At 35.9% G+C, this 72,089-nt stretch overlaps 6 protein-coding genes across 9 annotated transcripts; 5 read left to right on the top strand and 1 right to left on the bottom strand.

Moving 5' to 3' along the window:
* Positions 1-9,445: 9,445 nt before the first annotated feature.
* LOC108979293 lies at positions 9,446-14,684 on the top strand. 4 transcript variants are annotated; one of them, XM_035693532.1, is made up of 3 exons: positions 9,446-9,656; positions 10,550-11,412; positions 14,136-14,684. In XM_035693532.1, exons 2-3 carry the CDS (start codon positions 10,553-10,555, stop codon positions 14,308-14,310), a joined length of 1,035 nt encoding a protein of 344 aa, XP_035549425.1. In that variant the 5' UTR covers positions 9,446-9,656; positions 10,550-10,552; the 3' UTR covers positions 14,311-14,684. The 4 variants fall into 4 exon arrangements, with proteins under 4 accessions (XP_035549425.1, XP_035549424.1, XP_035549427.1 ...); XM_035693531.1 differs by lacking the exon at positions 9,446-9,656 and adding an exon at positions 9,838-9,859; XM_035693534.1 differs by lacking the exon at positions 9,446-9,656 and adding an exon at positions 9,868-9,891.
* A 1,488-nt stretch (positions 14,685-16,172) lies between these two features.
* LOC108979296 (transcription initiation factor TFIID subunit 14b-like) lies at positions 16,173-29,077 on the top strand. Its single transcript, XM_018949955.2, has 6 exons — positions 16,173-16,407; positions 17,416-17,504; positions 17,588-17,809; positions 18,059-18,246; positions 19,654-19,775; positions 28,775-29,077. Exons 1-6 carry the CDS (start codon positions 16,291-16,293, stop codon positions 28,868-28,870), a joined length of 834 nt encoding a protein of 277 aa, XP_018805500.1. The 5' UTR covers positions 16,173-16,290; the 3' UTR covers positions 28,871-29,077.
* Positions 29,078-32,767: 3,690 nt separating this feature from the next.
* Positions 32,768-33,122, top strand: LOC109021095 (auxin-responsive protein SAUR50-like). The gene has a single exon (XM_019003644.2). The coding sequence runs from the start codon at positions 32,768-32,770 to the stop codon at positions 33,098-33,100; it is 333 nt and encodes a 110-aa protein (XP_018859189.1). The 3' UTR covers positions 33,101-33,122.
* A 6,192-nt stretch (positions 33,123-39,314) lies between these two features.
* On the top strand, positions 39,315-41,413 carry LOC109021762 (60S ribosomal protein L8-1). Its single transcript, XM_019004472.2, has 2 exons — positions 39,315-39,874; positions 40,843-41,413. The coding sequence occupies exons 1-2, from the start codon at positions 39,435-39,437 to the stop codon at positions 41,183-41,185; spliced, it is 783 nt and encodes a 260-aa protein (XP_018860017.1). The 5' UTR covers positions 39,315-39,434; the 3' UTR covers positions 41,186-41,413.
* Positions 41,414-44,666: 3,253 nt separating this feature from the next.
* Positions 44,667-47,386, top strand: LOC108979292 (peptidyl-prolyl cis-trans isomerase Pin1). Its single transcript, XM_018949950.2, has 2 exons — positions 44,667-45,162; positions 46,922-47,386. Exons 1-2 carry the CDS (start codon positions 44,916-44,918, stop codon positions 47,044-47,046), a joined length of 372 nt encoding a protein of 123 aa, XP_018805495.1. The 5' UTR covers positions 44,667-44,915; the 3' UTR covers positions 47,047-47,386.
* A 16,746-nt stretch (positions 47,387-64,132) lies between these two features.
* LOC108979297 (zinc finger CCCH domain-containing protein 6-like) lies at positions 64,133-69,687 on the bottom strand. The gene is made up of 4 exons (XM_018949957.2): positions 69,279-69,687; positions 65,896-66,102; positions 65,578-65,702; positions 64,133-65,463 (listed from the first exon to the last, which is right to left on the bottom strand). The coding sequence occupies exons 1-4, from the start codon at positions 69,336-69,338 to the stop codon at positions 64,350-64,352; spliced, it is 1,506 nt and encodes a 501-aa protein (XP_018805502.2). The 5' UTR covers positions 69,339-69,687; the 3' UTR covers positions 64,133-64,349.
* Between the last annotated feature and the right edge of the window lie 2,402 nt (positions 69,688-72,089).

Raw genomic sequence — 72,089 nt, forward strand, 5'->3', positions numbered from 1 at the left:
ACAACTGCCCCCTAGGGGGCTGGGCGTCCGACATGACTAGGCTATACTGGTGATACAGGACGATGATAGGCTCGCTGCCCGGGAAGCTGACCATTAAGATGGCAGTGGCCATTATTGCTCCTAAGTCCTACCACCGCTCCACAACTCACAATACTGCTGACTACAATTCCCTCGAGGGAAAAAGGGGGAAGGCGGTTTACCCAGCCCCCGGCACCATGCTGAACGACGAGGAGAGCGGGAGAGAAGCCAAGGAAGGTTCGAGAAGCTAAGAAGGAGTGAGAGCATAAAGAGGTGGGCAGAGCGAGAGCCTCCATGGAACCAACTTCGGTCACCACCCCGAAAAGGCGCTCCCTTGGGCGAGATCTGAACTATAGCTGGGGGTTTGCTGGGGCGGCTCCACCTCTTCTAGCATAAAGAAGCACAATAGAATGGTGTGATTCGAGGAAGTATATTCGGCTGAATACCGCCCAACTAAGTGGAGAAGGAGCGAGGCTAGGCCAGTCATCACTTTCGGGGAAGCTGATGCAAAAGGAGTCATTTATCCCCACAATGATATCTTCGTGGTGACCCTGCTGGTGGCTAACTTCACCACCAAGAGAATCATCATTGATAACGGTAGTTCCACCGACATCGTGTTTTGGAATGCCTTTACTCGGATGGGGATCGATCCAACCCCTACGACCTACGCCTATGCCGTTGAAAGGGTTTACCGGAGATATGATTCAACCGGTGGGAACCATCACTTTGTCAATCCTTGCCGAGAAGCCCCACCACACTACCTCTGTGATGACTGACTTTATAGTGGTGAAGGCCCCTTCCTCGTACAACGCCATACTGGAGTGACCAACACTAAAAACTTTGAAGGCAGTAACTTCAACTTACCACCTAAAGATAAAGTTTCCAACCGCCACCGGAGTAAGTCCTTACATGGAAATGTTATGTACAAGAATTGAGGCCGATGAAGGTTGAGATCTACATGATAGAACCCTTGAACAATGACCGTGCCCCGCTGCCTCCTCCCGAGCGCGTCACAGAGGAAGAAGCAATTAAAGATGAGCAAGCTCTCCAACAAGTGGAGCCAAAAGAACCACTCGAGTTGGCTAGCCTAGATCCTAGTCGCCCCAAGGCCACGAAACACCGAGATTTCTTTGCTTGGAGCTATGAAGACATACTCGGGATTGACCCCAACGTCATCCAATACCATTTGTGAGTGTACCCTGAAGCTAAGAAGGTCAGGCAAAAAAGGTAGAGTTTTAGCGCTGAAAAGTGCACTAACATCACGGAAGAGGTCGATAGCCTCCTAGCAGTAGGGTTTATATGTGAAACACGCTACCCAGACTGGTTATCCAATGTTGTACTAGCGAAAAAAGCCAACGGTAAGTGAAGAATGTATGTTGACATCACAGATTTAAATAAAGCTTGCCCCAAGGACAACTTCCCTCTTCCTTAGATCGACTTGATTGTAGACTCCATCGCAATTCATGCATGCTTAGCTTCATGGATGCCTACTTAGGAACCAGATTTGGATGAACCCTGACAATGAGGAGAAAACATCATTCATCATGGATAAGGGATTGTACTGCTACACGGCCATGCCTTTTAATAAAAATAAAAAAATACGGGGGCCACCTACCAGTGGTTAGTCAACTACATGTTCAAGGAACAGATAAGGTGAAACATGGAGGTGTAAGTGGACAACCTACCCGTGAAGAGCAGGACCCATGAACAACATTAGTCGACCTAAGCGAATCCTTCACGGTGCTAAGGTGCTATCAGATGAAGCTTAACATGGCAAAGTGCGCGTTCAACGTAGAGTCTGGGAAGTTCTTGGGCTTCTTCGTCTCGGAATGAGGGATAGAGGCCAACCCATAAAAGGTGGAGGCCATACTCAACATGGTCTAGCCATGAAGTATCAACGTCGTACAAAGATTCATCGGCCGAGAGGCTGCTCTGAATCAATTTGTATCCAAGTAATAGATAAGTGCTTGTCATTTTTCAAGGTATTGCGGAAGGCGCAGACTTGGAATGGTGAGCGCGACCAGGCGAAAACCTCAAAAATACCTTGCCCATCCTCCACTACTCAGTCAAACCAACTCGGGAGAAGTCTTGAGCTTGTATTTGTTTGTTTTCCCATATGCCATCTCCGCAGCTTTGGTACGAGACTTAAAGGGCTCTAAGAAGCTGGTGTAGTTTTCCCATATGCCATCTCCGCAGCTTTGATACGAGACTTAAAGGGCTCCAAGAAGCTGGTGTACTACACCAGCCATGCATTCTATGGTACGAAAGCAAGATACTACCGCATGGACTAGCTTGCCTTCGCTCTTGTAATGATTGCCCACTGACTCAAACCATACTTCCAGGCACATCCGATACGGGTCCTAACTAAAGTCCATTTGAAGAAGATCTTACAGCGACCAGATGTCTTAATGAACTGGGTACTACATCCCCAGAAGCTTCGTTAAAGGACAAGTACTGGTGTTCGAGCGACTAATTATTCTCGGTTGAGCGAGTTTCGACGTACCACGTACAGGTAGGTATGGAGAGGCCTACGGAGGAGATGGGCGGCACCTTTTGGCGATTCTTGGTTGTGGGGTCTCAATAGTTGGTGTCTTATGGCGGTATGTGTGGTGTAACACAGCGTTGCATGGTGTACATAATGTTTGTCGGAAGGGCTTCACAGGGCAAAGCTATTGGCTAATTTTGTCATGCAGTGAAAATGGTAGGAACTGCGGTGGCTGCATGGTGCTTGATGTCTCACTGAGTGGTGTCCATGCGGCTTTTCATGGCATAAGCGTGCTTTGTTCTGTGAGTGTAAAACAGAGGCATGCTATTTTGATCGTTCCGTGCGACGGTGGTTTTCATTTTGGCCTAACAAAGTCGAAGATGCTACTTGTGGGTGCGATGCAGATAGACTTCAACGTGGAGGCTTGCTTTGATTCGAGATGGTTTGTTGCGAAGAAATATAAATAGGGCTTCAATGCATTCAATGTCATCGGTTACAAACTGATAACGTGCATATCTATGAAGAGGAAAAACGTGACGCAGGTTTATTCCACTATGTTCATTCTATTAATGGATAATAAAATAATAATAACCTCAATTAAAATTAGTAATTACACATGTTACTAATAGAATTTGCTAAAATTCATAATAGTAATATATGTTTAAATAAAATAATTTTTATAATATTTTAAAAATTAAATAAATAAATAATATATTGTCTAATTTAGGCTCAACATGACACAACCTAAATAAAGAATAGCCCATCAACATCCGATAACATTGGCCCATTAAACCTAATTTAGGCCAAAAAGATTATCTATATTCCAACCTTAAAAATATTGGGCCGGGTCGTTACAAACAACCACCCGAGACAAAGGGAAGCTAGGGCCAAAATGGGAAGTTCCCTATGTGGTCATGGCTTACAACTGCCCAGGCTCATATAGGCTCAAAGATTTACAAGGAAAAGATATGCCACACCCATGGAATGCCGAACAACTACAGAAGTTCTTTTGTTGAAAGTGTAAGCTATATTTTTTTATCTCAATAATAAGTAAACAATGAATGAAATTATGGTTATCTCCCATGAATGTGTTTTGTCTCATCCAAGTTTACAAGGCGAGTCCAGTCTTACGAACTACTCTACCTCCTTAACGTCTATGAGGGTCAACGAGGCAAGTCTAGTCTTAGGAACTGCTTGATCTCCCTCAAGTTTACAAGGGTCAATGAGGTGAGTCAAGTCTTACGAACTGCTCGACCTCCCTAACAAAGTTTTAATCATCTTGCATCTGAGTTCCGGTTATTTATGCCAGTTAATTCGAGCTATTTCAAGCATCGTTACATGACCCCCCCTAACTCTTAATCCGATTACACTCTTCAATAGAGAAAGCAAAGAAAAGGTAACAAAGGGAGAGAGGGAGGTAAAGAGCGCGAAGAATAAGGGAAAATATATCATTAACATGTACATATGGTACAAGGAGCATGAGCTTACAAAAAAAAAAAAAAACAACAAAAGAGGGGCTACAAAGAAACGAAAATTTAGTCGGTGAGGTCATCCAGGAAGGCATTGGGCATCCTTAAGTTGAGGGACCTTAAGTCGCCCTGTGGATTCTCCAACACGTGGTCTCTCATCCTTTTCAAGCCCTCTATGTAACCATATGACCAAGCTTGGTCTCGGATGAACGAGGCCAACCTCAATTGTGCATTCATGTGAGAGACTACTTCATTTACGTATGCCAAGTCGCTCTTCAGATTCTTGAAAAGAGCATTGCTGACAGCTAGTCGGTGCTCCACCTCGGCCAATTTGGCCACCACCTCGTCCACCCGAGTCTTTTCTGTGAATTTTGTGGCACGGGCCAGGGCTATCTCGACCTCTAAGTCTTTCACCTACTGTGACTTCTTTTTCTTCTTCAGGGACTTAGAAAGATACTGGACTTGCTTCTCAAGCCACTTGTACGCCTGAGTGTCGAAGTCACATTGCTTCACCAGTTTAGCATTCTCCTCTTGAAGCTTGCTCATCGACTCCTCCAACTTTGCCAGCTCTATCTTCCGAGCATCCAACGACTCCTGCAGGGTATCCCGTGCCTGCCCTTGAAGCACAGCCTCGAGCCTGTGCTGCCTGGCCTCTTCTTGCAATTTAGCAAGATTAGACTTGAGCGTGGCCTTCTGCCGACAAAGTTATACCATCCTTTTCTGTTTTCACTGACGGTTGAATTCTGTCATAACAAGGGCCTCCTCCAACCTCATTTTCCTCCCTCTCCCACTTGACATGTCGCAAGGCTAGGTTGGCTATGGAGTGGAGTGCCCCGTTCTCTTCCTCCATAACTCATTGACCATCCATAATGAAAGCTGCCAATTGCTCCTCCGCCTGTCATGAAAGCAAAAAAAATTCAGAACTAAGTAGGCCAAAGAAGAAAGAAAAAAGAAAATGGAGCGCCAAAACATACCCTAGAAAAGAGGTTCCTAAGGGTCCTGACCATTTTTTGGATGGACTCCTCATGAGCCCTCCTTGATCCGACTGGTGAGGAGATGGAAGGGGACCCAAGATTGGCTCCCTTTTCTTCTTGAGCTGAGGTTAGGATGACGTCCTGACATGATCCTTTGTATCGCCCTCAAGCTACCCATCCTTCAGTACTTTATCTGAGTTCCGGCCTGGGCCTATTGCCTTGGTCCCCTCCTTAGGCACCAACTCCTAAGGGACACACTCTCCCCTTGATTTAACAGTTGGGACTTGCTCTAGCACCTGCCCCGACTTCGCTCTAATAGGAGATTTATCCCTACCTGCACTTGACATCATAGACTCAGTTTTAGGAGAGGTAGGCGAGACTTCAATGACCTCTACTAGCCCCATCCCTACCTCGGACTCGGGCACGACCGCCGGGTCTTTCCTGGCCTTGACTATTGCCATCCAGACCTCAGTCTCAGACGGGGTAGGAGAGACTTCATTGGCCTCCATTGAAACCATCCTAACCCTGAGCCTGGGCGAGACATTCGAATCCTCCTAGTCTTTACCTGGTGCCATCCTAGCTTCAATCTTCACCTCCCCCTGGTCTTCCCTTCTAGTAGCTGCAGCTTTAGGCTCAGGCTCAGGCTCAGGCTCAGGCTCATGACCTATATCAACCTCCAGGAGGGCTTTCGTTGAGACAACCACATGTTCGGAAGAGTACTACTCAAAGGGGGACTCGGAGATAGAGACCCTCCCTTGATCAAGGTTAGAGCCTCCATCATCTTCACCTACCTACGCTTAGGGGTGGGCAGCAAGGCCCAGCATGACGAGTTAGGCAATTCGCTCCTCCCTCGCGCGGGGCGGGGGGGGGGCTGCCCAACATCTAGCGCCCCTAGGTGGGGGCCGGGGAGGGCCCAACCCCACCCCGCATTTCCCCCACCCCGTCCCGCCCTCGCTTACATGTTTATATATATATATATATATTATATAAACATAAATATATATTTATATTTTACATATATATAAATATATATTACAATTTGTTAAACTTGTTCACAAAGTATGCACTAGAAAATTTAAAAACTACATAGCTTTTAAATTATAGTCATATTTATAAAATTTAAATTTACAATTTAGGTCCAAAAATGTATTTATAATCACTTTTGGACCTAGGAATAATTTTTAAACCTAATTGGGAACCTGTCGCCTTCTACCTCGACGACCTCTAGGGAAAAAACCATTTCTATGTTAACTTCAGGCGGCGAGGTGATGACTGTGAACTCTCTGGGGATGGGTTTCAAGAGAGCCCCTTAGAAATTCAACGAGAGCCTCTCATCGTTCCACGTAAAGGTCTTGATTGCCCTCACATTGCCTAGCGGGACAAGAGAAGACGTAATTGGAGGAGTCTGAGGCGGGTTCGCAACCTGAGGAATCTTGGGCATCTCGGGGGTAGCAAGAACCCCCTGGGACGCATCAACAAAACTCGTCTTGCTCAGCAGGGGTGGGGAGCGACACAGTCTTGGAAGCTAATGATTGCGAAATGGAGTCAACAACCTTCACAACGGGTGCAGAACACTCAGGACGACTGACGATGGTGGGAACAGAGGACTACCTAGGAGGGGGCAGTAAAGCACAGTTAGAGCTTCTGTCCTTGGGCTCCTCAGACCGAGGCTTTTTCCCTTGCCCTTCTGACGGCAGGCTAAGGGGTCGCTTGCGGTCCTGGTGCGCAGCGGATCACATAGGGATTATGCAATCATCAAAGATGGTATGCGTCGAGGGGGGCAAGTAGCGTCTTATGTTAGCTTCATCTAGAAAAGACTCAGAGAAGACATCATCAAGATGTGCCTTGACCTAGGCTCCAACAGTTTCCAACCGGCTCGCCTCCTTTGGGGTCACCTTCGGCCTAACGTCTTTATCCTCAGGATCAACCCTCATATGGCCCGCATGGGATACTCCCGCCAGATAGTTTGCCCTACTGAAAATTCCAGTCTTTGACCCAGTTGTATCGCGGCTCCAAAGGAACCACCGCAGCCCTGGATGCGAGCGGAAGCTACATGTATTCTCCTTATGCTTCAAGACGTTGTGGGTCAAGAGGAACTCTCGGACAGTGAGATATGGGTAATCGGGGTCGGCCTCCTCCAGAGCCCTACGCTAGATGATGCAACATCATACCAGAATCCTCCACACACTGGGGTGAAGCTATGCAGGGGTCAGATGGAGGAAGTCCAGTATCTCACGTACCGACCGACAAAAAAGGAGCCGCAACCCTCTAGTAAACATATCAGGATACAACGCCACTTTTGAGGCATAACCTCTAGAATCCATGGTCCTTTCATGGGCCCCATGAACCTCCAAGATGACAAAGTTTGGGAGTCCATAGGTGGTCTTCAACGATTGCAAGATTGTAGAAGTGACCTCGGACCTCCAGTTGGAGCCCTCGAAAATTTGGGAGACGTTGCGAGCTAGTGACGGGTCAGTTCCCCCAAGGTTTTAAAGGGATTCAGCAGGACAGCCTTAGCTCACACCACGGGCGGCGATGCGAGGAGCATTCTTAGCAACTATTAGAGCAAGAAAACGAGACTATTTAAAGACACGAATGAAGGATAGAAGGTAGTGGAGAAGAAAGGGAACAAGAAAATGGTTTCTAAGGCACCAAAAGATAGTAAAGGCAAGCATACCCGAAATAGAAAGGGAAGGGCTTTAAATAGCCACCCTAGTTGGTTGAACTGACTCAAGTAACGGGCGAGACACGCGCGATAAAAAGGAAGGTGGACGAGTGCTGACCCCACGATACATGCTCCACGAAAGCGACGTGGGAGATGAATTATCAGTCGTTTAGCCCATGCGAGGAGAGCCAGATGGGCGCAACAAAAGCATGTCAATTAGTCAGATGTGTGTCACCAAAACAACCCAAAAAACTAAGAAATTCCCATTGAACCTGTTCAATGAGAATTGATGAGGTAACTGGGAGGGTTGTTCCCCACCAACCCATGTTGGTTGGGCCTGAGCAGGACATAGAAGCCCATCTCAACCCAGGCCTTACCCTCCAACAACCTTGGAGTCGCCCAAATGGCCTGAGCCTTTAAGTTGCATTAGATAAAGAGGGTGCACAGTGCGGAAAACCAGACGAAGGGGGATAGATGGGATGCGCCGACTCTAACATCCCCTGTGGCACCTAGCATTAAAGGACCTACATCGACATGTGAACGAAGGATGCGAACAACCCTCTATTCTTTGAAGAAGGGGTCCAGAAATAACCGTGCCGCTCACCCACTGCTGGGACACACCTTAGAAGCCATGCCGGATTATAAACTCTACATCAGAACACCACATCGCATTAAATACTCAGACTAAAATAACTACGGGCGGGACGGCCAAACCCTGACACTGGATACAAAATGTCCCTCTATGAAGCCTCGTATAAAAGCTATATCACAAGTACAAAGAATTTCATCTGAACTCTGTGATTCAAAAACCATTACTCAAAATGTGTGAGACTGACTTAAGTTTCGGATGTTTCCTAGACCACCCGAGCCCACCTTCGTCTTCTTATTTGCAGTTGAAGATAGTGACTCGAGTTTCTAGAACTCTTTCTAAGCGTATGAAACACGAAGTTAGCTATTTTGTTTCCAAACAGACCTTAAAACAATTTTTAATTTATATTTTGACATTTTCAAAGAACGTGGTACGTTATTCTACATTATAAATTAAAAAATGATAAACACATATCACTTTTCACAATATATTACACAATCATGTTTTAAAATGAATGGTAGTTTAGTAAAATATTTTATAAAAATAATATCACTTTATAAAAATATCTTTATTTTAAAATATGTGCTGTAAAATATGTTGTGAAATATATTGTTTGGATATCATTGCTCAAATAAATTCAGCACGTCAAGACTTTCATAAAATTCATCAATAAAAATATCTAATAGATGAAATTACCGAACTAGTAACTAGGTAACCAAACGGTGGAATTAAAAATTTAAAATCAATGATTTTGTTCAACTTTTAAAATTTAAGAATTTATTTAGTATAATTTAATTTTTAATTTTTAAAGAGAAAATTTGAGGAAAATTAAGAAAAATTTAAGTGTTATCTCCACACATCTTATATTATACATAATTTTTTACTTTATTATTATTATTTTTTATTAAATATATGGTATATGAATAATAAGTAGAATAGTTTAATTAATTTTGAATAAAAAATAAATTAAAAAATAAAAATAAAAATAAATGTGATGTTGATATTTGAAAATGATAAATAGAAAAGTTAAGAAATGAAAAAGAGGTCTAACGAAGACGAAGAAGGACAGGTTTTGAGATGGGACGAGATATAAAATTCTAATCTCATCTTATCATTATATTTTTTCTTAAATTTTCATACAAAATAAAATAAAAAATTTAATTTTTTTAAATCTAATTCAATTTTTTTAAATCTTAATATAATAATAATATTAAAATATAATATTTTAAACATTAAAATAAAACATAAAATTTTATCATCCCCTAAACCTGTCCGAAGAGAGTCGAGACGCTCCTGGCTCTTGCCCAGCCCAACTGCACAGGAACGCGTTCTAGATCAAGAGTCCACGACGAATACGCCACCTCCCCAATTCCCATCTCAGCCTTTCCTCTATTCAAAGGCGTCCTTTTTCTTCTCTCACGAATTTTATCCTCGAGAATTCCATCCACAAGCTCTGGTTTGTCTTCAATTGCCTCCTCTTGTCTTCTTCTCCTATTTTTGTTTTGTTCATGTTTGTCTTTTTTTTTCTTTTTTTTTTTTTTTTAATTTATTTACGGTTTGGGTTTTGTCCTTTCGTATTAGGTTTAGGTTTTGATTAATATCGTCATTTGATTTTAAGATTAATTCTTTCCATGGGTAAGCTGTATTTTAGGGTTTATGGTGGGTAGCCTTCTTTGTGCCCATGTGATCAGGTTGCTTTTTGTTGGATTCACTGTAAAATGAATTTCACATCTTGATTGGGGTTCGTTTCCTTCCAGTCGGGCATGATTCTTCTTCTTGTTTATCTGATTCTCTCACTCTCTCTCTCTCTCTGTGTGTGTGTGTGGAAAAGAAGGAACTTTGAAGTAATTTGTGGCGTGAGGTTTACCATTTATTCGTTGCATTGAGTTTGTTGCAGCGGTTATCCAAATGGAAATGATGCATTTGGGATGTTTGGTGATAATTAAGTGCAGTAATTTTTAGAATAGAATCACTGGTTTTGAAGTGCATTATAAATATATAGATAATGGGCGCAGTGTATAAGCTGAAGATTTCCTAAATAGATATATAGCTACATTTGAAATGTTTTAACTGTATAAAATATGGCTCCTTTGATTCATCCCCAGAAAAAAAGAAAAACGATATATCTTCTTTCACAAGATGGAAACTTTGATGCATGGTATCTAACCTATTAGGACCGTTCTCTGCCTCATCTACCTTGTTTGGGATAGCTGGCATGTTGCATAAAACTGTTTGAACTTCATGGTGCATTGTTGTTATTAGTACTATTATGTTGCTAGGATCCGATAAGATCCTCCTTGTAGTCTGTCACTGAAGTTCTCATGTTCATTTCTGCAAAACTTTGGGCAGGGGATGGCAGCAGAGAATGATGTTGACTTATCAACGTTGAAGTCTCAGCTGAACCTAACACAAGAAGTGTGGAAGCAGGAGGTGGAACGAGGCCAGTCACAAGTGGAGGCCTTGCAAGCAAAACTTATGCAGGTAAAGGCTTGTATACAGGGGTCTGAGGAAGATGCGAAGCAGGAATTAGAGGTTCTTTGGCGGAGAGTTAAAACTACTGCAACATTGTTAACCTATTTGAAATCAAAGGCTAGAATCATTGCTGTTCCGCAGCTAGCCCATATGTCGTGTGGCATCGAACGATTAGAAGGGGTAGGGTTCATTGATAAGAATGGTACACCATTGTCTGGCTGGTCTAGGAACATTGATCTTTCTTCGTATGATGGTCCAGAAAAAGAAACATGGCTTGGGATTAGTAGGCAACATGGTTTGCTGGATGAAAAAGATGCTGCTTATACTGGTGAAGTACTCAAGTCCGTGCAGATGGTTACAGATGTAATGGAAGCTCTTATTAAAAGGGCCATAATGGCAGAATCTGAAACTGCAATTGAGAAGGAGAAGGTAACTTTAGGTCAGGAAGAAATTAAAAAGAAGTCAATCCAAATCGAGAACATGTCTTTGAAGTTAGAGGAGATGGAACATTTTGCTCTGGGTACAAACAGCATACTGAATGAAATGCGGCAGAGAGTTGAGGATTTGGTTGAAGAAACATCTAGACAAAGGGAGCGAGCTACAGAAAATGAACAGGAGCTTTGTCGTGTTAAGCGGGACTTCGAGTCTTTGAAATCATATGTTAGCAGCCTCATTACTGTAAGAGAAACACTTCTTTCATCGGAGAAGCAGTTTCAAACTATTGAAAGGCTTTTTGAACGGTTAGTATGCTTTATAGAACAGAAAAAAAAAAAAAAAATATATATATATATATATATATATATACACACACACAACAAAAGTCAGTATGTGTTAAAGGCATCCAATATACTGATAATCTTTGATTATCCTTTTGCTTGATTTCCAAGAATATTTACCTTAACATTTGGTTGGTTTTGATAGATGCTTTATTACTTAATATTTCTTTTGCATTTTGTTCTTCATAGTAATCCTTTGTTTTATTGATGCTCACATCTTCTGTGTTAGTGCTTTACCATTTAAGGTAATTAAACTTATGCCATGGTTAGACATGCATCTCACTGTGGACTCCATCTCAGACTGTTAGAAATTATTGGTAGTCTATTTGGTTACTGTTTTGCATATAGGTTCTGCTTTTGGTGTTCAAATTTTTCTTTACCACCGAGATTTTAGAACTCCAGGAGCTATTTGATTGGTAATGAAATTGAAAGGATGTACAAGATTGGTACTGTTATTTTTTTATAGTTAGTTGCTTATGACCATTCTGAATTAGCTTCTTTACATTTTCTCTCCTTTTAGTTTCTTCATTTATTTGAACGTTAGACATCATAACAGCACAATAATGCATCTACATATTAATTCATAATCATAACTTTGTGATATGAAAGAGAATTTCATCCCCCAAACATGGCCTTTACTTGTATACGTTTCTGCTGTTTTTTCTCCATTAGCAAGTAGCAAAATATTGGTATATCAATCATTGTTCACTTTGGTTTGAACATGTGCAAACAGGAGATACACTTGGTGCTCCTATTTGCTAATGTGATATACACTTGGTTTGAATATGTTTCTCTTGTTTCAGTGCATGGGAAAATATATGTGATATACTAGCTTTCTTGTAGTGATAACACCTTAGGAAGATAGGTCGCTGGATATTTGGATTGAATGCTTTAATGGTTTCAATTTCTTTTTTGTTTTGTTTTGTTTTGTTTTTTGTATAAGGTAGATTCTGAAAAGCATGATGGTCTAGTCCCAACTGCCGTTAACAAAATTGCAATAAATAACACATTTTGTTGACGATGTGAAAAATTTTGAAAGAAAAATTCAAGAGAAAAATCATTTCAGGTACTTAGCCATCTCCTAAAAATCCATTATAAAGAAACAATATTACAACCAGTTCAGACACAAAACCTTTGCTAATATATATATATATATATATATTTAAGAAACCTTTGCTAATATGTAACCTGACTTTTAATTATTGAGTGACTCAACCTCCACTCCATAGTAGATCTAAAACTCTAGCCTTCTTGTACAGTATCACCTTATGAGTGAACTTGTTTGCACACTGAAACTCCAACAATATGGATAAATTTTCCAGCAATATCCCAATCCTTAGATGTTAGTGTTTAAAGGTTCATGGACATGATGGTTTTATATTTAGAACATAAGGAGAAAAGCTATAGAAATTAAAGCTTAAAGATATTTAGTTCTCTCTCTCTCTCTCTCTCTCTCTCTCTCTCTCAATATAATAAGGATTTCACAATTGTAGCCCCTCAAAATCTTCTAAAAAAATCGTACAAATGTATGTTTGGAATCAGATTATCAAGTTTTGCCTTGCATGGTATTGTTTGTTCCTTATAATTTTTTTTTTATAAGTAAAAATATTATATATATATATATATATATATATTAATAGGAGTAACCAAGTACACTGGATGTATACAAGAAAATTTCTAACCCATACTAGAGATCTCCTATTGCCCCAAAAGCCCACGAAAAACTACCCAACATACATCAAACCCGAGGTAGAGTAAATCACACCTCTCCAACCCCAACCCCATGGTTCCTGTAGCCCAACATAAATCACACCTCCCAAGATACCCTCTATGTGAAAGACTACCCAACATACATCAACCTCTATGCCCTCGACTTGAGCTACCACCCTTAGCGTCATAGTTGATTGCACTAAAAAGACGTTTCAACTCCTTGCTTTTCTTGAAGCTTGATTTGGTATCACGCAAGTGGCTTGCCTCAATCGTAGTGATTAGAGCTTTAAACTGGTCTTCACATCCTCCATGTGAGATTTCCACAATATGCTGAATCTCATTAACCTTTTGTAAAACCCAATCCGAAGATGATTCATCTATATTGTTTAATGGAGGAAGAGATACCAAGGGGACAACATCTTCCCCCGATGTAGTGCCCGACGTAGTTCCAAACGGTACCAACGATAAACCCTTGTTCAAATCCTGTGCCTCCTCAACAACACCAATGGTACTCTCCATTGGAGATTCTGAGTTTGCAACAAGTCCCTTCACCTTTGGCGACCTTGTGTGTGCAACTTTGACGGACCCTTTAGACGTTGGTGTTACACCATGATCACGGGATGGAACCAAAGCCAAGGGTCCCATCGTTGTTATGTGTCTTTCTATGTACTGATGATATACATCACGCAGTGTGCATAGTGCTGGGATTTTGGGATGTAGAAATGAGTAGGTCATGCTTTTAAGCCTAAATTTGGTGGAAAATACAACTCAAGACATGTTCTCAACACACGACCCAACCTTCAGGCTCAGCAAGCCTGTTGGTTTACTGGCATGGAAAGTCTACCTTTTAACAACACCATTTACTTAAGCTGTCTGTGTAGTTAATTCAAGTTTCAATTACTTCCAACTGTAGAAAGTTCTTATACCATTTAGAAATTTTTTATGTGGTTTGATTATCTGAGGCGGCTTTGAAGCAGGCTAGTTGCAAAGACGACACAGTTAGAGGGTGAGAAGATCCAGAAGGAGGCTCAAGTTCAGAAACTTATGCAAGAGAATGTGAGGTTGAGTGCTCTTCTTGACCAAAAAGAGGCCCAACTTTTGGCCATGACTGAACAGTGCAAGATAATGGCCTTGAGTTCTTCAAAAATCTAATTTTTTTTCTCTTGCTCTTGTTCGTCCGCCTGCTGGATTTCTTTGCAAAGGTGGTTGCTTCATCTGCAGCTGCTGATCTACCGGCGAGGACCTTGGCAATGTGAACAGCACTGGATCAGAGTTTTGGTCCGGCGGGATCCTTTCTTCGATATATTGCATTGTGAAAAGGCCCGTGAACCTATATCCAATGCTCTAGTTTTTATTTTTTTGGTGCTGTGCACTTGTGTTGAACCGAACCCAGAAAGTAATTTCTTTTGGAAATCAAAGTTGGTGTTGCGTTTTTCATGTAGGCAAGCTTGGAGTTTATGCTGTAACTGATTATAATGGGGGGTTTCTAATTCAACCTTGATCGCAGCAATTTGTTTCGAAAGTCATGATACGATAAAGCTTCCATCTCCACAGCTATTAACTCTTACTCCAAGTTATCAGACCGCTGCCTTCCTTAAAACGCCTGGTTTAGATATTGAGTTGAGTTGAGATGTTAGTTAAATAAAAATATTATAAAGTTAAAATCTTGATAGAATATAAATTTTTAATATAATTTTTATTTTAGGATGTGAAAAAATAAAATTGTTTATTATATTTTGTTTGAAAAATTTTAAAAAATTGTAATAATTGGATGAAATGAGTTTTGAAAATGAACCAGTCCTGAGTCAGAAATACAGTGAACATTAACTATGTATTTGGATGTTGAGTTGATATCTTTATAAATAGTAGTGAGTTGAGTAGGTGGAGTGAATTATGTAGGATCTATCTAAAATGAGTTTAGATGTGTTTGAATGTTAAGATGAGTATAATACTATTTATTAAAAATTAAAAAAGATTTTGGTTCCACGTATAAAGATGTGCTGAGTTAAAAAAAATGATGGTTTCCACGTATAAGGAGGTTTTGAGTTGAGATGAGTTTAGTAATTTAAGAATTGAGTGTTTAGATATTAGATTCAACTTAAAATTAGATTGAACTGAATTGATTTCAGTTGAGCCTTACAATTAAACGTAACTTAAATTATGATAGATATCTTTCCTCACATCTCAAGTTGGAAATTTTACTATTCACAAGATCGGCTAGGAGGTGGGGTGGGGTCCATTCTCGTTTGCCCAACTCGTGTATCTTGGCCAACTATTGATTTTAGATATGTATTCTTGACTTCACTTTATTTTAGGAATAAATTATTTGCTTTAACTTGGTGTCATTACTCTCAATTAAGAAAATAAATCCATTGAAAAATAAGAAATAAAAAAAAATTGAAATAGTATAGAATAAATAATTAGTTGTAAAATGCGTTTGACCATATTCTACTCAAATGAAAATTATCCATTTTATTGAAAGAAATCATAGAAGCTTTGTATAAACGATGGGAAAATATGTGACCCGACAAATATTCGGTATTGTAATTTTAAGATGTGTACGCAATTCATTTAATTCATTTCTTTTTTTCTTTTTTTACTTTTTTCTTCACTGTAATAAGTACTATTTATTTATTTATTATTTATTTTATTTGAAATAAATATAATATATTAAATAAATATAATATTTAAATAAATTATAAAAAAATAAATAAATTGATGTATAATATATTATAAAAATTAATATATAAAATAAAAAAAATAAATTTTAATGATTTCTTTCAAAAAATATGATGAATAAATCATTGGAAATGCTAAGGTCTAACGTTATTCTACGTATAAATGATTGTCTTTACTTTTCAGATCTTTTAAAGAAAACGAATAATATTAAAAACGTTATCTGTGAATTTACCAATTGCCCCCTCTCCCCCCCTCTCTCTCTCTCTCTCTCTCTAAACAAATAATATACCCTTGAATTATTATAATAAAACCGTTTGCCTTTAAAAAATAAAAAAAAAGTTTTCTGTATCTTTGGGTTTCGGCAGTCCGAGGAAACTGAAGAACCACCTAAAAACCCTAACTAATCTCTTTTGTCTTTTCACATTCCTTGTGCTCGAATTCTTATTTAAGAAAATGTCCCTCACCACTTCATCCAGAAAACAAGGTGAAAATCAGCCCGACGATGGCGCTTCTCCCGCGAAGCCACCTCGCATTAAAATCGGGAAGTCTAGTGAAGATAGCGACAAAAAGGTAACATTTTTTTTTTCTTTGATCGTCGAAAATTAAGAATTTTGCGTCTGATTCTTTGTTATACATGGATCTATCTATCAGCTTCCCCATTTTGTTTGTAACCCTTTTTTAGTCTTTTTGCTTTTCTTTTTTGTTTCATAGGTTTGTTTGGCTTCGAAAGACGATGTTGATTTTTTATTTTATTTTATTTTATTGTGCATATCCAATTGCCTGCAAATTACAATTTGGTGGGTTTTGTGTTGGGTTTAAGAAAGAGACTAATAAGGTTAAAATTCTTTACATTGCTTCCCATCCAATAATGCCGTAGGAAGGAAATGGGTGTGTTTGAAGTGGATGATATTGAAGCATTGGCTGCTCTTCGGGTGTTACAATTGATATTTCATTTGGGTATTTCTAGTTTGGTATTGGAAAGTGACTCTTCTTTTATTATCGAAGCTATGTAATCTAGAGAACCTAATATTTCAAGGCCCCATAATTGTGGAAACTTAGCATCTAATTCAAAGATTTGAGGATTATGAGGTTCTTCATGTTGGTTGTCAGGGTAATCAAGCTGCCCATTTGCTTGCTTGTCATGCTCAGTTGGTTGAAAATACAGTTCAATGGTGGCATCAATGTCCAAACTTTATCATGGCTAGAGTATTGGTGGATGCTGGATGTAATTGACTTATTTGTATTTGATTCATTTCATTTGAATGAATTCTGTTTATTATAAAAAAAAAAAAATTAATGCCTTTCTTCTAAGTTGTTATTATTTTTTGGTCTAGTAATCAGATTTTTGGGACTATAGACTAACAACTAGAAGATATTAAACATTCCATTTTTATTTGTGAAAGCATATAAATTCTCCTATCAGTCTAGCTACATTTTTCACCAGTAGTTGTAGTCAGTAAATTGTGTTTTGGGTAAGGTTTTGTGTTTTCTTGTTCTGGATCGCCCTCTCTTCATCTCTAAGAATTTTTCATTCCAAATTGAATAAATCCTTATTTAGATTTTTTTTGGCTGTCATAGGGTGCCCACAGGAGGGTTAAAGATGTTGAAATTTGTGTTCCAATAGTATATGGAACAATTGCATTTTATCTTGGCAGAAAGGCCAGTGAGTAAGTACTTTCTTTTAGTGGGGTCATTTTTAATGCCTTCATCATATTTGAATTACTTTCTATGTTGTTTATTCATCAATTAGGTCTCAGTCGCATAAGTGGACAGTCTATGTACGTGGGGCAACAAATGAAGATCTTGGTGTGGTGATAAAACGGGTGGTGTTTCAATTGCATCCTAGTTTCAATAACCCTACAAGAGTGCTTGAATCGCCGCCATTTGAGTTATCAGAATGCGGATGGGGTGAATTTGAAATTGGCATCAGCCTTTTTTTCCATAATGACATATGTGATAAGCAGTTGGATTTGTGAGTTGTTTGATTTGGTACATAAATGATTCATTACAGAAGGCATTACTAATTTTTGGAGGAGCATAAGACTTTCTTTTTCAATACTCTGTTCTTTTGGGCAGCTTCTATTGATCTTTCATGATTTTCATGTCTCCTTTTCTGTTTCTAGTTAGCTGTTACCATTGTATAATTCTTGTTTATTTGGTGACACCTTTGCATTTTTTAATAAAATCTTTAATTACTAAAAAAATGATTTGGTGCGTACAGGTTTCACCATTTGAAGTTATATCCTGAAGATGAATCTGGCCCTCAAACAACCAAGAAACCTGTTGTAGTAGAATCATACAATGAAATTGTATACCCTGATCCATCAGAGAATTTTTTGGCCCGTGTTCAGAATCATCCAGCTGTTATTGTGCCTCGGATGCCTGCTGGTTTCAACTTGCCCTATCCTGGTAAAATTCCTTACCATAGTGTTGTGTTAATTGCGAGTGTACCATGAATGAGCTTAGAACTTTCTTTTTCAATACCTTATGCCAATGGTCAATTGTACTAGAATTCAATGGATTGAGTATCCATTACTTTCTTGTATCAATTGTTAATCATGCTCACATGTTTCTCTTGTATAAGACCCAAGTACATGGGCTATGCCTATTGCTATCAATAAAAGTTCTTGCTTACCTATTGAAAAAATATTTTAAGGTGTGGGTAATTTCTTTATGGAAGGAAATGGCTATGGAGATTTCACTCGGAGGGGGGATCATTATGGAAGGAGATTATTGACGCTAGATATGGAGCTGCTTGGGGTGGTTGGTGCTCCAACGAAGTGAGGGGGGGTATGGTGTGGGTTTATGGAAGTTTAAAAGGAAGGGGTGGCCTTGTTTTGAAAAACGTATTCACTTTGTAGTGGGAGAGGGCAATTGTATCAGTTTTTGGCAGGATGTGTGGTGTGGAGATCATGCATTGGAAATGGCCTTTCCGGCTCTCTATCGTATTGCAGCTAATAGGGAGGCTTCTATGGCAGATATGTGGCTATTTTCTAATGGCTCTCATAAGTGGAATATACTTTTTAATAGGGATTTTCACGATTGTGAATTATCTATTGTATCAGATTTTTTCAGCCTACTATATACTCCACGGGGACTCCTACGGCTCAGCGGGATAGATTGAAGTGGAGGTCTAATAATCACAAGAAATGTACAGTGAAGGCATACTATAAAATTGTCAACTCATGATCTTACTCCATTTCCTTGGAAGAATATTTAGAGGTCTCGTGTGCCTTCTAAAGTATCATTTTTTGTATGGAATGCTGCCATTGGGAAGATCTTGACCACGGACAATCTGAGGAAGAGGGGATGTGTAGTGATGGATTGGTGTTATATGTGTAAAAAGAATGGAGAATCTGTGGATTATCTCTTACTACATTGTGAGGTAACAAAGATGTTGTAGGATGAGATTTTCAAAGGGGTTGATGTTGCTTGGGTTATGCCTTTGAGGGTGGTGGATTTGTTGGGTTGTTGGAGGAAGATGCAAGGCTATCATCAAGTGGCAGCAATGTGGAAGATGATTTCGTTGTGTATCATGTGGTGTATTTGGTCGGAAAGGAATGTGCGTTGCTTTGAAGATAAGGAACGTACAATGGCGGAGTTGAAGAATTTTTTTCTCCACGCTTTACTGCTTTGGTTTTCCGCTATTGTACTAAATGGGGACAATGTTCATAATTTCTTGTCATTAATTTGTCGCTCTTAGAATGTGTTTAGGTGTTCTTCTGTATGCTTCCTGTGTACATGGGTTATGCCTATTTCATTCATATCAATAATATTTATCTCTTACTTATTAAAAAAAAAAATTCTTTTGAGCAGTGTCAATTGAGAGTGTGAATGAAAGGGAGAAAGGCGATACCAAAGATCACCCCCTTAATCAATGGTTCATGAATTTCTCAGAGGCTGATGAGCTTTTGAAGTTGGCAGCAGCTCGTCAACAGGTTAGAATGAATTGCTTGCTTTCTTCTGTCTCATAGTCAGTTTTTTCTTGAAGCATCTTATAAAGTGATTGTAGTTAAAAGGTTTTCATTGTTGTGGGTTAATGTATAGCATGCCTGTGCGAGTAAGATCACACCTAGGAAGGCCTCACACTGAACCCAATTTATGCACCCTCGGGTTATTTGCCATTAGTACCTCATTTTATTTGGTTGCTTGCTTCTTCATGTTTGCACTTCTATGACAAGTGTTATGTTCTATTGAGTAGGGCTTTAAGTGGGTGGGGAAGTGTGATTTGGAAGAATATCTTGGTGACTCTACCATCTTGGATACTTCATTGAGTTTCACTCTGTAGCGTACTTCCTGGTTATGACTGCTTTCTATCTGTTAGCTGCATGCCATTAGGTTTAGTAACGAGTATTGAACTATTATGCCAAAATAGAGATTTTTTTTTTAAATTAATCTAAGATCTATTAAAAAACACAAGACATAGCCCAAGTACACAGGTAGTATACATCAGGAACACTTATTAGAAAAAAGGAAAACATGGAAACTCAGTCCATTAAGCTATAGAAACTACTCAAAAGGAAAAATATTAAGAAAAAATGTGTTAATCTTCTCTAATGTCCGCTTGCGATTCTCAAAATGTCTGTCATTCATTTCCCGCTAAATACATCACACTTGAAAATTAGGGATCATAGTACACACTGCTACAATCTATGGGTTGACATATAACCTTTTCTAATTGACAAAACAATTTATTATCCTTCTGGGCATAAGCCAAACCAACCCAACTTTTAATGGAGACATAAATCCATAATGTGCAGACAATCTTTTAATGGAGTAAAAAGTGATCTATAGACTCCCTGTCTTTTTGCACAAAGTACCAATTTGTCACAATGATATGGCATTAACTCAGGCTCTCCATGGTTAGGAGTTTTCTTGAGGAGGCTGTCCAAGATGAAAAAGAGCAACAAAGATGCATTAATCTGCCAAAGTGGAGGTTTTAGATCACTAAGAAGTAGAAAAGATAATAATAAAACTCAACAATTTCACGAGCACCAAGATTAAGGCCTAGTTTGGTTACTGAGGTATTCTATACCTGAGAATATCTCACTACTATTTATTATTTTATTATTACTTTTTACTACTATTCAATATTCTATTATTATTTTTTCACTACTATTCACAGAATACTTGAGAATACCTCACTACCCAAACGCAACCTAAGTGGTTCATCTTTTAAAGTCGACATGAACTAGCTAAGATGATTAAAAAGAAATTTACTAATTAAAAGATGGAATACAAGAGAATGGTGATAAATCACTCAAAGCTTGAAGTCTCAATACACCCAGAATCTCACACACAAATGGGAACTTTCTACAAAAGAAAAAATTGTTAATTTCTTCTCACAAACAAATATACTTTTCTTCTATGTGGCGCAACACTTCCAACCCATCAATAATGCATGCTTAACCTCTCTATATGGTGGATAGTGGCTGAAATATCAACTCGAGTGCTTTCATTTTATTCTCATATGGCTCTAAAAGATCTCTTTTTTTTTTTTTTTGATAAAGAAATAAATTGTATTGATCGAAGAAAGGCAAAGCCAGTACACTACTTTGATGCCCTAACTAGGTAGGCACATTAGAGGCAAGAAAATCATGAAGGGCCATGCCGTTAAAATCCATAGCAATAGCCCAACTACTTAGAGTTCTAAAAAATAAAACTTTAAGCTCCCCTGACGATCTTTCCTGGTCTTCGAAAGTCCGCTCATTCCGCTCTTGACATAAGCACCACATAATGCATAGAGGGATCATCTTCCAAATTGCTTTAATTGGTTGCCTGCCTCTTATGTTTGACCAACTAGCCATAGCTGCCTCCACGGTCTTTGGCATAACCCAGGCCATATCCAGTCGAGCGAATACCTCATTCCAGAGAATCCTTGCTGTATCACAATGCAGGAGGAGATGCTCTACCGACTCTCCCCCTCCTTTACACATGCAACACCAGCCTGCAATAATTATCCTCATTTTCCTCAAGTTATCAGTGGTGAGTATTTTACCCAAAGAAGCAGTCCAAACAAAGAAAGAAACTTTAGGAGGTGCCTTGTGTCTCCAGATCTTTCTCCAAGGGAACTAAGTATTAGACTCTTGAGAAAGGGTCTTATAGAAAGAACGAACGGAAAAAGTACCTTTGCCTGCTAGAGTCCACCACATAACATCCTCTTGCCGCCTGTTTTGTCATATAGAATATATGAGGCCATAGAAATCTTCAAAGGTGCTTATTTCCCAATCCTGTGCCGCCCTACTAAAATTAATGTTCCAAAGGATCTGTCCTCCCGATGTCTCCAGAACTTCCACCACTGAAGCATCCTTAGCACTTGCAATCTGGAAAAGAGAAGGATACAAATCTTGTAAAGCCCTATTGCCACACCAAACGTCTCTCCAGAATTTGATCCTCGAGCCCACACCCAACTGAAACTTAACATAACGGCTAAACACCCCCCATCCTCTTCTTATGTATTTCCACAAACCAACTCCATATGCCCCCCTGACTTCTCTAGTACACCAATCCCCCCATAAGCCACCATGTTTTTTCTCAATCACCAATTTCCATAAACTGTTTGGTTCCCTGGCAAATCTCCACAACCACTTGGCTAATAACACTCGATTAAATACCCTTAGATTTCTCACCCCCAAACCTCCACCAGAGATAGGACGACAGACTTGCTCCCACTTTACCAGGTGAAACTTGAACTGCTCCCCCATACCCCCCCCACAAGAAATCACGGTGGAGCTTCTCAATACGGTTCGCCACACTAGCTGGTATTGGGAAAAGAGAAAAAAAAAATAGGTAGGTTTGAAAGTGTACTCTTTATCTATGTAATCCTTCCACCTTTCGACAAGTACATTATCTTCCACCCCGCCAATCTCTGCTCTATTTTCTCGATCACTATTGCCCTTGATGCACTCCCCAACGGAAGTCCCAGGTAGGTCATAGGAAAGGAGGTTATCTTGCACCCCAATGGCCAGTATGTTAGAGACTTCCCCCATTGGCACCAATTATGATTTCTCCCAGTTCACCTTCAAACCAGAAACTGCCTCAAAAGCAAAAGAGTAAGGCCTTTAGAACTTGCATGTGGTTTTGCTTTGCTTCACACATAATAAGTGTGTCATCTGCAAACAGTAAATGAGAAATGTTAATAGTACCCCTATCCGGGGTTCCGGTCGGGACTCTGTTTAGAAAGCCATTTGCAACCATAGCCAAGAGCATCCTACTCAGGGCCTCCATAACTATGACAAACAACAAGGGTGACAACGGATCCCCTTGTCTTAAACCGCGAGAGCTATGAAAAAAACCCACTAAACATCCATTTACCAACACAGAGAACTTTGCCGTAGCTATGCACCACTGGATCCACTCCCTCCATCGCTCCCCAAAACCACACCTCCTGAGCAAATGAAGCAAGAAATTCCAGTTGACATGGTCATGTGCCTTTTCCATATCAAGTTTGCACATAATCCCTTTATTCCCAGCTTTCAGACTACTATCATGGCATTCATTGGCTATTAGCACTGCATCCAGGATCTGTCTGTCTACCTTTTACAAAGGCGTTTTAAGGTTCGTAACAATCTTACCCACCACCTCGCTCAGTCTGTTCGCAAGCACTTTAGAGATTATCTTATACACCTCATTCACTAAACTAATAGGCCGAAACTCCTTGATCTCCGTAGCCCCCACCTTCTTAGGTATCAATGCAAGGAAAGTGGTGTTAAGACTTTTTTTCTAATTTTCCAGCCAAGACTAAAAGATCTCTCTTGTTCTACAAAGTGACAAAATATCAAATATATAGAACAGCCAGATGTAGAAAGCGAATGTTTGGCTAGGAAAATCACTTTACTAGCCAAACAAAAAAGCCAGTCTACTAAGTGGGTGTCTTTTATTTTATGACAAGGAACCTAGGAGACGATGTGAACGTAACATCTTTTACTCTGTTAAACCTCGATCTGCGTATAGTGTGCCTACATCACATGGATCAGGTAAATTTGGCTTTTCACCAATGGGATGTGGCCCTAGAAATTATTTGCAGCTAAGGGATAAACTTAGAGGGAGCGTGCACCCAAGACCAAAGCCCCTACCACTTAAGCCAGCCCCTAGGGGTTTTGAGTGGGTGTGTTACATAGAATTCAATGCACTGTCACTTAAATTTAAGTCACGTTACAACAAATTTCCACATTGGCTTCAATTCTATAAAATAGGTGTTCGGTACTTAATTAGACCCAGAGTTTTACACTCTGCTATTCAGATTGAAATGTTAAATTGGATTTCCAATTTTATCATTTCAATCCTCATATTTGTAATTTTTTTCAATGAAGATCTTCTCTTAGATTTTCTAGCGGAAATCTGACATGGCATGCCATGTGTCAAAAAATAGTAAATAGTTCAAAATTATATAAAGAAATAAAAGTAAAACTGGAATAAGCCGTTAACTAAAACAAAAATGGCTGCTTGACCAGACCCAGGCAGCACCAGGGTTTTGCACCCAGGCAACACTTGGGTTGCCCCAGGTGGCTCAGGTTGGGACAATCAAGGCAGTGCCTGGGTTTGGAACCTAGGTGTCACCATGCTTGGGTTAGAAACCCAGGCAGCTCCTCTCATGGCAGGAACGCAATGAGAGGACTTTTGAAGACAGAGAGATCTTTGGAGGAGCTAAAATTGTTATTTTTTAGGACTCTTTGTACTTGGGCCATTGCTGTAGACTTAAATGGCATGGACCTTCATGACTTCCTAGTTTCTAATATGCCTACATAATTAGGGCATTTTTCTTTGTATCTTGACGCTTGATGATTTAATAAAGTCTTGTTTTACTTATTAAAAAAAAAAAAAAAAAGGATGCCCCAGGCAACTAAGTGTGGGACAACAGGCCAAGCCTGGGTTTGAAACCCCGTCAACATGGCCTGGGGCAAACCAGGCGACTTTTGTTTTTAATTCACAGTTTGTCTTATTAAGTTTTTCGATTTTTTTAATTTCTTAAAATGATTTATAGGTTTGTTATATGATTTTTAAAATTTCAAATTTATTTTCAAACTGAAATGTGACAAGGGATTTTAATTGAAAGAAGTTACAAATATGAGAATTGAAATGATTAATTTGGAAACCTAAGGGGCAAAAAGAAGTGTAAAGCTTAGGGACTGATTATGTACTTAACGGATAAAGGAATAACAAAACTCTTCAATATGTCTACTTTAGAAAGCCTCAAGGGTAATCAAAAACTTTGAACTCCAGGCAAGTTCAAGCAATGCTTGGACTTGAGCACTGGGACCTTTGAAAACAGGAAAATGATAGTATATGACTGCCAAATATGCCCACCAAATGTGCCCACTCATATTTTTATTTTTTCTTAATGATTAAGGAAGTGACTATTAGTGAATTTATATTTTTTTTTCTTAATGGTTAAGGATGTTTAAAGAAATGCTAAAGAAAAAGAAAAAGAATTTATTTTTACTAGTGTCACGTAGTCACCCTAGCATTGTCCTTGAAAATAACACAAATTACAATAGCTTAACCTATCCTATGTTTCCCTAAAGAAAATTGAGACCAACAACTTTGTTACTTTTAATCACAATGAACATTTGCAAAATCTAACGACGCCATCTTCACTGGATTAGCAATAACTAAGGGAGTCCAAAATGCCAAGCGAAACCCCAACGGGTGGCATAGTGGTCCTAGGGCAAGCCGTGTAACCGAGCCTTCTAGGTTTGAAACTTCACATTCACACTCTTGGGCCATCGGATTGGGGGAATTTCTCTTTGATTTATTTGAGATGCACTTGCGGGAAACTCCTTGCTGAGGGTCTGTGCACCCTCAAGATTATTTGGACTTTATCCCGAACACACGGTGCCAATATTTAAAAAAACAAATGAACCAAGTTTGTCTAATTTAGTAAATTTTGAACCTCACCCAAAGCACTGAGGATTACATTTTGTGTGCTTATGAAGACTTTCAACCCAACCATCTTACATGCCATGTCGACAAAGCTGAAGCTTTTTTTAAAAAAAAAAAAAAAAAAAAAGGCTGAAGCACCATTGATTGACTAAATAGGTAGCAAATCCCTAGGGGTTGGCTCAAGTGGGAAAGACCTTGGTCTTGGTGGTATGCTCCTTCCAAGGTCTAAGGTTTGAATTTTCTTGGGTGCAAACAATCTTTGGGGCCATCAGACTGGGGGGAATTTCCTCTTGAATTACCCGATGTGCACTGGTGGGAAACTCCTTGTTGAGGGCTTGTGCTCCCTCGGGATTAGTCAGGACTCTGTTCTTGGACACCCAATGCCAATTAAAAAAGGAAAAAAAATAGGTAGCAAACCAATCTCTTCTAGAGCACATCTGAGACAAACATGCCAAGTCAAGGATCCAGTAATCACTATATCAACCTCTAGAGATGCTACCTACAAGGACTAACTTTGACAACGCTATCTATACTAGAGGAATTTATCTCATTTTTCAACTTTCGACACTCAAGTCCTCGAATGACCAGATTTATGACAATAGTAAACACTTAACTTCTTTCTTGTTAGAATACCTCTAGATTTCCTCTTACCTTTAGCTGAACTTCGGGAAAGAACATAATAAAATCAAGGCCTAATGCTCATTATCAAGCTTAGTATCAATGTTCCTCTTATCATAATAATTTTAGCAGATTCATCTAGATGCTCAGAGATACATGTACCTTTATTCATCTTTAAAGCACAACAATTGGTGAGAGACTATGTACAAATGTTTTTAGAATTTCCCAAAGACCAGCTGTTATTTCCTCGTCAGCAGCTTCTTGCAAAATGCCATCTGAAGGAGACAACAAAAGCGGTTCATGCAGTTTCTCTTCAAGTGGTGCTATATCTCTGTTTGTCGATGTTTACGGCAACTTGCCGTCCAAAATCTTCATCAATCCTTGTTGCAACAAAGCGTGCATTTTGATGCTTTATAAACTGGAACTTATCTGACCATATTAAACTTCTCAATTTTAAATTTTTTGGTAACAATCCCAAAACTAGAAAACCTTAACTCTGATTCTGCTTATTTTGCCAAAATAGAGATCTTAAGATCGCCACAATGTAGAAAAATAATTAAGACAAAATAAAATTCAGGAATAACACAAGATACTAAGATTTTAAGTGGTTCAGTTTAAAAAGCCTGTATCCATTGTGGAGACAATCATGAATAAATTGACTAACTAAAAGATGGAGTACAAGAGAACAGTAATAAAATCACTCAAATCCAAAGCCCTAATACACCAAAATTGTGCTCTCAAACAAAATGATTTTTTCTCCGAAAAAAGATTCTATAACTTTTCTCTCGTGAGGTACACAGAAAAACAATGATTTTTTTCCGAAGTGATCCAAAGCCCTAATATACCCAAAATTGTGCTCTCAAACAAAATGAATTATTCTACAAAAAAAAAAAAAAAAAAACATCCTAGAAATTATCTCGTGAGGTACCCAAAAAAACACTGATATTTTTCTTCTATGCAGCACAGCACTCCAACTCATAATAATGCGTGCAATATCCTCTATATTGTGTTGATGGCAAAAAAAAAAAAAAAAAAACTAAACCAAAATCTTTTCTTTTATTCTACTGTGGCTCTATAAATATCTGAAGTCCCTCTTTCGTCTTTTACGAAGTAACAAAATTTCCAATATATTAGATCACCAAAGCGAAGTTGTAGAGAGCCAGATTTTGGCTAAGAAACAAGCATTTGTAGCCAATAAAAAAGTGATGCAGGAGGATCCGGGTTTGATGATGCTGAGTTAGCAGATTCTATATTGATAGCATTGCACTATCTCAAGAAGGTAGATTAGTGCAAAAATGGCAGGAAAAGGTGAAGATTCTTGTGATATCCTATTCTTATAAGCAATAAGGGTATGTGATGTATGAGATTCCACATTGTTTGGGAATGAGAGCTTCTTGCTCCTTGTAATGTTTCAATGGGGCTCCAATTATAACGTTGACTAGTCATTTTGGAGTATAGGCCATGCGGCTTGGGCCTTCTATTAAGGCATTACAAATCCTCAGAGTGGGGTAATATTGTGCACGTGTCTGTATTTTGACCATAACTATGGCTACGGCTACGGCTATCAAAATCGCGCATATGACTCCAATTCGGAAAGCTCTTTTTGTTGCACACATCGTGGTCACCATCTCTATGCCTTGTGGCCCTCGTTTTGACCTCGAAATCAGCCGTTTTCTCCTCCGAATCGCCAATTTAAGTTATTTTTTCCTTTGATGGTAATGTTTTGCTATCGTTTTTAGAGATGATTCTTAATCCGGTTTGGGCGAGATTTTTGGCAAGATACTTATTTTATTACGTATTTTATTTTTATGAAATAATTGGGGTTTTGCCTTTTTCGAGCAAAATTCTCAAAAGCTCGGGTGTCCTTAGCTATTTAAGCTCAGCTTGTGGGCTTTAGAATCAGTTTTTTACTTTTATGAATAAACCGTAATCTCAAAATTTTCCCTTTGTTTTGCATCATTTCTCAATCTCAATTTCTAGTTTCAGTTGATTAACTGGTGTCAAAAAGTTGGTCCTTCCGTGCTAGAACTTTTCCCACCAATAGAATAGTACCAGGTCTCCTAACATTAATACTTGGCAAAGAGAGAGATAAGTATCGCTAAATTTACTTGTAAAAAAAGGTATTGCTAAATTCTTTCATACCAAAGAGAGAATTTTCCACACATTTAGTACCCTTACAAAAAGTACTCTGTCACAAAAAATGGATAGGGTAAGCTGTTAAGTGGGTGTGATAAATAGAATCTACACACCCTCACTCAAAAATTCAAGCCATCTCACTACAGTTTCTTGTAACTCGTTTTTGGATCTGGTTGTATTTATGAAAACATTTTTTGAATCTAGTTGTATGCTCATGACCTAAATGTTCCTAAATTACAAACTGTCTTAAATTTTTGAAACTTGCAAGTATTCCTTTTTTGACAGTTTTCCAATGTGATAGGTACAAGCTCATATCGTTAAGCTGAGAAGACAATTGAGTGTAATGGATGGGCCGCCTCCGTTGTCGAAACAACCAACTAGTTATGATTATACATGATCATGGATTCTACCACATGATCCACTGATGTATATGTGGAAGACATGATACATGATTATGTAAATGTTAATTAGCTTAGTTCTAGGGACATTTTCTTACTTTTAATCTTTATGTCTGTAATAACCAACTGATACTTGGTATATTCAAATGCACAGTTACATAAATATTGTAAAACCAGAGTACAGATGTTCTTTCACTTTGTTGGTCCTTGAGGGTATTGATCTGTCATGGTATATAATTTCATCCCTGATATATTTGCTGTCTTTACCTATATATATGTAAACCGGAGAGTTAGGAAAGATTGAATAACCTTGGTACCATTCTGTTGCCATTGGGCCCGCCATGCATGATATCAGTTTTCTTTTGATTTATTATCTCTACATTCTGAGGAAAAACAATAAAGACAACAGTTGTCGTAATCTGTTCCAGTGGGTCTATATTATTGTGCATGTCCTTATATGATAGCTTCTCAAATTTTCACTGTAAATGCAGTGTGTAGGGAATAATACAATCTAAGCTAGCTTTCTTTTTTAAAGAAAGTTTACTGGAAACGTGCGCAAGGTAAATTTCTGGGAGGTCATACTGTTTTTGTCTCTATAGGTCTTCTGGAGACAAAGGCAACATGGCAAGCACATGTGTAAGTTTTGATTGATGGTCGCCAGCTTTAAGAAAATCCCCCCTTGTGTTGATTAGCTTATCATCATAATTTCTGCAACCGAGTGACAATGATGTGTTATCTTCTGACTTGCATCCTTCATATGCTAACCCCATGTCTTTCAGAGAATGTGGACATCCCTCTTTGCTTCTTGTATCTGGATGGAGTTGGGTGGCAAATGGTACTCCTAAATTTCTCATTTCAAAAATAGAAAGTTTGAAACAACTGAGATTTTTTTTTTTTCTCTCGAAACTACACATGTGGCTCTGTAGTTCTCAAAATGTTGAAACATTTTCCGGAAGTTTGAAAGTCTTGTTTCATATAAGTTGGGTTGTCTCATATCACATTAATCTAAACCACTAGAATCAAGGAAGGGGAGAGATGTAAAACAGCATATTTCTCTTGAAAATCAAACACCACTAGTATTCCTAGCCTCACCCTGATGATTTGAAAGCCTTTCATTTGCTTATTAATCCAGATTCTTAGGTTATGTACATTGTTTAAATAGTTATGTTCTGTATTGGAATTCCAGCTGAAATAGGAGTGGACTTCTAGATTACTTAATTTCTGTAGACAGATATCTGAATCCAACCCAATTGGATTTGTATACTGATCCAAACTCAAAAGACATGTTGAAACACATCAAAGTGTGTTTGCATGCAGAAATGTGGTTTATAGGAATGTGAAGGAATACATACAAAAGGAAAGCAGGGAAGACAGACTAGGCTGACAGAATGGTTGTCGTATAACATGGGAAACAAATCATACTGTCTCATATCATTAGGGTGAGGCTGGGAATACTAGTGGTGTTTGATTTTCCAGAGAAATATGCTGTTGGAAAATGCTGATCATACTGCTGGTAGCTCCCACTGGTTTTTATTTTTTATTTTATTATTAATGATTAAATAAGTATTTTTTTAATAATATTATGAAATTTAAAAAACATATATTTAAAAGTGTTAAAAAAATATATGTTAAAAAAAAAAAATCAAAATCAACTAGCGGGAGCCCCAGCTGTGGGAGTAGAGCCACCCATATGCTGTTTTACATTTCTCCTTTCTTGATTCTAGTGGTTTAGGTTTTGGCAGGGTCACATGTGTAGTTCTCAAAATGTTGAAACATTTTCCAGAAGTGTGAAAGTCTGATAGAATTGATATATTTTGTTGTTGGTGAAGACAGAATGGCAATTCAAGTGAGCTATGTGCCCTCCATGTTAACATAAACAAAATTTGGGCCGCCACTTTGTGGGTCCTAAGTGAATTTTTAGGAAATTATAATTATTTTATGAGTCATGCGCCTTCAATATTCTGGAAATATTAAAGAAAAATATCTAATTTTAAGAAAAATATTGTATTTTATTTTAAATTTTATCATTTTCAATTAAATTAAGGCCTCGTTTGTTTTCACAATCATTCTCATCTTATCTAATCATTACAATTTTTTCAAATTTTTATACAAAATAAAATAAACAATTTAACTTTTTCAAATCTCAAAATAAAAATAATATTAAAAAAATATATTCTAATAATATTTTATTCAACTTTCAAGTTGTATCTCATCTCTTCTGCGAAAACAAACGAGGCTAAATGGCTATTACCAATAGATCTCTAATGGATTAGCTCGTTTAGAAAGTGAGATGAAATAAAAATTTTGTAAATAGTAGTAAAATCGTTTGTAAATAGTAATGAGATAATTTGAATTAAATATTTTTTAGATTTTGAGAAAGTAGAGAGAAAAAGTTGAATAAAAAATATTTTTTTATGTTAAATATTGTAAGAATATAGTTTTATAATATTATTTTTATTAGAGATTTGAAAAAGTTAGAATTGTTTTTTATTTTTTATTTAAAATTTTGAAAAAGTTGTAATAATTAGTTTGAAAATTTTGTATTTGAATTATATTTAAGAATAAGATAGAATGTGATAAAGTGAGATTAGATGAGAATTTTATGACTCATCCCACTGTGCTTAATCTTTAGAATTTGCAACAGAATACCAAAATTTACAGAAACTTTTTGTTTACTTTTACAATGGGAAGAATCAAACATGTACCTGTTCTATGATATAAAGTTTTTGGCGGCAGATATTATTGATATTTTGTATACTTAGGTACATTATTATTTTTATTCTTTGAAAAAAGCATTATGGTCAAGAAAGAGGAGAGAATATGGAATGAATGTATGTAAAAGGAACAGGGCAGGGCGTACCATGTTTTGGACCACTTTTTAAGGCATTGCAAGATGGAAATATGGAATGCACTCTTCCTATATCCCATAAATAAACAACACTGGCACGTTCTTAGCAGAGCCATTATGTCGACTGGCCTGAACCGGTGGTCCAACTCCAACATTACTTGAAGTACAGCTTTCCAGCCAGCCAGCCTCTGTTCTAATCCATTTCATCCAGTTTTTGTGTATGTATTCTCTGCATACACCCTGTCCACAGAGTTTCTGATTTTGGGTGTCATTTTCTTTTCTTTTTTCTTTCTGTTTCTGTCAGAAAATGTTGTGTTACTCAAAAATTCCTAAAAGTTACGTTTGGATAGAAGAATTTAGATTTATATTTGGATTTGGATTTAGATTTCAGATCAATGCCATGATTTCAATTTATTTTATTTTAATGACAAGATTTATAAGTGTGAAGACAAGAAAGGGATGAGATCAATGGTGTTCTTTCATTTGAACGCATACGCTGTAATTTGGAAAGGATATATATATTAATATATATATATATATAAATATGATAAGGGTTGATCAATTAACTTTCAAAATATTTTAAGAACAAGAAAGGGAAAGGAACCAATTAATAAAGTTCCGTGGCTATTGAAGCAATTCATGATGTTTGAAGACTGATGTATTACCTACCCAAAAGGCTTAGCTTTCAAATACTCCCATTTCAAGCTTGATAATTTTTCACACAAACACACAGAGAGAAGGGTCCCATGTTGTCTTTACAGGACACAACAATGTAGGGCAAGCCCCAATGGGGTTGGCACCTCTATGCATGGCCTTGATCACAGGCTCCCCCAAAACACTTGTGTCTTCTGTTCTTATGCCCATTTCCACATGATGACTTTGTTTTCCAAACCTCACCATAAATACTCTCTACCTCCTTCATTCCTCCCCCACCACCTTCACTTCACACTCCTTTCTAGCTACTAGCTAGTACCCTAGCTAACCCTTCCCCCAGTACTAGTCCTACTTTTTTTTAGCACAAATTGTCGAAGCATTACTTTGGTGAAAAATGGCTCTCAAAAAATCTAGCAAACTTCCTCATGCAGCAGCTTTGAAGCAGATTCTGAAAAGATGCTCAAGCTTTGGGAAGAAACATGGCTACAATAATGAAGAGGACCTTCCTGATGATGTGCCGAAAGGCCATTTTGTTGTCTATGTGGGAGAGAACAGAAGCAGATACATCATTCCCATTTCATGGCTGGCTCACCCGCAGTTCCAAAGTCTGCTTCAAAGAGCTGAGGAAGAGTTTGGATTTAATCATGACATGGGTCTTACCATTCCTTGTGAAGAAGTTGTTTTTAGGTCTCTAACGTCGATGATCAGATCAAGTTATGACGACTGAAAATAGGGTTCTTTGGAAATATTAAATAACTTCTGCTAGAACTAATTTGAGGGAAGAGATACATTGATCGTGGCCTATAATTAGCCTTTTGACAAACTTTTTACTCTCTAGTACGGCTAGCGCGCGCTTTATGATATGTTTGGCTGCTGGATAAAGTAGAGAGAAAATATTGCAGCGGGAGATCACCATGAGCTTCAAGATTTCAGAAAAAACGTATCTTAGATAGATTTCAATCAGATTAAAGCTGGTGCCTAGCTAGGGACTGATACTCAAAGGATGCAAATGGACAAACAGTGCCACTTGTATTAATTCTTTGTTGGCATGACTTATTGCTTGATTTGCAGAAGGCGCTTACTTATCTGCTTCCAACCATTTTTGTATCACTGTTATGTTCTTATCCTACTGCTTATAATATATATATATATATATATACACATACATATTCTGGTATACGGGCTTGGAAGAATGGAAATCATGCTCACGTACGTCGAATCTGCGTGCAATATTTTACACCAGTATTAAGCATCAACTCTTGATCATATTCAGGCTTCCCTAGATGTTTCTTCATGAAAAAAATAGAAAATAAAATTCTGACACCTGAGAAATTAAACAAGAAAAACATGACCAGAGTTGTCAGAATCATGATATCATCCTGATCAGGTACTGGGGATGCATGGCAGCTACATTGTTTGTTAACTTTCTTTTTTCATTCACAAAAAATATGGGATTCTTAGGCTAGAAAGTGATAACGATATTCCTGTTTATGTTCCGGGAAAGAAAGAGAAAAGGTGTTATACAATAGCGACGTGATCTGGATATATATGTACGTACGGATACTATTATGATGATCGAGGCCGGTGGTGGCCGGGGAGGCCGATCTAATGACTCTCATGATCATCTGAGCCCTGAGGTCCCTCCAACATGATTATTTGTGAGTAATTGGTTTATCACCTGATCCCCTACACATGATTGTTTTTCTTGTATATATTTAAAAATAGAAAAAGAAAAGAGAGAAAAATACCCAGCAATGCCATACTACTTTGGTCATCTTGGATTCAGATTCTCGATTACTAGTAGTGTAGGGATGATGCGATCTAAATTCTTTTCGATCATTTAACTCGTTTAGATGTTGAGATGAGATGCATGAGATGAGAAATTTGTCAATAGTCGTAAAATAATTTGTGAATTATAGTAAAATTATTTGAGTTAAGATCATGTTTTATAAGATTTTAGAAAATGAGAGAAAAAAATTTGAAAAAAATATTATAAAGTTAAAATATTGTTAGAATATAATTTTTTAATATAATTTTTGTTTTCTGATTTAAAAAAATTTGAATTATTTTTTGTGTTTTGTTTAGAAGTTTGGAAAAATTAAAATGATTAGGTAATGATTAGATGAAAAATTTAAAAATTTGAAAATGAAAGTACTTGTATTTATGGTATTTGCATGTTGAGATGAGATGTGATTAATGAGATAAAATGAAATGAGACCATCTTACAATCCAAGCGAGACCTTAAGAATTAGTTAAGATCTCATACACTTACATTAAACACATAATTTCCTCCCCATAATTTATATTTATATTTATTTATTTTATTTTTTGCACATGTGGCGCACATGCAAGCTGTGAGTCTCACTATCACCACCCAACTGGTGCTAGCTATACGTTCCTTAGATCAGGGAATTCTTGATCCCTTGTCATACCCATATATACCAATTAGCATTATTAATGTGATAATTGCATTTAACCTAATCCACTCTAATAACTATATCACCTTTTTTTTTTTTTTTTTTTTTGAGAGCCTTTAATTTCCTTGATCTTAAATTATCTGTTGGGAAACACTAGATTTTCTCATATAATACATGGTCCATATTTTGTTCAGGAAAGAGATCAAAGGGGGCCAAGAGTTCCCCATCACTTATGTTCAAACAATATATTTGAGAAAGAGTACTAAAGTTACATATAATCTCATGGTGTGCAAGTTTTGTTGACTTCATTTTTTAAAAAAAAAAAAAGTGAAATCTATTATTAAAAATTAAATAATCTTTTCATGTAGATTTTTAGATTTACCTACTTTTAGAAAAAATTACGTAAAATTTATACACTCTAAGACTGCAAATATCATTTCTCTTCTGATAATATACTTATGGCTTGTTTGGAGAGTGAGATTAGATGAGAATTTTGTGAATAGTAGTAAGATAGTTTATGAATAATAGTGAGATAGTTTGAGTTGAATATTTTTTAAGTTTTGAGAAAAGAGAGAAAAAAAGTTGAAATAAAAAATATTATAAAGTTAAAATATTGTTAGAATATAGTTTTATAATATTATTTTTATTTAGAAATTTGAAAAGTTTAATGATTTTTTATTTTTTGTTTCAACGTTTAAGAAAGTTGTAATGATTAATTTAAAAATTTTATATTTGAATTATGTTTGGAAATGAGATAATATGAGAATTTTAAAATGAAGACTTTTTCTTGAGAACTGATAACCTATAATGGGGACTAACTCTGAGGCAAAGCTTATATGTGAACAACACATCCATGAAAGAAGATTCCACACTCCTACTCTCTCTCGCAATTTCCTAACTAAATTATACCTATCTTTCCATCCTTTAACGACTCTTTTACTATTTATACACGTGGCTATCATTCTATTAATATATTTAGTTAAACTTACTATTTTTAGAACCGGAGTACTACTACTAAGTATAACTTAAAAATCTACTACTGAACTTAACTTAAAAATACTTTCTTTTATTCTAAAAGCGCCAAGTACAAAATTTTTTATAATAAATAGAATCGTTTTGTATTAAAATACTAAAGTTATAAATGAGAATGTGTTGAAGTATTTATTAAAATTTCTCAAAATTTGTGCCATAATAGTCATAATTTAAAATCTTTGTAGATGATCTAAGCCACCGTCACGTCTCCCTAGACTATGTCTCGTCTTGCAGCTCTACCTTCATAAATATTATGACTTGGGATGGTTTAAAAACATAAAAACAAATTAAAATGAGTCAATGACTCAGTAAGAAACTCATCATAATGTAAATATATTTAACATAAAGTTTTCATAAAATATTTCATGCTGAGAATTAAAATCATAACTGATTATACTGATGCTTATACTATGTATGACTGATTTATTTAAATTAACTGACTAATATGATTTATTTGACTTATATGACTGGCCAACACATTTAACCCTATGTACGAGGTTGTGCAGTAGCCCCACATCTCACGGCTGCAAGGGGAGCCGCTGATAGTATTCTAGCATACTATGGAAAACCGCGCTTGAGTCCGTAGCTTGCACATCCACCCTGAAACTACATTGGTACCATGAAATTATTATCTCATATAATCTCATCATTACAACTTTTTCAAATTCTCACACAAAATATAATAAATAATTCAACATTTTCAAATCTCAATTTAACTTTTACAAATCCCAAAGTAATAATAATATTTTATATTATTTATGCTAACTACCCTCATTGGGAGGCTGCCACTTGAATGTTTGCAATTATTGTCCAAAGACTTTATTGCAATAATGCATTACATATCTCATAAGGGCTTACGTTTATAAAACTATAGATTTTTCTTTTAATTTTATGTTGATTGATTTTATTGTACAATTAAACTAAAGCTTGCATGATGATAATTATGGCTTGTTTACCATTGCATGATGAGGGTCTTTATTTATTGTGAGTTTTTTTTTTTTTGTATTTTTATAGTGAATGCATCTTTGATATCTGTTAATTTGAATAACATTACAATTCTTAATGGATCCAATTTTTAAAAATTAAAAGAGCATGTTACTATTATTCTTGGATGTATGGATATGAACTATGCACTTCGGGTTGATGAGCTTGTAAAACCTACTAATCAGAGTTCTGTTGATCAGATGGAAGCACTCTAATCACATGAGTCTTATGAGCAATGCCTAAAAGTACCCGAGTCAAATAGTAGACTGATTTGTTGTATTTAAAAAGGTAGATACAAGTACCAGAGTCAAATATAAGCAAACTTGTCTCAATGTGGTATAATGACAAAGAAAATATAAGGGAGTACATTATGAAAATGTCAAATTTTGTTACTAGATTGAGAGCACTGTATCTAGAAATTTCTGATAAAATTCATGTGCATCTCGAAATGGAGAAATTGACTCTTAATGAGCTTATTGCTCAATGTGTGCAAGAGGAAGAGAGATTGAAATATGAAAGGACAGAAAGTGCTCACCTAGAAACTTTTCCTTGTGGAGATTTGAGCACCAAGAAATGAAAGAAGAATAATAAAGCTAAGGAAATTGCAAATGTTAAGACTTCACAGGCAATTGTGCAACAGAGACAAGATAAGGTTTCTAATTGTTACTATTGCAAGAAGACTGATCATGTGAAAGAATTATCTCCAGTATCAGGATTGGCTCGCAAAAAAGGGTGATTTTTCTATTTTTTTATGCACTGAAATTAATTTGGCTACTACTACTCACATAAGTGCTATTATGCAGTGTTAGAAAGCTAAAGCTGAGAATCATCTTGATAAGAAAATTAAACATGTTAGATTTGACCATGGTGGTGAATACTTTGGTAGATATGACTGTGTACAACATTTTGGGCCATTTGTGAGGTATTTAGAAGAATGTGACATCGTTTCTCAATACACCACACCAAGACTCCACACCAAAATGGTGTAACTGAGAGATGAAATCAAATCCTAAAGGACATGATTAGAGTATGATAACTCATTCTTCTTTACTAGAGTCACTGTGGGGGGAGGCTATAAAAATCGCAATTTACATCCTTAATCAAGTACCTAGTAAAGTAATAGCTAAAACCCCATATGAATTACAGATTGAAAAAAAGCTTGATAATAAGCATTTTCATGTCCAGGGTTGTCCAGCTGAGGCTAGGCCCTATAGGCCAGTAGAAAGGAAATTGAACTCGAGAACAATTAACTGGTACTTTGTTAGATATTTTAAGAGATTGAGGAGTTTCAAGTTTTGTCGCCCTTCAAGTAATACCTTAATTGAGACAGATAATGTCAAACTCATTGTGGATATTTAGGATAGTGAGAGTACACAGTCAAAGGACATGGTAGTTAAAGAGGAACAAATTGAAACTCCTCTGACAAATATTGAGAGTGATGAGGTGGTCACACCTGTCATAGTACAGAATACGGATGTAGATCACCAAATCGTTCATCAGTTGCCTTTTACTAATACAATTTAACTTGAACAATCTCAACTAGAAGTACCAATAAGGAGATCAAATAAGGAGAGAAGATAAGCAATTCTAAATGATTATATTGCTTATCTTCAAGAATATGAGTTTGATATAAGTTTGAAGATGATCAAATTTCTTTCAATCAAATCAAACAAAGTGCTAACTTCCAAAAGTGGATGGGTGTAATGCTAGATGAATTAAAGTTTAAGGAGGACAATGACGTTTAGAACCTTGTCAAATTGCATAAAGATATTAAACTAATTGGTTGTAAATGAGTTTTCAAAACCAAGCCAGACTCTAAAGATAATGTCGAGAGGTATAAACCATGTCTAGTTGCAAAAGACTTTATTCAAAAGGGAGTCATTGACTATAAAGAGATTTTCACTCGAGTTCCATCGAAAGACACTTTTAGAATTATTATGATACTTGTAGTTATTATGATTAGAGTTTAAACGGGTGAATGTGAAGATCGCTTTTTCTCAATGACAACATTAAGGAGACAATATATATGGTGCAACCAAAAGGCTTTGAGATTGATGAATCAAGTTATTTTGTTTACAAATTGAAGAAATTGATTTATGGTGTAAAGCAAACATCCCGTCAAATGTATAAAAAATATGATCATGTAATTTTCTCTTTTAATTTTAAGGAAAAACAATGATATTTTTCGAAGTGATCCAAGGCCCGTAATATTTTTTGAAGTGATATTTTAATTTCAAATTTTAAATTTTAAATTTTAAATTTTTTAATTTAATCATTACATAATCATTATAATTTTTCTAAACTTTCAAATAAACATAAAAAATTAATATAATTTTTTAAAATTTTAAAATAAAAATTATATTCAAGCAATTTTTTAAATTTTATAATATTTTTATTTAACTTTTTAATAAAATTCCTTAATTCAAACAATTAAAATACTATTAACCTATATTTAAGAGATTCTAAAGTGTATAAAATTGCCCTAAATCTTTTTGTAGTAGATGCTCTATAAAATTATAAATATCCGGAGGAATAAGTATCCGAGATTACGAACGCCTTCTCCGAGCCCTAAGCAGTCCTAGTTTCCTCTCCATCTCCCCTTAGCGGCGGCTCCAATCACACCCTACCATGGGTCGCGTGATCCGAGCTCAGCGTAAGGGTGCTGGGTCCGTCTTCAAGTCCCACACCCACCACCGCAAGGGTCCGGCCAGGTTCCGCAGTCTCGACTTCGGCGAACGCAACGGCTATCTCAAGGGCGTCATCACCGAGATCGTCCACGATCCCGGTCGTGGTGCCCCGCTCGCACGGGTCACCTTCCGCCACCCCTTCCGCTACAAGAAGCAGAACGAGCTGTTCGTCGCCGCCGAGGGCATGTACACTGGCCAGTTCGTGTACTGCGGCAGGAAGGCCAATCTCATGGTCGGTAATGTCTTGCCTCTCAGAGCCATACCTGAAGGAGCTGTCGTGTGCAACGTTGAGCACCATGTCGGTGACCGCGGCGTCCTTGCTAGGGCTTCTGGGGACTATGCTATTGTTATCAGCCACAACCCTGATAACGACACCACCAGGTCTTCTATCTCTATCCGTTTGGCCGTTTTTCTTGGTACTTATTGTTTTATACTTCTGATCGTTTATAGTCGTGGAATCCGTGGATTATGATTTATAGTTGTGGGATCCGTGGATTATGATTTATAGTTGTGGGATCCGTGGATTAATTTTCACTTGTAAAATAGAATATGTTAATTAATTGTTATGGCTTGTTGCTTTTAGTTGATTACTTTAAGTATATTCTTTTCCTTTTGATTCACATGAATTTTGATGATAGTGCCGTTCGATTTAAGCGCTATTGAAACATAAATCCAGATGGCTGAGCTTTCTTTAACATTCGTTAACTAGCAGTATGATTAGTGCTTACTCCTATTACTTCTCACACACAGTTTGAAACTTTGGCCACTTGGGTTTTAGGCATTTAGGTGATGTTTGGTGTACTGAGCCAATTTCGAATGTTTTCAATCCTCGTTGAAATTGAATGAACGGACTTGCAACTGATACGATTGTGGGAAAGTGGAGGAGTCTTGGAACCATAGGTGCACTGCTTCAATCTCATATATTCATAACATTCCTCCAGCTTGTTCAGATGGCCAAATACTGTCATTTTTCAAACTCTGATGAAGCATTTTATATCTTGGGTTCTTTGACTTCAATATTTTTTGTTTCCCTCAAATTCTGATGAGTTTTTTTATTGCAGCATAAACATTGTGATACTTCTCTTGTAGCTATTAACGTGCATGCATTTTATATCCTGGTAACTTTGCATACTCGGTGCTTGAAGATATTCTTTTTGCAGTCCAAGGTTGATTACTCTGACAAAACCTTTTGTATATACATTGCAATTTTTGGATGGCACCAAAGCTTTATGTATTTTATATCCCATGCAATAAAATACAATTACATATTAAGAAAAAGCTTTTGATATTTCACAATCTTAAGCCAGGAGCCTGAGGTCATGAACTTGTCTGTTTCTACGTTCTAACAGGGTCAAACTCCCATCTGGTGCCAAGAAAATTGTTCCAAGTGGCTGCCGAGCAATGATTGGTCAGGTTGCTGGTGGAGGGAGAACTGAGAAGCCACTTCTCAAGGCTGGTAATGCATACCACAAGTTCAGAGTGAAGAGAAACTGCTGGCCCAAGGTACGTGGTGTGGCAATGAACCCAGTCGAGCATCCTCATGGAGGAGGTAACCACCAGCATATTGGGCATGCGAGTACTGTCAGGCGTGATGCACCTCCTGGTCAAAAGGTTGGGCTTATTGCTGCAAGGAGAACTGGTCGGCTCAGAGGACAAGCTGCTGCTACTGCTTCCAAAGCTGATAAGGCTTAAAAACTTTGATTGGATAAGAGTGATTGAAGTAGAAGTAGTATATCTTAGTTATATTGTTGCTTTTGAGGTCTTTCTGCACATTCCATTTATATTTATGATGTTTGGTTTATGCACTTCTCGAAAGCTTTCCAGAGATTTACATCTATTAAGCGGAAATAGATGTTTGGTAATCGGAACAAACATTTATTTAATCAGAATAAACTTGTATTGCATCAATGACTTGGGTAATTGCAGACTTGTGGTGGGTACATCCAGGGCTCCTTGAGTTTTACACTTGACGTAAGAGCTCGATTAAATTTTGTGTAATTAGTAATTACTACTTACTAGTCATGGGTCTTGGATGCTTGTAGAAGAAAAATGCTCGTATACTAGAATACGAGAACATCAAGGAGCTGGAGGATTTTATATTTGAAAAAAATCTATTTATCAATCTTTTTTATCTTCTTTTCAACATCCATTTCTGTTTTATTATATGATAGGCTAATAAATGAAACATAATAATAGTTTCTAAATATTTTATATGATAGGCAATGATGTCACCACTGTTAGGGTTGGGCAGTGCGTCCCACTCTGCCCATGCGGGGGCAAGGGCTCCGGCCGGTCGGGGGGAGGAGAGGGCCCAAGTTCCCAACACCGCTCCTGTTTATATGTTTATATATATATAAATATAAATATATATTTATATTTTACAAATTGTCTATATATAAATATATATTATAATTTGTTAGACTTGTTTACAAAGTATGCACTAGTAAATTTAAAAATTAAATAGTTTAAAAATTAATATATTACAACTTACACAAAATATACATTAACAAATTTAAAAATTAAGTTTTTAAATTATAATCATATTTACAAAATTTAAATTTCCAATTTGGATCTAAAAATATATTTTTAATCGCTTTTGAACCTGAATATAATTTTTAACCCTAGTGGAATGTAATCCATTTTTTAAGTAGACATGAGGCAAGGCGGATTGAGAATTCGCCCTGCCCAACAGGGCAGGGGTGAAAACCCCACCCCCTGTCCCATGCAAGGCAGAGCGGGAGCTAGCCCGCACCATATGGTGCTGGTTGCACCCATAACTTCTGCAGCCTCTCACCAACGTCATTATCGAATCTTCCTTGTAGACGTCGCTGCCGCATCCTTCACCTTCCTCGCTGACGTTGCTATCGCACCCCTCACCTTCCTCAATCCTTGTCGGCATTGTCCTTTATTGTGGCCCAGTCATCTTTCTCGTCTACATCACCAATGTCAAAACATCATTGTCGCTGCTGTCACCCCTCACCAGTAGGTACAAGATCTCTCCCTCCCCCTCTCTCTCTCTCTTCTTTCGGTCAAGCTAAGGGGGTGCGGAGGGGTTGGGAAAGGGGGAGGAGAGGAGAGGCATGAGGAGAGAGGGAGAAAGAGAGGGAAAAAAAGGGGGGTGGGGGGGTGATGTGGCAGTATGCCACAATAGGAAAATGATATTCTTCCTGTTGAAAGTTACCACTAGTACTTTTTATTATTTTTTTTTACTTAATAATTAAGTAAATATTTTTTAATAATATTGTGATTTTTTTAAAAAAAATATATTTAAAAGTATAAAAAAATATATGTAAAAAAACAAAAAAACACAAAACAACTAGCGGGGGCCCCCAGTGCCCAGTGGTGGGAGTAGCACCACCCTCCACAATAATGTGTGAGATTTTTTTGTGGAATTATTGTGTCTATATAATGTTTTTCATATATAAAATATTATAAAAATAATTGTATTTCTATCATTTTCCATTTCCAAATACCCAAATATTTGAAAACGATGCTGCTCTCGGTAATTCATGGAGGGTTGAGGCTGCGTTCAAGTACTTGAACGAAGTCGTACGAAATTCTGTCAGTTGCATTGGTGGATCCAAACCCAACTTGCAAAACTTATTTTTCTACATGTCAGTCAGTGATATGCTGAAAATCATAAAATTTGAAAAAAAAATAATAAAATGAGTCTTGTAAGTAAAAATGTAAGTACATGTAATACTAGAGATTGGTCAAAATAGAAGTGCTATAGTTATAAAGAAATTTTATAAAAATAAATTTATAAACTGACATGACTTATACGATATGTTAGATTTATTTTATAATAAAAATAACAAAATTAGAAAATAAATTGAATTGCCTAGGTCTCATGATTGTGCAATCCAAGCCACATTTGGGTTGTTTTGGACAACTAAGGTATTGGGCTTGTTTAAATATTTGGAGTTTGTCATCATTTTGTAAAGAATCATAAAATATCTTATAAAAATAAATTTATAAATTGACACGATTTTATATGTTATATTAAATTTATTTTATAATAAAAATAATTTGTAGCTAAATCATTTCTCTACGAAGTATGTCTGCATTAAATACAAAATGCTAAATACATTTCATGATTTGTCTTTTCTCCGTATTAGTAAATGGACAATACTCAGGCCACCGAAAAAAAAATTATATCTATAGTGTAAATTGTACTTTTATTTTTTGTATTATTTTTCAAATACTTTTTAAACCCCTTTAAATATTTTATAAAAAAAAAAATCATAAACATAATACTTACTTAACTATTAACTTTTAAGTAAAAACATAAAAAATCGTTAGATTTTTTCGATAGAGAGAAACATTTTTCTTACTAAATACTTTAATTTTTCAGATTTTACTACTTTTCAACTTTAATCAGATCATTAATTATTTCCAATAAAGGTAGTTTAATAATTTATTGTACTTTCAACTCATCTCATCTTATTTAATCATTACAAATTTATTAAATTTTTATATAAAATATAATAAACAATTCAACTTTTTCAAATCTTAAAATAATAATAATAATATTAAAAAATAATATAATAATATTTTATTTAACTTTTAATTTTGATCTCAACTCATCGTATCTCAACTCACTATATAAACCTCACTTAATCTATTTTCCCTTAATTTATATATTTATTTTTGTGAAATATACAAAGTATTTCTTGTTCCCTAATAGCACTTAAAACTATTGTTTTCAATTTCGTACTGTATCAGTCGGTACGGTCAAAATTTTTCATACTGGTTGCTGGGTCGGTACAGGTACCATATATGTTTCATGCCGGCCCAAATACTGATCGTATTGACTTCAATTTTGATTTGTACCAGCTTATATTTCGGCCAGTACCGATTGAAATTTTGACCTTTAAATTTTTTTTTTTTTTTCATATTATAAACTTATTTTTTTATTTCTATTTTAAATTAGACTATTTATAATTTATATATATGTGTATTTATATATAATTTATTTATATATAAATTATTATTTTAAAATATAATATATATATATAATTTATTCAACTATTTTAAAATGATATATAAAATAATATCGATGTTAAAATATTAGATTGTGCTGCGCATCAGCCAGAAGCCGCAGCACACCTTTCATATATATATATATATATATATATATATATATATATTTTTTTTTTCACCCCAGCACGTTATGTGTGCTGGGACTTCTTCATATGTGTGAAGAAGATTTATTCTAAAATATTTCATTACAATATGTTAATCGATACGACTTCCGATAAATTATTCAAAACATTGCTTAAAACAGCCGGCAAGCCAACCCCGATCTCTCGCTCTCTCTCTCAGCATTGCAAAGATAGAGACCGATCGGAAGCGAAAGAAAACCTCGATCCCGTCGGTAGATCGGAGGTTAGACAGGTGTAAACACAAGGAGAAGAGGAGAATGTCGGCTTCGACGACGACGGCCAATCAGGTTAGGGCATCGCACATACTGATCAAGCACCAAGGGTCTCGAAGGAAGGCCTCGTGGAAGGATCCAGAGGGGCAGGTTATCATGAATACCACTAGGGAGAGCGCCGTGTCTCAGCTAAAATCCCTTTACGATGACATTGTTTCCGGAAAGGCCAAGTTCGAAGACATCGCCTCTCGCTCCTCCGATTGCAGCTCCGCCAAGCGTGGCGGCGATCTCGGTCAGTTATTTACCTTTCTGGTTGGTTGACTGTAATTTCCAATAAAAAAAAAGAAAGAAGGGAAAAGTTTAATTCTCATTTGTTGTGCTAATTTAGGGTTTGACAACACTCTGTAAGTATTTGCTTCTAAAATTTCAGTTTAATTGTCTTCAATTCTCGAAAAACTCATCTTTTCACATTTCTCGTTGTTTGCATTAACTGTTAAGGATATGGAAATCTTGACTAAGGCTGCGTTTGGTTGGAGAGTAAAAGGGATGTTGGAAATTCCAATGTACTAAAGATTACGGCAAAACGGACCATATACAAGCCTCGGGCCGAAAAGACAACTGTAAGACTGTAGAAAAGCTTTCCCACGAACTTCTTTTGGTGTTTAGAAAGTAAACTGTTGAGAGCTATAGACACTCATAAATCTTAAGAAGAATAAAAACGAAAGAGAAGCAATTACAGAGGTTCTTGAATTTATGTGAAGTCAAAGGGAAGGATAAAAGAAAAAGGATTTCCTTCTCATGACGGACAGGGGTTGAAATCTCGCAGAAATAGGAAAAATAAAACAAAAATATGCTGTGATGAAATTTCGTTGTTCTTTAACTTTGAACTTCCTTAGTTTAAGTTTTATGAATCATGCATCCTCTATCCACTTATGATGATTTGAAACCACCATGGTGTGGAGGTTGAGGGTTGGAATATTATCAATCCATACACCAGCACGCCTCCAAAAAGCTGCGCAAATTTGGTGTACATAAAGCGTTAAAAAAATTAGGAAAAGTATATTCTGCACCCTCGATCATCTGGTTGCCAAAGCTGCCAATTTGCTCCCAAGGTGCCAAAGTGGCAATTTGCATCCTAGATACAACCTGGTTGTCAATATTGTGTCATCTGTCCTATTTTTCATCAACCTTGACAATCATATGTAAACTACTACTATAAATTGTCAAAAAGTGGTACCTTGGGATGGAAATCAACGATTTTGTTAGTTTGGGATGCATATTGGAAAAATGTTGTAGTTTAGGGGTGCGAAATGTACTTCCCCCAAAATTCATATTGTTTTCCTTTGTTAGTTTGCTGTTGTGTTATGAACTTATTTTTTTAATTGACTTTTCTTTCAACTTTGTCCATCAAACTTTTCATTGAACTCACCAATGAGCCAATTTTTTTTGGTTTTTCTTTCGTACCAACTATTTTTCCAGAATTTAACTACTTGCAATCTTACGATGTATTCTAAAAACTGTGTACTCGGGCTATGCCTTTGAGTTATTTTTTAATAATATTACTTATAAAACCAAAAAAACAAAAAAAATCATTAAAATGATAGTGACAATATGTCTTTATGGTGGTAGGAAAAATGTAGTCTGTAATTCTTTGGCAACCTCGTTTTGGGTTTTTTTTCCATGTTATCGACATGTATACTTGTGCAAGTGCTCTTGTAGTAGTTAATTACTTACGGTATAAATGATTTTACCATCTGATCCCTTCGAAAAATCTCCCACTCTGCTTGTTGATGTTCTTTCCCATTTATCACTGTCAAATGTGCCTGGTGATGAAAATAGAGATGGAGATGAAATCCTAAGTTCACCTGTCCATACAGGATATGTGTGATTGGCTGCGAGTGAAGTATTTCATACTTATCTTTTAAGCCTCTCTTTGAGCTTATTTTGTCACTATATACTACTCGTGGAGCTTACTCGAGTTTAAATTAAGATTCAACTGAATTGGATTATCTATTGCTCTAAACAGAACTCCATGTTAAATATGACCACAGGTCCTTTTGGCCGGGGCCAGATGCAGAAGCCTTTTGAAGAAGCAACATATGCTCTCAAGGTCGGTGAGATAAGTGATATCGTGGATACCGACAGTGGTGTCCACATCATTAAGAGAACTGGTTGATTATTCATGAAGAGCATATTTGCGCATATTTAAAAACATTAATCAGTGTGCTGACCGAACATAATTGATGTATCTATCTCATTGTATTTTGCTCCTAGTGAGAGCAACATGGACCATCGTATTACTGATGATTTTGGTACTTGAATGACTGGTCTGATCAATGTGCTTGGGAGGATCATGTTGACTTGTTTCCTATAACATTTACTTTATCCAGTTTGTAATAGTGGATTGTGATGGTTGGGTGGTTGGGTGTCAACAACAAAAGCTCTTGATTGTGATGATGTGAATTTATGTGAATTTGGTTACGAACTTATAGAATTAAACAAATATAGTAAGAGAATTGAAGATTGCAATATATTGTTAGAATATTTTAAATATGGGCTTCATTTGATTGCACATTTTATAAAACGGGTTAGACATATATATAGCTCACAATGATATTTTGTTTTAACCCACTAAGTTGAGTGATCATTTGGGGTTTGTTGCACCTTAGTAATATAGGATTATATCTTATTTATATTGTGGTATAATTACGTATGTAGGCCTGGAAAACCAAGGGTCTTGATTATGGAATTTGTATAGACCCATATTGATTTGAGTCCTTAATGGGTGGACTCCATTAGTTTTCTTTTATAAGAGGCTAGGTCCCTCCTCCTCTCCATATGTCCATTGGCTTGCCCCATTGATAGCTGATATTTTGTGAGGAGCAAGGAGGAGAAGATCTGTCTATATGCATTCAGGAAACATGGCTTCCGCAGATATATTTTCACCATTTTCGTTTTCAATATTACTATTTTAGATTCTGATTTCTAGCATGTATTTTCGTGTATTTTTACATATATAAGTTAGTTTTCAGAAGTTTAATATTAGTAATCTCAAATTTCTTCTATATTTTCAAATGATCCTTAGGACTCTCTTGTATTGGTACGAGAGGACAAGAAATATTAAAATGATGATATAAATTTAGAAGATATCGTGATGAATTTAAGAATCCCAAGTAGGCCTACTTCCCGCCTTTTGCGGGCGGGTAGTCAGTCGTCCTGGTTACTGCACCCGCTTGGGCGGGGGTCTTATAATATATATATCTATATATACATATATATAAAATATAATAACCAAACGTTATATATTTATTATTAATTATGTATATAGAATTATAGTTATAGACTTTCTTCTACATATACTATAAATTTTAATTTATAATATTAATATATCATAATGATATATTTATCTTTTTCTTATCAAATATTGAATTGTCATGTAAAAAGTTATGCTTACAGGCTATAGACTATAGCATAACTTATTAACTTATGATCCTATCATTCTATGAAGTAGTGAAGTACTATTGAAGATTTTACAATATTGTTATTAATCTATCATAATATCATTATTAAAGACTTATCACTTTTTTTATTTATTAAAGAGTCGAGAATCACCTGTCCACAAGTGATCCCGTTCCAATTTTATTAATAAACCTTCACTTATGGCAGAGAAAAATCATGGTTACAGATCAATACCTGGGGATACAATATAAAGTTCCAAAACCAGGTATCAAAATAGCCTAGTTTTTGCTACCCAAAAAACAAAAAGATAGGAAAAAAAAAGCAACAAAACCACACCTGCAAAAAAAACATTAGCACAACACAAATAGACAATAAAGTCGTACCAAACCAACACAGCAACCAAAGAACACCTGAGGGTTGACTCTAACAGCAATGCAAAGATGATAAACCAAGTTTATCCAATCGAATTAATCCTCAAAGGATCCTAAGCAAATCCTCGATAATATTCCATTCCGTGTTAAGACCAGCCGCCCCGCTCCGAGCCAACCAATCAGCAACTTTATTTCCTTCCCTATAAATGTGCCGAACTACGCAAACCATCGAGTCCATAAGGACAAATATATCCTCCCAAAAATCCTCCAAATACCATACCCCACATTTTCGCCTATTCTACCACGAGATTACCACTTGAGAATCTAATTCTATTTCCACAAAATTAATCCCTAGATTTTTACAGGCTTGAAGACCCTGCAATAGAGCTAACAACTCAGCTCTATTATTTGAAACGAAGCCAATATGAGAATTAAAAGCATGAACCAAGTGTTCTTGATCATTTCTAATAATACCACCCACCCCTGAAGAACCTGGGTTTCCTAGACTACTACTATCTATATTCAATTTAAACCACCATTGAGCAGGTTTTTGCCAAGCCACAAGCTTTAAATACTGCCTCACGGGGACTTTAGGTGTAATTTGCAAAGCTTGTAAAATCTGTAATTCGTACGTAGAACATTTCTTAACCTTTTTCATGTCTTGACTTATTGAGCTCATCCAATTCTTAATAGTATGCCAAACCGCACTAATAGATTGAGTGCGCCCCTCCATACGGGCAGTGCATCTTCTACACCAAAGATGCCAACTAATAATCAATGGAAGTAGCCCTACAAAAATCCCCACTTGAGAGTCGGTTGAAGCATGTCTAAACCAGGCCGTCATCGTCTCCATCCAAGTACGACCAAGAGGTAGACCAAAAATATTACCACAATAACACCATATGTTAGCCGCAAACTCTCCTCCAAATAGAACATGATTTTGATCCTCATACTTACCTACTTCACAGCAATCACAACAAGAAACTATCGGGATCCCAATCCGTCTAAGACTATCATCAACGCTCAAAGCCATATTCCATGCTCTCCACATAAAAACCAAAATTTTAAGAGGCAACAACCTATGCCACATCCAAGAATGCCAATCCAAATTTAAACCTCTTATTCGAATGCAATCTCAAGCTGATTTAGTAGAAAAATTACCACTCTCATGTTTAGTCCAGATCAACACATCAGACCCCTCCGTACAATCGGCCAAAGCCTCAATAATATCATCCACATTGTCCTGACCCACTAACGAAACCACCAGCTCCATATCCCAACTATTATTCAGTTTACACTCCTTAACTTTAAGTAACGGAGTCCCCACAATCTGGAAATCCTAAAATAACGGACCCCTATCCCACCTTTTATCTTACCAAAATAAAATATTCATCTCCCTCACTCTCCACTTCGAATTATTTAGCACATCGGGAATACTCTTAACTATCATTTTCCAAAACCTCGTTCCTTTTTTCGTATCAATGAGAGACCAAGGCAAAAAACCCATATATTTTCCGTTAAAAAAATTTACCCATAAGGATTTACCTTGAATTAAATTCCATGCAAGCCGCATATGCAATGCTTATTGCATATCCTCCAAGTTACGCAAGCCCAGACCCCCTTCCTTTACTGGCTTACAAATATTGTCTCATACCACCCACTTTTTTTTTGCTTTACCATTCACCTCATCTCAGAAAAATGTACTCATCATACGGTTTAACACTTTAATAATAGATTGGGGAACCTGCAAAACATCAAATAAATGTAAAGCCATACTAGAAAGCACACGCCGAAGAAGTATTAGACTGCCGCCCAAGAAGAGGAGCTTCATTTTCCAGCCGCTAAGTTTGTTCCAAACTTTATTAACCCCCTCCTCCAAATGCACATGCTTTAGACGCCCCAATACAATCGGAACCCCTAGATATTTAAAGGAAAAAGAGCCTTCCGAGAACCTTGTCAACCTTTTAAGAGCTCTCTTACGAGCAACAAAAATTTTTGAAGAGAAAAATATGGATGTTTTTTCTTTATTAATCATCTGGCTAGACCATGCTTCATACTTTTCAAACACCAATAAAAGATCCCTAACAGATTTCTTACTCCCATTCAAAAAAATCACAATATCATCCGCGTACATAAGATGAGAAATTTGAGGAGTACCTCAAGATTGGGAGAATTGCCCAATCTTGTTTGCCGCCACACTCTGTTTCAAAAGACGAGAAATGACTTCCTGAATAATAATAAATAGATAAGGCGATAATGGATCCCTTGACGTAACCCACTACCACCGTGAAAAAAACCTTTCATTGTACCATTTAGCATTACAGAGTACCAAATATTCGAAATGCAAGCACGAATTAATTCACAAAAAGAATGAGGAAATCCAAAGCAACGGAGGACCTCCAACAAAAAATTCCAATCTACACGATCATATGCTTTGGCCATGTCAACTTTAATCATAATATTGCCTCCATGAGAAACCTTATTTAGGGAATGAACCATTTCCTGATTAATACTAATATTCTCAAATATACTCATCCCAAGTATAAAAGCTCCTTGCTCAAGGGATATCAATTTTGGAAGAAAACATGCCAGACGATTCACAATAATTTTTGTACAAATTTTATAGAATATTGAACAAATACTTATTGGCCTAAATTTATCAAATCTTGTAGGTACATCTATCTTCGGAATAAGCATAATAAAAGAAGCCAAATAAAACCTCGGAATTTTTTTAGAGAGAAACAATCCAAGACATCCATCTTAATCACCTCCTAGCAACTTTTAAAAAAACCTGCTCCAAAACCATCTGGCCTAGGAGAACTGTTTATAGGAATAGAAGAGAGAGCCTCCTTGACTTCATCCAAGGAAGGGATACAACAAAGGCGGGTACAATCCTCTTCTTCAATAATCGGCAAAATCAAATGTGATAAATCCGGAAGTGCTCTTAACTGATTAGGATTTTTAAGGAAATCCGCAAAATAATCAACGGCACCATTATGAATTTCTTCTGGTGAATTGAACTCAATCCCGTCCGGAGTTCTCATTCCTTGAATTTTTTTACGTCTTTCATTAGCTAACCACACATGAAAAAGAATTTAGAGTTACGATCACCTTCTATATTCCATTTTATTTTTGTCATTTGAGCTAATTTGATATCTTCCCTACGTCTCTAAGAGAACAACTCAGCAGAGGCCACCACAAGCTCCCTCTCGGCATCTATATCCCATTCTCTTTGCAGACGCCCTTTAAGCCCCTCAACCTTCACTTCCAAAGATGCAATATGAGCATTGGTCCTTCCAAACACCCACTTATTCCATTCAGGAAGAGCTACCTTAACCTTTTTAAGCTTACTAGAAAGCTTAACAAGCCCCGTCCCAACCACCGGTATAGACCACACAATCTTTACAAAATCTATAAACTTTGCATGCTCAACCCACATTTGCTGAAATCAAAATGGAGAAGGGCCATAGGAATAAGGGTCTTTAAGGAACTCTATTAGCATGAGACAATGATCCAAAGTCGTCCTTGGCAATTAAGAACAAGCTGCATTAGGGAAAGTAGACGTTAAATTAGCATCAAGTAGAACACGGTCCAGTTTAGCCCAAGCTCTAGCTAATCCACACTGACCATTACACCAAGAGAACTTACTACCATGTGAATTTAAATCAATCAATCCACCATCATGAATCCATCGGTTAAAATCATCCATAGCAGCTATTGGCCTTGATCTACCACCCCTCCTTTCCAAATCCGAACGAATAATGTTAAACTCTCCAAAAAACAAACAAGGATCCTCACTCGGATTATCCCACATCAACTCCTCCCATAAAATCCATCTATCCATCATATTACACTTTGCATATCCGGACTTATCACTTATGATTCTTAAATTTTATAATTATATATTCTATGAAGTTACATCGTACTTATAATTTTATCATTCTATAAAGTACCATTAATAACTTATCACTAGTTATTAATCTTATTACTTTATATATGATTAATCAATAATCACTAAACTCTAGTAATATTGTAATCATATGATTATATAAACTATAGTAATATACATGTTTAGTGTTAATATCTATTATTATTAATTAATAAGCTCATACTACTAGAATACCAGACTAGTGTCTATTGACTATTGTGTAGTGACTCTAGTGACTAGTAGTAGTAGACTAGTAGTTTAGGATTAATTGTTACATAATACATATGTATTATAAGTTATAACTACAAGAATAAATAATATTTTTATTTTATGCAAATATAAGACCATAGGGTATCAATATTTAAGTATCAATATACTCATTTTGTAGTTATATATGGTATTAGTATAATAGTATTATTATATTATACTAATTAATATAACTATAATATTATATTATGAGAAATAAATTATAATGTTTGGCAAAATATAAAGTTTTTTATAAAACAAATATATAAAGTTAGACAATGTTATTGAGGAGTATTAATATTTTTTTATATCTATTTTTAATAAAATATGAACTTGTAATAATATAAATTATAATGTCCATCAAGCAATATAAAGTTGTTATAAACAAATATATCTATATAATGTTAGAAAATGTTATAAACGTATATATGTATTATTGTATACAATATAAATATTAAATATATAGTTTTATAGTTTATAACATATTTTACAGTCTTAATTCTTAGTCGTTGGATCTCTATTACTAAATCTGAGCCGTTAATTCATAAAGTTACATCCCTAATTCGTAGCCGTTGGATCTGTATATTTAAATTTAAGCCTTTGATTCATAAAGTAACTGCCCTAATTCAAAGCTGTTGGATCTGTAGAAGCAAATCGTAACCATTGGAGAAACTCTTTACAATTTACGACCCTAGCCCTAGCCGCCCCCTCAGTCCTTTCACCTTTGTCCTTCACACGTCTGCCATTTCACTTTATCTGTTTTACACACAAGTCTCACTTCCTCTCAGACTCATCGCGATTTTCAATTTGTGAAACCCTAGCCTCCTTAGTCCTACGCTTCGTCGCTTACCTTGTGATTTCCATGGAATGAAGACTTGAATCAAGGCTTGATTCTTGATTATTGAAGGCTTGCAGCTGTCTGCGACTGCTTGAAACCATCGCAGTGGAGGCGTAGGAAGGATTTGAGGGGAGCCGTGACTGCAATCTCAATCTCATAGATGGCAGTCAGGCCTCAACAGATGGGTCATTAAATGCTAGCATTTATGACTCCCAACCAACTGAATCCTTGATTTCGTGGTTCATGCTTCTCTAGTTCCATGTTTGGTTCATCCATAAGTTGATTCATTGGGTTTATTTTTTTTTATTTCTAAGTTTCTAACCATTTTGTTGGGAAGTTAGGAGATTTAGTCCTTGACTCCTTTGGAAGTTTGGAAGCACTTATATTTTTATTAGAGTACTTTTTAACATCTGGTTCTCTCCTAACTGTTTCTAATTCTAGTATTATAGATCTAATCATGTGATTCATAGAGCTGAGCTCCGACTCCGACAGAGTCGGAGTTGCTATTTTTGAGCGGAGTCGGAGCAAAATTTTTGCTCCGATTCCGACTCTGAATGGAATCGGAGTCTAACCTCCGATCGGAGCTCTGACTGCCTATTGGGCATATATATATATATATATATATATATAAGTACTTAAATATTAAACATTGACTTTTGGAGAGATGATGACATACATACGGCATACCTGTGTCCATGAATATGGGTTAAAACAAAGGGTTGGTAGATTCCCGTCGAAATCTTCATAATTGAATTTAAGTGGTCCTAGTGTCCTACTGCAACATTTATATTACATAATATATTAGAGTACAGAGAGAGCAATCAATCAATTTAAGGCATCTTGGGACCCATATTTTTTGTATTTTTACTCTCTAATTAATTTGTATTTTTGGGGGTCTGATCAGGTTCGATCTCTAATTGACATGATAAATGATATAATATCAACCAACATCAACTCTATAATATTGTCTCCAAATATATTAATATAATAATGTAGTCAATTTATTTTGTTAAATAAATTATATGCAAAAATTAATTTGATCCATTACATTACATAGCACTATTAACAAAGGTAGGTGTACTTACGACTTGATCTAAAAATTAATATAAGACTAATAAGAGTATCATGTGGTGGGTCCTTATTTCAGTCTTTGCTTGGATCGAGCACAATGTAATGTAACTACATAAATATAACTACATAAATTATTAAATACGATCACCAAATCCCAAGTACAAACCTGTAAAAAAAAAAGTATATTGAAAAGATTAAAAAAAAAAAAAAAGCTTAAATGCAATAGTTTAAAAACCAAATAACATGCATGAGGTAGCCATAAGTTATAACAGTCTCATTTATAACGTAATAACAACATTGACTTAGCCTTGAAATATAACTACATAAATATTAAACATAGATTTCACTCAAATGTCAATGGTCCATTGGTCATGCCTGAAATGAAGATAAAAAGTTACAATCAATAAATGAAAAAAATTGATAATAAAAAACTAAACACGATAGAAGTATAATTTAATTCTTACCAAGAAATAGGTTCTCTCAACTCCATTCCAACTCTCAAGGGGCACCCGTCTCAGACTCTCAGTCATCTGTAATTATGTTAGAGTTCACAATTAAGTCTATAAAATTATAAAAAGTAGAAGTTAGAAACATTAAATAATCATTTAAAAGCATATAAACTTACCCGATTCAAGCCTATAGCTCTCAGCATCAATGCCAACGGTATTTAGTCTAATAGGCGTTTCACTTATCCAATTCTGTATGCAAATGAGGGCCTCCACGGTTGACGGTGACAATGAGTTCCGATAAGTATCCAACACACGACCTCTAGTTCTAAATGCCGACTCTGAGGCAACCGTAGCGACAGGAATGACCAGCACATCTCGAATTAACCTTCCACCAAGTTAATAACTGAAATACATCACTAGGTGTCTCAACAGCTTCCATAAAATATCGTTCAACCTCATATGTATGCTGCATAATATTCCTTGTTGACATGAGTTGATGATACTGCTGCATAATACGATGACCTCTAACCCCTACGGATGGGTCAGTATCACCTAAGAAAACTATCAACCTCGTCGGTCTCAAATGTGAGGAGCTACTAGCTGCAGATAAAGGTTGACAACTATTGCTGTAATGATTATATAGGTCATCAATATCACTTTTTAACACTCTAATAAACTATACAGCCTTCACTGCTTCGAGGACATAATTTACCCAAAATTCTATAACGGCCAACTTATATCAAGGGTCAAGGATCACAACCACAAATAGTAATCTATTTATCTTTTCAATATTCCTCCAATATTTATCATATTTGGTCTTCATCCTCGTAGCCATAGCAGATAACAATCCCCTAGAGTCAGCAACACTATTTTCCAAGTGGAAGTGAAGCTCCGAGAGCTCGCTGAAGAATGAGTTCACAGTCGTATATTTGGATCCAGATATCCGCATGGTTATATCATAAAAAATTCTTAAAAATTCAACAAATTACCTCACACTGGTCCAATCATGTGCGTCTGGCGCACCGAGCCCCTGTCCTATTGGCTCCAACAAAGCATACCTCAGGCCCACATTCTCAACCTCTATTCGCTTGAACCTTTTTTGGTACTTTTGTGCCACTTCCAACATCATGTATGTAAAGTTCCATCGAGTCGAAACGTCTAAGCACAACATACTAGAACATTCAACCTTGGCAAGCCTTTGAGGGGGAACCCTTCACATATCGCACAATGCTGCGAACTAGGATAATGAAATTATCAACCTCTTTTAACCCTTCAACAACTATGAGATTGATGATATGAGTACAACATCGAACATGAATAAACTCGTGGGCCCGAATGACATCATCTTTCATCATCGTGTTCCGCTTAAACCAATCAATTTTTATTTCATTGGCACTGGCATTGTCAACTGTAATACACAACATTTTTTAAATTTTCCAGTCCTTTAAACAATCATTCATCTTCACCCTAATGGATGTACCTTTATGATCCAAAATTTCTTTGAAGCCAATAATTCTTTTATGTAAAATCCACTCACTGTCAATGTAATCTGATGTGATACACATGTAGCAGACGTTCTATATGGACGTACATGTGTCAGTCGTAAATGACACTGTCTGACCAGTGATAATAAACATCTTCCTCATCTCTGCCTTATCTTTCGCATCCATCTTCATACAATCTCGCATCATATACCATGATGGAATGGGAAATCGTGGCTCAACAAAGTTTAGAAACTTTCGAAAGCCTCTTTTATTGACTGTGGTAAAGGGCATCTCATCAATAATTATCATCTCTGCAAGCATGTCCCTCAACATCTTCTCACTGTATTGAGGGATGATCAATTTCTTAGACTGTGTACCATCAGTGGCTGTAGAAGTTTGGTAACTGAGGTTGGTCTGATCAGTGGTTGCCAATCCCTTCGCGATCTTGTATCGTTGGCAATCATTTAGATGTGTTATTAACACACTGATGCCTTGTTTCTTCGAATGGCATCCACAAAGGTTCCCACAGTGATGACATCTTGCTACCGGGTTCGCAATATCGTCAGGAATTTTGGTGAAATGCTCTCATGTCCACGACCCCTTTTTACAAGGCTGTGGTGGTTGATCTTGCTCAATGGGCATCTTCTCCTCTTCGTTGAACATATCCTCATCCTCTATATTTACTGAGAGTGGGAGTCGACTACTCGCATAAGATGTAGCTGCTCTAGATTTAGTTGTCCTAGATGTGGCTCTAGGGGTGGAAGTACCCATTGCTGTAGGAGTTGTAGCATTGGCATCCGCCACATCCCCTTGTGGACGATCATCTCCACTAGGTATAGGATCCATATCACAATCAAAGAAATTGAAAAAATAAATTAGAAGTAAAAAATTAGTTTAAAAAATAACTAGCCTATATTAAAAATTTGAATCAACGCAAAAGTATATGTGGTCTTCCAATATAGACTCTACTGAAAAATTTATAAAAGAGTAATTCATAGCCCTTATTTACATATCCATTATTGATATCCTTTAATTTTACCAGTATAGGCGATCTGAATTGAGAAGAAAAAGATAAAATAATTACAAAGCAAGCACTGTAATCTTTAAACATGAGATAATAGGACATGTATTATTGTATCATAAAGTGTTACAAAACATTACTAACAATAACAAGTTTTTTGAGCCCCTAATTTAATTATTTGATATCTCAGTATCTAAATGTAATTTTAATTCTATTCTTTTATAATATATAGAATTGGAAGTTACTGGAATATCTGCTCTCTCTCTGTGGAATGGGACACCCTCCCTTTCCATTTTTGAGGGTTTTTATTTTTTGAAGGATGCATTTGAGTTACTAACACAAAGGATGTGGTTGTGTTTCCTTCAAAGCTTAAATGGATAGCATATATAATAATATTAGTATTGTCCATATATTATATGCAAGCTAGCTAGCCTATGTGAACAAGATGATATATATATATATATATATATGTAGATATGTATATTGTATGTGTATGCACACACATAGATTCCTACAACTGGTAGTGGTTGAATTTGTTGCAAAGCCAATGATGCAACAATATATTTGACCAGGATTATATACTTATAATTAAAGAAATGAAAATTTATTGAACGTCCATTTTCTCAACCAACAAAAAATTAAAATTAAAATTAAAGAAGAAACTCTATACTTCCTACTTGCTCTATAGATATTGCTTGGTCAACTAGAACTTTTTTAACATCTCTTGTAAACGGGTTGGTTGACAATGTTATTTTGTAATTTGCAGGGCTTTTGTGGGAGCAATGTTATGGCAAGTGTGAATACAAATTTTTATTTTGGGGAGGGAAGACTATATAAGTATTATAATAAATAGTTATATTTCCTTATATTTTGTCATAATTTATATTGTTTTGTATAATATAAAAATGTTATAAAATAATTTAAGATGTAAAAAAAATTATCAGTTTATCAACTTAGGAATATATGGCATATGGAAAAGCTCACGAATTAGAATAAGTTCTTCCTCTAAACAAAAAAAAAAAAAAAAAAAAATCTGAATATATTTACACTAACGTTTTATGTATAGATTGTTGGAATGAAATCAAAATCCACGAATGGATATGGTTTGAATTGGAACTTGATACAAGTAGTGTCTTTGATTCAAAGAATTTCTTTCCAAAGCACGAAAAAAAAATTAAGGAGAATCTGTCTAATTTTTCTACAATACTCAGTAAATAGATCAAACACATTGCATGCATACAACACATTGTTTTAAGGAGAATCTGTCTAATTTCAATTTTTGAAGGAGTAACATTTCTTACACATTTTATCAAACACATTGCATGCATACAACACAACTTACAAACATATTACACATTTTATTGCATGCATACAACACAACTTACAAACATATTACACATTTTATCAAACACATTTCCTTACTACAAATTTACAAAACAAATTCACAAGAATCACAACAAAATACTCAGACATGGATGCTATGACTAACGGAAGAGACATGTACATAAAATTAAATTGTTTGATTTAATTTTAGGGCTCGGAATCGGGTACTCTCACCGTAGGCTGAAGCTGAACGGAGGCTGAAGCTCAGATTGAGCAAAGAGGAACGGCGGCAATAGAGAGGGAACGAGGCGGCGAGGTCAAGGTTCAGACGTGAGACTTGAGAGAGAATGAAGACGAAAGAACCGAAGAAGGAAGAAGGGAAGGGGGTCCTGTGTTTTGGACCCCCCATGTGATGAAACGACGCCGTTCCACATTAAGTAGAACGGCATCGTTTATTTTTTTTTAAAAAAAAATCGGAGTCAAAGTTCGAAGCTCCAAGGAGCTCTGAACTTTGACTCACTATTCGGAGTTACTCCGAACTTCAACTCCGATTTCCGACCACTCCGACTCCGTCGGAATCTGAGCGGATGTCTGGTGGAGTCAGAATTTTCAAAATTTTGCACAGCCCTAGTGATTCATGTTTGTATTTGTAAACTATAGTACGCCGTAATGGTGTGACAGTGTGACATTGTCCTGTCATAGGCCCATACATGTTTAATCACGACATATATGATATATGCATGCTTGAATGCTTTTGTGAGAGTCTGAGACTGTGATTGACTCAGATATCTGTCTATCACTCAAATCTATCTTGATCTTGCTGATGTTTGCATACTGCACTTGCACTAAACTATTTATTTCAAACTTTATATCTGCCATATTGAAAATTTTGAGGGAAAAATCTTCTGAAGAAAGAAGTTACAAGTTACAGATCTGTGCTTGAAAGTTGAAGCAAAACTTGCACTCCACAATGCAGTGACTTTTACTTATTCTTCCTTGATTTGGTTCTTACTTTATGTTTGCTGAAAGTATGTAAACATGCTTTCTTTAACATGTTTATGTGTTTATAAATTGTTCTGTTTTGTGTTTATATGTTTATGAAATGGTATTCTGTGCTGATGTGTTTGTGTTCTGTTATGTGTAGATGTGTTTATGTTCTGTTCTGTATTTATCCAATATGTTCTGGGTTCATGTTCTCTCTTCAAATATGAGAAACATTGGTGCATGTGATATTGGTGATAAATTATCATACCTGGTTCTTGCTTCAACTATTTAATTATGCAATCTTTAACGTGTCTTGGTTGATTAACCTTTTACAATATGTTTTGTGGACTTCTTGTTCTTACTTCAAGTATTTGAATATGCTTTCTTGAACCTGTTTTTGTTGATTATAAATTATCATATCTAGTTCATTGATCCTCAAGTATGAAATAGTATTGTGTGTTTATGAAATGTTGCTATTTCTTTATCCAATCTATTCTATGTTTATGTTGTTGAGGTGCCTTACTTTTGAAGGCACATCGAGCTACCAAGGCAAGAATCTACTAAAACTGTTCGATTCAAAATTTTTTGACTTTAACATCTTTTAGTTGATTATATCAACTGTATCAGTTTTTCCTTTTGAGTCACATTGAGCCATCAAGGCAAGGCTGTATAACAAAACTGTTGGAGTCAAATGTTTTTTACTTTAACATATTTTAGTGCCATTGCTTCTGGAGGCAGCTTAAGCCATCAAGACAAGATTGTTTTCATTTTAGTTGATTAATATAACTTGTGTGGTCAATGTTTATATGCTTATTTAAGTTATTTTTTGTTTCTGATTTTGTATTTAAAAAATATTAGACCTTAGTAAATGGATGATTGTATGAATTTGCTTAATCTAGTGGAGGAGTATGAAAATGAAAACTCTATTGGGATCCGCTTAATAGAGCCCATGTCTGATAATGATGGAGACACTGCATATACTAATGCCACTAATATTGTCTCTACTGAGAGCCCAACAGAAGTTCAAATGTAGCCAATGAAAGAAAAAAGAGAAAGAGGACTTCCATTGTATGGAATGATTTGTCGAAATTGAACGAGATTGGGCTAAACAGCCTCAATGTAAGTGGTGTAAAACTTTGTTTAAAGCATCTCGATCAAGTTATACGACTTCACTGTGTAGGCACTTGCTAACTAATTTGCCATACATGGGTTCTAAGAAAAAATAGAAAGTTTTAGCAGTTGAGTCTAAGGAGGCAGATGATGGCTTCACTGTCTCAAACTTTACCTATGATCGTAGTAGGGTTCGAGAGCTTGCATTTCACATGATAATTTATCATGAATATCCATTTTCTTTGATGGAGCATGTGGTATTTAATAAATTCATGAATGCAAATACTCTATATTGGGAAAAAAATGTCTCGAAGACTGAAAAGACAAAATTAAAGGTTTTACTTAAACCTGTTAAGAAAGTTCATATCACAACTAACATGTGGACTTCTTGTAAAAAAATTTCATATATGATAGTAACATGTCATTTTATATACACTGATTGGCATCTACGGAGGCGTGTGTTGAACTTTTGTAATGTGCCACCTCCACATACTAACCTTCTTATTGCTGATGCTTTAGAAAAATGTTTCCAATGTTGGGGAATTGAGAATAAAATTAGTTCAATTACTGTTGACAATGCAAGTTCTAATGATGTTGCCATTATGATCTTAAAAGATGATTTTATATTGAAAAAAACATTGTCTGTAAGAGAAAAATTATTTCATTTACGTTGTTGTGCACATATAACTAACTTACTGGTATAGTATGGACTTGGGGAGATTAGGGAGATCATTGATTGTGTGAGAGATGATATAAAATATCTGGTACCATCAGAGAGTAGGCTAAAACAGTTTAGTGAAATTGCAAAACAGTTGCAATTGCCCTTAAAGAAACTGATTTTAGATGTATTTACAAGATGAAATAGCATATATTTAATATTGGATGCTGCAATTTAGTTGAAAGAAGTTTTTCCTAGATATGGTGATAGAGATAGCAGTTTTGAATTGATTCCAATTGTTGAAGAGTGGAGACAAGTTGAAAATATTTGTCAACAACTTGCTATTTTCAATAAAATAACCAATCTTGTATCCAGAAGTGATCACCCAACAACAAACTTATTTCTTTCGAAAGTATGGAGAATGAAGGACATCTTTGGTAAGAAGAGTAGAGATGAGAATGAATACATGAAATCAATAGTAAGGAAAATGAGTGCTAAGTTTGAGAAATATTGGGGTGAGTGTAATCTATTGATGGCAATCGTTGCGGTGTTAGACCCTAGATTCAAAATGGTCCTAATTCAATTTTGTTTTCCTTTAATTTATCAAGAGCTGAATGCTTATAAGAATATTGATTACGTCTCTCAAGTGTTGCGTGAGTTATATGATGAGTATGTTCATGAATACAATTTAACTCTTGAGGCACAAAGAGAGCAGAAAAATGCTCGAATAAACGTATCCAGTTGTTCCTCAAGTGCTAGGAGAAGCATGCAGAGTGGCCAGTCATTATTTAAATCTTTTGTTAGAAGTGTTGATAAAGTGCAACCTAGTAAATCAAAATTGGACAATTATTTAGAGGAGAATATATATTTCTGTGAAGAGAGTTCAGATGCAAGTTTCGATGCCTTACAATGGATGAAAAGAAATAGTCTTAAGTTTCCAACTTTTATATAGACCGGACTTGTAGATATTTTCCTTCGGATTTGGAACCCTTATCAATGAGTTTAAAACAGTATTGGACCAAATTTGTCCACGTCTGTAAGTTAGCTCTTCATCAAGGAATCTAGTAAATTAAATTCTATAGAAATTAAGGTCTTAGATAGGAGTTCTCAAGACCACCGAATGCACGCACCGGAAGAAGCCTGGAATGAGTTTCGAAAATCTCTAAAACTCTCTCATTCTCTCTAAAACTTACTTCACAGATTCCAGGTAGAGGGGAGGGAGTTTCGGCTCTTTTCCCCTCCCTCCCTCCTCCTCCTTCCTCCCTCCCTTCTCTTCTATGTAGTGTTTTATTTTTATGTATTTTCAGGCGGAATAAGAGAGAAACGCAAATCTGGGTCTTCCTGCCGCCCACAACCAGCACACGCCCTGCCATGGTGTTGCCCAACCACCGACCTTCAAGACCACCGAATGCGGCACCAAACAGAGCGACGAGTAGCTCGCACGCGCGGGTCGAAGTTTCCGGCATCGTTTGGCGCGTGGCTTCCACGCACCTCCAGGGAGCCCTCTTTCAACACCACGCACTGCGTTTTTGGAGTCTGTGAGTCTGGGATCTCCAAGGTCAACTGTCGGTTCTCTTCCCAGAGTGGCGCGTGTACTGCACGCGCCACAGCAGCCTCTGTGCACTGCTTTATCCTTTTTTATGCAGTGTTTTATTTGTAGTTTTCTTTTGTGTAATGTAATTTCTAGATCAATAAAAATTCAAAAAAAATAGTGCCTTCGGACTTTGGTCCGAATGGAGTAGTAGTCCCCCCTTCGTGTTGACGGGGTTTGGTATACCCTACCCTGCTTAATCAGGGTATGGGGATTTGTAACCTCTGTCGTGGACAGAGATGATATTTTTTCTAAGATCTAAGTCTTTAGAGATTTACTGTCTGGACTAGACTATATTAGTCACGAAAGTGTACTAAGAAGATACTAACGATTGTAATTGGCTTGTTTATCAAATCAATTTTATAAGTCCTCTCTTAATGAAAGGTAACATCCATTTTATCAAAAAAAAAAGGTCTTAGATAAATACTATAGTTACAAAAAGAGTTCATAAAAATAAATCCACAAAATGATATAACTTAATATGATAAGTTAGATCTATTTTATAATAAAAATAATTTTACTATCTATGGCACCACATTAAATCCCATCAATTTGTAAGTTTAGCTTTATAAGATTTTGACATGGCTATAGCATTTCTGAAGATCTCAACATCGTTAGTCATCTTAAATTTGTAATTATGAATAATAATCCATGCATAACAAATGTTATTAATGTGATAAATCTATCAAGCAATATCAGACTTTAGGAGCCCAAAAAGATTGCCCATAATTGATTAAAACCAAGAAAATTATTTGATTAAATTTCAAACTGTACCAACAACCAGTTGTTTCCTTCTTAACATGTGAAACTATCAACTCTCTCTCTCTCTCTCTCTAGAAACCCTGTTCCAACTCTCCGGGGAATTTTATGTACAGAAAACTCAACTAGAATAACGCCGCAAAAGAAATCAAAGTGACTGCAAGAAGCCTCGGGGTGAAAGAAAATTCTATATCCCTCCAGTAATTTCCCCACCCAGTCTCATTCTCTTCGCACTCGGGAACTCCTCTATAATACTACTACCCGTCCGCCACTGGTACGACACGTCGTGCTGGAATGGACAACTAACGCCGTTTCGGCAACCCTTTGGGCCATTAAAGTATATGCAACGTTTTTTACTCTTAGGTTTCATTTCTCCATGTTTAATATTTTGTACGAGGCTATGATGTTCACCCTTTTGTCCAAGCATATGTTGTTCCCGAGGTTCTTGCTTTTCTCCTCCATGTTGCCTAATGAGGTTCTTATAGTAGTTTGCATCCTTAACAGGTTTAGCTTCCATGGCCGTGAAACTAGATATTGGAGCTTTAATTGGTTGTGCAGGCATTGCACTTAATGCGGGTCGAACCTGATTCAATGGTCCGCCGTAAAGATTTCCGTTTGCCTGCTTCGTCGGTAGGACTTTGTTGGGTTCGGGGCAGGACAAGGCAAGTGATGGAACTACTGGCTTCATACCATTGTCTGGATGGGGAGGAAGTGTATTATTCAGAGTAGGTCTCACCCCGTTGGGAACTTGGTACAAGGATCCATTACCAGGCCTTTGTATATCAGGTTTTGAGACAGTTGGATATACCGTTGGAGTTACCGGCTTAGACACATTCACGGGTGCAGTTCCTGTATTGGCAGGTTCACTTACTCTATTGGCGAGAGGGAGGCTTACCGGATTTACTGGTGGAGGATGATCGGCAATCAATTTCTGGATCATTTTTGGGTCGCTAAGGATTTTAATGAGCAAATCAGTATCAATCAAGCTACCCTGCTGGTTGGTTTTCATGAGTGTGGCCAAAGTAGTAGAAGCCGCGGCAATCATGTCTGTGCCTACCTTGGGTAAAATTTCATGGGCAGGTTTCTCAATGGTAGGTGCCCCAGGGTCAGAGCATTTTGGAGTTGGAGAGTTCATAGTTTCAGATGCCAATGGCTGTGGGCAAACAAGGGTGTTGTTCATGGGTAGTGTCAAATTGGATGGTATGACTGCAGACTCTTCTTCTTCAATTGGATTTGTGGGGACTATGGGAGTGAGGCTATCATCATAATGTTCGCTTTCTATGTCCCTAGAAACAGATGGACTGCAAAGGAAAAAAGAAGAAGAAAGGAATCAGACTCATATATGTAAAAATGAACAGGGAGTCTATAGAAGAAACAAACTTCCAGAGATGAGACAAAATAATAATAATAATAACCTAGGAGGAATGGCCGAAGGGCGTGGATAAACGGCTTCGAGCACTCTCGTTTCCCTTATCTTTTGAGCCTCCACCTCTTTGCTTTCTTCACCGGCTACAACTTGCCAGTTGTGACTCATAAAAAACTGTTCACATAATAGTAAGGAAAGCATAATTCAATACTGATTCAAGATCACAATTAATGAAAGCATGATTAAATGCTGATTCAAGACCATAACTTTATACAAGAAATTGGATATGAAATGTAGAGTTTTCCTCATGACACAGACAATAGACAAGACCACATGCTTGCATGCATACACAATGAAAGAGACCAACCTTGGGAGGGCATTTCCATTTCAAACGACGGGCTTGGATAGGTTCTTTCTTCAAATGTTTCTCAAACGGACTGCCTTCAAACCCAGGTGGAAAATTATTAGATTCCATATTTTCAGAATGCAGCATCCATGATGTCCTTGATTGAAGATGATCTTCTGATCTCAGCCCAACTTCTGCAGGATAATCCTCCAATGAAAACAGTTTTACCTATTTAAAAACAGAAATTAGTTCATCACCAGTAAATTACAAGTAATATGTTATACTGGCTCCTTCAAATTTTTCAAAAGAAACTGCCACAAGAAAGGGGCACTAATAAGAGCGTATACAACAAGCTCACAACAAAGAATATTTAGTTCCTTTACAAATTATTGCCGAGGATATGAATCATACAGGATGCTCCAACACCAAACAAACATAGAGCAGATTTATATCATATGACTTCAAAGAGTCCCCATAATTCTCAGTCCCATGAGATGCAAATCATCCCTGAAATTTTTAATCCCAGTTATCATCTCTTTTTCTTAAACGTGATGTATAATTTCAAGGGAAGATATTTCATGAGACTTCAACTTCTAAATGATTTAGCAGATATAAATGGATTTTAAGGGACATAAGCTGAAGTGCATATTACTTGAAAAGAAGTCCCTACTGAGGATGTGGTACATATAATCCTCTACCACACACTACAAAATCAACAGATATACAGGGAAGTGAAAAGCAATATAAGGCAACAAACATCACTAGAGCCTTTAGCTAGCTTAAAAACAATTACTTGACTTAAGCAAAGTAAGCCATCAGTTTTAATTTTTGTAATTTCTAATCCTATTCAACTTTCAGAAGCCCTGGAGCCTGAATGGCATTAGAAGTAACATCCTTCATAGTCACAGAGACGGGTTAACGAAATAACCCAATTTCCAATTGCCCCCATCTGAATTCTTATCATGGAATTTATCATTTGCTCATCCTTTGCATGTTCAGATGATCTAACTCACTGCCAACCTTGTCCAGTAAAATGGTTATTTCTAGTCTGTCTAGACACCTTACTTGTCAAAACCATATTTCTAGTTTGCATAGATGACATCACAAAAAGTCCTTTACATTCTTCTTGAAGATAATTGGTTTCTGTTTTTGTTATCATTTTTATTATTATTACAATTTTTTTTTTTTTCATCTATCACAATTCACAACTTCATAGTCAAGAAAAGGACCTAATTCCTGCAATTCCATAAACTAATAATCCCCATCTACTATCACCATACATGATCCTTTCATGACTCTGAAAATGAATCATTCAGAAGCACTCAACTCAAATATATAAGATACAAAGAAGATAGTAACATGATTGCATGGCAACAGAATTGAAAACATAGTTTTAATGCATATGCCACCATGTGTTTAATGCATTGTTCATTATCATAGGTGTTTCCTTCTTTTACTAACAATTTAAGCACGCCAAGTCCTTAAAACATCCACAGGAAGTTGATATGATTCGTAAAACAATTTCTCACCCCCAATATGATTATTCTGGGGTCAGAAAGCTTTTGCCCTCCAAAAATCTGAATCAAACCTTAACATTACAGTTTGCAAATATTGAGAAAGCTATTGTCAAGAGTAAAGTTGTAAATGTCTGTTAAATCTTACTGTCTGCTGCAATTGATGGAATGTCGTGTTACCGGGAGGGGAGAAAACTAATACATGATGGTCTATTCTGGGGTATAATGTTCCACATCTACTTTATTTTTCTCTAAGTGGGCAGGGATGGGGGGCAGGTATGACTTGGTGACCTGATGGTACTGTTATCAAGTCCTTGTGATATCGTTTTAACTTATTCAGGTCCATGATACCTCTACATATATAAAACACAATTTTAAGAAACAACGCCAAAATTTTGCAATTCGTCCTTTATGCTGTCACCTCACCGGTTCAAGCGCCTAAGGGGTCTGTCTGTAAACTTGAGATAAGCCAATGGCCATCGAAGTCTTTTCTAAATTTATAAGAAAAAAATGCAATTAGTTGTGAAACATATTGAATTCGAATAGATTAACCATATTTCTATGATCCCATAATCATTTATACGCTAAATCAAAATATCAGGGTCAAATCTTTCATCCATCAAGGGGAAAAAACGTTTAGCTCTTGGGTCATTAAATTTTTTGGATCCCTATCACTTGTTTTCAAAATTAAGCATTATAATAACTCCGGAGGCCAAATTGTTTGTCCCTTTCGATAAATTTGGAGCTTTTACCATTATACAAGCCATTTTAAAAGAAAAAATAAATAGTGAAACACCCTGTGCTTCAGTTTATTTATTTACTCATTTTATGATGACATAGTCCCTACACTTGAACTGTCCCGTCATATGTTCATTTCTGTATTATAGAAACTATGAAATTATATAAAATGGTAAAACAAAATAGGCCCATGAAAACATGGGCTGAATAGATTATTGAGGAATTGACAGCTGAAACTTTCTAGCTATTAAGTTATTAATAAATGTTCCCAAATGGAAGACAGATTTTTATCCGGTATCCATGGCACCCCAAAGAGATCAAATTTGACCTGTGCACTGCCATGGATTGATATTCATCTTGTTATATAATTATTCATTGATTTCCCGTGACCATTAAGCATTTTTCAGCAGAGAATAGCCCCAGTTTTCTTTTTCATTATATTTAGAAAATTATTTCCTTATATTATACTAATTTTGTGTTAAATTTGTCAATAACTAATAATTAAATATATAGAGGCCAACAGAGTTTCCTTAAAAATAGGAAATCCTGATTTAATCACTCTACCTAATAAACATGTAGTATTTGAAGGACTCCCACCATGATTACCCCAAAAAATTATTTTACAGGTTTTGGTTGCAGAAACTAGAATCCATTTTACCAAATCGAGCTCTTAAATGTCACCAAGCTGTTTTAGAAATCTTTATATTTTTCCACTAGAGTTTTGTCAAGTTTTGATCTCTAGCCTAATTATCCTGCATTCGAACTGTATTAATCCTATGGATTATTTCAGAATCGGTGACTGATCGCTGTTTCATGAGCACCTACTCTGTTTTTTTTTTCCTTATCATTGAAAATCTAGGAAATTAATATTGATTATAAAGTAAATATTCATGATCATGATATAGAAAGATTTAAAAATAAAAATCCGATTAAAATGATCTGCTGAATGAATATTTTCTCAGTTGTAAATAGGAGAAGATCGAAGGAGCACGTTGAATCGCATCAACAGAAATAAATGCGAAGCCCCTCGCAGCCAATAAAATCAAACCGTAAATATATGATTTATTGTATTAGATCAGATTTTAAGAAATAAAACTCGGATTAATTTACGCCAAAAAAAACAAACTTCGATCAGAGATATTGCATTTATACCTGACAAAGCTTAACTCCAGGAGCCCACGAAACACTCTTCGTATTCCTCGACCGCTTCATACCTAAATCGCAATTTTTTTTCCCCCGCTTCGATTATCACCTAGTCTCTCGGGAATCGAGAAAACAACAACCAGACTAATAATCGATCCGGTTAGGGATTTGGAGACCCTAAGTCTACGATTAACGCCCAAAACGAAATCTAAAATCCCTAGATTTCACTACGGTTTTTAGAACCTACAAATCGAAGAAGAAGAAGAGGAAAAGGAAGGAGCAGGAGGAAATATAAGGAAGATTATGAAGGAGAGAGAGAAGAGGCGTCTCCAGAGTCCAGAAGACGTATTTGGAAACCCTAGAAGCCTCGTTTGAATTCCTATGAGTACCGGAGCCTATTCGTATCCTCGTGGGCTGTATCCAGCGCTGCATTCAACGCGCAAAATATATATAGATTAGGAAGCGTTATAATTGGAGCGTGTGTGTACGCGCTTTGGATGGGCAGGTTGGTGTGAGCTGGCGTTGCGCTGCTGCTTTTAAAATCTTCCTATTTATTCATTTAAAAAGATGAGTAATATTATTCAATTGTTTTTACCGCTAGTTTTTATTGTCGGTTATTTTTTTTTTTTTTTGTGTTTTTTACTTAATCATTAAGTAAGTACTTTCTAATAATATTATAAATTTTTTTATTTTTTTAAAAATATTTAAATGTGTTAAAAAATATATATATAAAAAAATAAAAAAAAAATCTTAAAACCATTAACGATAATTCTCAACTACCGTTAAAAACGGTGACTATAGTGTCACTCAAAGATAAATTCTTCTTATTAATATTGGAGAAATAATATTTAAGAATTGTGAAATTTATAAGTATTGAATAATTTTTTTATAAAAAATAATAAATACGAAATTTATATATAATAAAAAATAGTTTTTAATAATAAACATCATCTTTTTAATAAAAAATTATACAATATTTAAATTCTACGATTATATGTAATATTATTCTATATTAGGGTAAAGGATACAATGCAAATGATTTTTTTAAATATTTTTTTAAATATCTTTAACTATTAAAAAATATAAAAAAAATAGATAATTTTATTAATATTCACTTTATCAATCATTAAAAAAATTAAAATATATAAGAATACATTTAAGTATCGTTTAGATAGTAAATTGTGATTAGGTGTATTAAGATAAAAGTTGAATATAATATTATTATTATTTTAATATTTAAAAATATTAAATTATTTATTATATTTTATGTAAAAATTTTAAAAAATTATAATAATAAAATAAAATATGATTAATGTCTAGTTTAAATTCAAAAATAAATTAAAATAATTTATAAATAAAAATAAATAAAAATAAAATAATTCATCTTTCAATTCAAATCAATTCTCAATAAAATAAACACTTTTACTATTCCGTTGTTTAACATATTTAAGAGTCGTACTGTAATTTTCCTTTTCCTTTATATATTCTGTGCTTTTAGGCTTTTGCTTACTTTGATGAGCCGGTGGGACTTCGTATCCTATGCTCTTTCGTCTTTACTTGCAGTTGCGTGTCGGTGTCGGCAATCCCTTTTTTTCCAGACTTTTCCTTTTCTTTTTATTTTTAAATAAGAGAAAATATACTTACAACCGTGAATTGCATAACCGTCGCGTAATCGCTTTGAAAAAAATGAATAAAATATGGGACCCACATGAAAAAAATTAATTTTTTAATAGTGGACCTCACTCTTTTTCAAAGTGATTACGCGGCGGTTACGCACTTCATGGTTGTATGTAAAATTACTCTTTAAATAATAATGAGATAACTTCTTCTTAAAACTTCGTTTGAAAGTTGAGCTTATCTCAACTCATTTTAATTCATTATTATAAATTTTTTAAATTTTAATATAAAATATAATAAATAATTTAATTTTTTCAAATCTCAAAATAATAATAATAATAAACAATAATATTCTAATAATATTTTATCATCTCAATTCAATTCAACTCAACTCACTTCTCGTATCCGTCTTCCATTTTTTATTTAAATATTTGATTCATTAAAATATATCTCGTAAAAAATGGAGAAAGATTTTTCGCTACCTACATAAATCTTAGAACACTTGTATTAGTTTATTCAAATGTCAATTCATTTTTAAAATTTGAAAAAATAGATAATACTAGTGACATCAAATATCAGCTACAATATTTCTAAATATTTTTTCATATTTGAAGATATACTATTCATTTTTAAAAGTGATATTTTATTCTAAAATATCAGATCTAACTACTCATAACTATTTCGATATATTAAGATCTGCTTCTATATTATACTTGGTCAAGTATATTATACTTGGAATTGTATATTCGGTTCACATATCAGTGTTCAAGAATAAGTTGGTTTTGTAAATTAAGTTGAGGACAAAAATTAGTTAGAAAATAATAATTTAAGTAAAAATTAAATTATTAATTAACATATAATTAGTGTAGTTATAAAATATTAAAAAAAAGTATAAATATTATTATTTTGACTAATTCAATGTGAGATTATGATTTGAATGGTTTTGAATTTACAGAAAACATATACTTTTAGTTGAATTTTATATATGACTTTATTGAAACTAATGCTAATACTCTTAGGCAATAAAATTTAGAAAAATTTAGTCATACCTCTCTACTTTTGCCCAATTGCAATTAACGCACTTATTTTTTTAAGTATTAATCTCCCGGGGTATTGAATAATTTAGATAAGATCTCTACATTATATTTTCAATAAGAGCAAAAATGGACGAAAATTAGATAGAGTTTTGAAAATATGGTGATA

Source organism: Juglans regia, chromosome 8, assembly GCF_001411555.2.
Source record: "Juglans regia cultivar Chandler chromosome 8, Walnut 2.0, whole genome shotgun sequence".
In the NCBI taxonomy this organism is placed as follows: Eukaryota; Viridiplantae; Streptophyta; class Magnoliopsida; order Fagales; family Juglandaceae; genus Juglans; species Juglans regia.

Coding starts and splice junctions, on each gene's coding strand:
- LOC109021095 (XM_019003644.2), top strand. CDS start 32,768: ATGGCTCTCAAAAAATCTAGCAAACTTCCTCATGCAGCAGCTTTGAAG.
- LOC108979293 (XM_035693531.1), top strand. Junction 11,413..14,135: donor ATTGAAAGGCTTTTTGAACG/GTTAGTATGCTT, acceptor GCTTTGAAGCAG/GCTAGTTGCAAAGACGACAC.
- LOC108979292 (XM_018949950.2), top strand. CDS start 44,916: ATGTCGGCTTCGACGACGACGGCCAATCAGGTTAGGGCATCGCACATA. Junction 45,163..46,921: donor CAAGCGTGGCGGCGATCTCG/GTCAGTTATTTA, acceptor ATATGACCACAG/GTCCTTTTGGCCGGGGCCAG.
- LOC109021762 (XM_019004472.2), top strand. CDS start 39,435: ATGGGTCGCGTGATCCGAGCTCAGCGTAAGGGTGCTGGGTCCGTCTTC. Junction 39,875..40,842: donor CCTGATAACGACACCACCAG/GTCTTCTATCTC, acceptor ACGTTCTAACAG/GGTCAAACTCCCATCTGGTG.
- LOC108979297 (XM_018949957.2), bottom strand. CDS start 69,338: ATGAAGCGGTCGAGGAATACGAAGAGTGTTTCGTGGGCTCCTGGAGTT. Junction 66,103..69,278: donor CTGGAGTTAAGCTTTGTCAG/GTATAAATGCAA, acceptor GTTTTTAAATAG/GTAAAACTGTTTTCATTGGA. Junction 65,464..65,577: donor CCTTCGGCCATTCCTCCTAG/GTTATTATTATT, acceptor TTTCCTTTGCAG/TCCATCTGTTTCTAGGGACA.
- LOC108979296 (XM_018949955.2), top strand. CDS start 16,291: ATGTCCCTCACCACTTCATCCAGAAAACAAGGTGAAAATCAGCCCGAC. Junction 17,505..17,587: donor CTTGGCAGAAAGGCCAGTGA/GTAAGTACTTTC, acceptor TTCATCAATTAG/GTCTCAGTCGCATAAGTGGA. Junction 17,810..18,058: donor TGTGATAAGCAGTTGGATTT/GTGAGTTGTTTG, acceptor TGGTGCGTACAG/GTTTCACCATTTGAAGTTAT.